Raw genomic sequence first — 72089 nt, 5'->3', positions numbered from 1 at the left:
GACTGCTCTCAACTGACCACAGGACAATGATCCGTAGTCCATAACATGTCCCTGGCCAATTGACTTGACTTGCTGTACTAGCTTGTGTCCATCCTGAGACTGCCTAACCTGCCCATTATCATCAAGGAGTTGTCTCACTTGAGTAAATGTCATTTATAATAAAGAGAAAGTGAATACCAGACACTTACTAATGTATTGTGATTGTCCATGTCGCCTCCTTTGCTGGTTGGATTCATTTTTTCATCACATTACACACTGCTTGTTTCCAGGGGTCATGACCACCCTACAATCCAGCAGTGGTGGCCGTGCTTGCACACTATAGGAAAAAGTGTACTGCCGTGATCTGGGCCACCAGAGAGGCCGACGCCTTTTCCGATAGTCTGCAAGCACGACCACCACTGATGGATTGTAGGGTGGTCATGAGCCTGGTAATGAGCTTATGTATAATGCAATAGAAAAATGAATCAAGCCAGCAAAGTTGGCAATATGGACTGGACAATCCCTACATGATAAATGCCATTTGCTCAAGTGAGACAAACTCTTTAACTGCTTCATTACCTGGTGATTTTGCATTTTCGTTTTTTACTCCCTGCCTTTCCAAAGTCATACATTTTTTATTTGCCCGTTCATATAGCTGCTCAAGGGGTAAGTTGTACTTTCTAATGGCACCATTTAACAATGCATTTCTGGGAACCGGAAAAAAACATTTGAAATGGGGTAAAATTTAAAACAGAAAAAGCAATTCCGTCAGTTTTATGGGTTTCGTTTTAAGGTTTTCCCTATGCAGTAAAAATGACCTGTTATCGTCATTCTCGGGGGGATTACAATTATGGTGATACCATGTTTTTTATTTGCATTGACATATTCTGAACCCCATAACTTTATTACACTTATGTCTACGGAGTTGTGTGAGGGCGATCTGTAGTTTTTATTGATATCATTTTGGAGTGTGTTTGACTTTTTAGTCACTTTTTATTCAATTTTTTGGGAGGTACAGCGACAAAAAATGGTGAATCAGCTTTTTTTTCCCCCATTAGAGTTGACTATATGGGATAAATATGTTTACATATTAAGTTACAGGGATGCCTATAATGTTTATTTTTTTATAGTTTATTTTTATTATAAGGAAAGGGGGTGATTTAAATCTTTGTATTATTAAAAACTTTTTTGCTTGCTTTTTTTCCCTTTTTAAGGCTACTTTCACACTTGCGGCAGAGTGATCCGGCAAGCAGTTCCGGCAATCTGCATGCAAACGGACAACATTTGTAGACGGATCCGGATGCGGATCCGTCTTAAAAATGCATTGCAAGAACGGATCTGTCTCTCCGGATGTCATCCGGAGAAATGGATCCGTTATATATTTTTTTCACATTTTTTCATGACATCTGTCTCTCCGGATGTCATCCGGAGAAATGGATCCGTTATATATTTTTTTCACATTTTTACCGGTCTGCGCATGGACGGATCCAGCATTGTTGTATTTTTAATGCCGGATCCGGTACTAATACACTTCAATGTAAATTAATGCCGGATCCGGCATTCAGGCAACTGATCCGGAATTTTGGACGGAGATAATACCGCAGCATGCTGCAGTATTTCCTCCGTCCAAAACGCATTCGGTGACTGAACTGAAGACATCCTGATGCATCCTGAACGGATTTCTCTCCATTCAGAATGCATGGGGATAAAACTGATCAGTTATTTTCCGGTATTGAGCCCCTATGACGGAACTCAGTGCCGCAAAAGAAAAACGCTAGTGTGAAACTACCCTAAATCCCCTTAGGTGACTTGAATATGCGATTTCAATAGGGCTGCAAAAGATGAGGACAGAACAGAGTGTGCTGTCCGCATCCGTGGTTCTGTTCCGCGGCTCCATGGAAAAGATAAAGCTTGTCCTATTCTTGTCCGCAACCGTGGCCCGTCTGAATGGGCCCTTACAAAGAAGAAACAGCTTCCCTGGGAAAGCTGCCTTAGATGCCGTGGTCACAATTGACTACACCATCAGAGGGGTTAAATTTCTGCAATCGGCCTTATCGCTGATCGCAGGCATTGTCTCCGGGCATCTGATGTTTAAAACTGCAGAAACCCGGCATCTATGGCATCCACTCCACTTCGGAGCCAGCACTATCTACTGTATAAAGACCATATAGCCGACATATATACAGTAGTTGTGCGACAGTCGGGAGCTGGTTAAAGGGTTTGGCTCAGCTCAGACATTGATGGCATATCGCTGGGATATGCCATTAATGTCAGATAGGAGTGGGTCCCAGAGGTAGGACCTGCACCTATTTCCAGAAAGGGACCCCAAACTGAAAGAGAGCTCACTGTGAATGCACGGCATGCTCTCCATTCATCCCTTTTGGAAGTTCCAAATATAGCAGAGTGAACACACAACTATTTTCGTAAGTCTCCCAATAGTGACTACCAGAAATACCGGTAGTTGAGCTGGCTCTCCGCTATTTTCGGAACTCTGATAGCAATGAACGCGGGTTTGCCGCACATGCATGGCCCCCCTAGTGAAAGAATTATACTTACCTGCTCCCTGCCGATCCACTGCACAGGCTCCCGCGCCTCCATCTTCCGGTCCAGAGTTTGTTTTCTTCCTCCCTGTCATGGACATGGTCACCCTATCCTCTTAAAGGGGTTGTGCAGCCTATTTATATTGATGACCTATCCTCAGGTTAGGTCATCAATATCTGATTGGTGAGGGTTGGATGCCAGACAGTCCCGCTGATCAGCTGTTTGAAGAGTACTTGTAAGTCTACGACCACTGCTGCAAGGGAGAGTACATGTAGTGTAATGAAGAGGAAGCAGCGCTCGCATGGAGAGCTGCCCCCTTTTCAAACAGCTGATCAGCTGAGGTTCCAGGTGTCGGACATCACGCTTTTTTAGCAGCAATAAAGTCACTTTTGAGGGGTTACATATCAATTGGGCCAACAGTAATAAGGCACAAAAGTTCATCCTGTTTGTGACACTAAACTATGCAGCGAGCCCAAGAAGCAGGTGCACAGGATGGGAGTGGTAGTGGCCCTGATGGGATGTTGTTGTGTCACAGTGTCCTACCTCAGGCCGTTTCTCCCTGGGGTTTGGTGCAGTGAATAAGTGATGTGAAGGAACCAGGCAGAGATTATATAACCAAGAACATCTTTCTTTACTGAGTGCAAAAAAAATTATAATATAGGAGCACATCCAGCAGCAGTTCAAACAAAGTGCAATCTCTCCTCCCAGATAATGGGGCATGCTAGCTGGCAATGTAGCAGAAGTTGGCTAGCTGACATTTTCTCTCTGCTGATTCCCTTCCCTAAGGCTGTACTTTGGCACCTGTGGCTGTCGGTGTCCACTGTATGATGCAGGCTTCTAGCTATGCTTGTCCTAAACTGCAGTGGTGGTGTCTTAACGGGTTTCCTCTCACCTTGCAGTGGAGTTTGTATAGCTTAATCACTCAGCTGACACAAAAATGCAGTAATCTACAGATCTTCTGTAGCCTGGGACCCTGCAGGCTTTGTGGAGTAGCGGTGCTCCTACTGACTCTGAGTTCCTCATGGCCCGGAAGGGCGGGATTGCAGGCTCCCTCATGCTCTTCTTTCTAACTGCTCTAATTAGTTCTGCCCCTCCCTTGGCAGGAAGTCGGCCCAGCCCACTCCTACCAAGAGGGGAGGAATGGGACAGTAAGTTCCATTCCTGTTGCCAAACACTGCCAACCATACCCCATCTGCTAGTGTACAAAGTGTATATCATGACAATATATTACATTGCATTACACTGCAAACCATTTACAGTAGTAATACCCCCAGATTTGGGGTATTACACATCCATTTTCTGTCTGTCTATCCATTTTAAACATCCATATTGAGTTCTTTGTTTCCTATTGTCTGCCTGAAAACCGCCTTCAGGGCATGTGCCCCCAGACATTTTAGAAGATTACTTTGATTGAGCGTAAGGGGTTGGCCAATTTTTTTTAAATATTTGCAAATGTCTGTAAAAAAGGATACATTTCATTAGCTTTTGTTCAAAACCCAAACATCTGCACTTGCAGTGTACTCAGTAGCATACCTCCCAACCATCACGGATTTCAGTGGCACGAGACCCGAGAACAGCTGAGGTATGTCACGCTCTCAGTTGCCGTCTGCTCCCTGCTTCACCATTTAGCTCAGCTGCAGGTGCTCCCTAGCAGCAGCAGGATATCTGTCACATATCACGCTGCTGGACTGTGTAGGAGGAGCAGAGGCTGATTCCTGGCATGCACCCACTCCTACTACACAGAGGAGCAATGTGGAGGGCCGGTGTTCCGTTTTTTTTTGCTACCTGTGAAATTTTGCTACCCTCGTCACTTCCTGTTGTGACGTAGCCGCACCGGAAAGGTTTGGAAGGAGGTGTGTCTCGCTGCTGGTGTCGCGCTGAGGTGTGTCGGCGCAGGCGCACAATGACGGGGTAGGCAAATTTCACACTTAGAGTTGTTGTGAATGCGCCGAGGGTAGGTAAAAATTATGGGCCACTGCGCATGCTTGCCGAGCAGTGGCCCGTAATTTTTTCCTACCCTCGGCGCGTATGTGCAGTGGCCTGTAATTTTTTCCTACACTTGGCGCGCATGCGCAGTGGCCTGTAATTTTTTCCTACCCTCGGCACGTTCACAGCAACTCTAAGTGTGAAATTTGCCTACCCCGTCGTGTGCCTGCGCTGACACACCTCCTTCTCAGCCACTCTGGTGGCAAGCAGCGAGACACATCTCCTTCCAAACCTTCCGATGCGGCTACGTCACAACAGGAAGTGACGAGGGTAGCAAAATTTCACGGGGAGCAAAAAATAACGGAACACCGGCAGCTGAGCTGTGATCATCAGAGGAACTAGGTGAGTAATCACAGTTTCTTTTTTTTTTTTTTTTTTTTTTACTTCCTGTCAAGGGAGCACATATCTGGGCATAACTACTGTGAGGGGGCACATATCAGGCATATTTACAGTGAAGGGGCACATATCTGGCATAACTACTGTGAGGGGGCACATATCTGGCATCTTTACTGTGAAGAGGCACATATATGGCATAATCACTGTGAAGGGGCACATATCTATGCATAACTACTGTGAAGGGGCACATATCTGACATATTTACTGTGAAGGGGCACATATCTGACATAACTACTGTGAGGGGCACATATCTGGGCACTTCAATATCCTTTTAAATATTAGCATAAAAATCCTCTGATTATAGATATTTTAAAGGGGTTATCCAACCCCTGAAATGCTGCACCATTCGCTCGGACCCCTCACACACAATATACTTACCTTGCGCCCCGACACCAGTGTCGCTCCTGGTACCCGCATGGCCACCGCTGATTCTCATCATGCGTGGATGAAAACATCCGGTGTCGGGGGCGGCCGCCAATGGCAGGTGGCGAGAGGGACGAGCCTCCCTTGCATCGCATGTGATGCTAGGGAGGCTCGTCACCGTCTGCCATTGGCTGCCCGCCCCTGACACCGGATGTTTTCATCCGCGCACGATGAGGAGCAGTGGCGGCCGTTCACAGACCAGGAGCGAGGTAAGTATATTGTGTGTGAGGCACCCAGGAGTATGGTGCAGCATTTCAGGGGTTGGATAACCCCTTTAAGGTCCAAATTGCACCTGAAGTTGAGCTCTAATATACAGGTAGAGACACTACAGATACTTTAGTAAGGAGCAATTTTGTAAATTTATAAATGCACATTTATTTCCCAGGTCAAAAGGAGAGACATTTAAGGGGCAAAGAGGGACAGAGGGACCTGGGTCAAAAGAGGGACTGTCCCTCCAAAAGAGGGACACCTGGGAGGCATGATTACTGTGTGGGGGCATTAAGGGGACTGGGTGTGTATAGTTATGCTTTGGGCAGAGTTAGAGGGATGTCCTAGTGTTTTTAAAAAATAGCGATACGCGCCGCATATATTGTCCCTGTTTGCAATTTTTAAAAGTTGGGAGGTATGTAGTAGATATAATGCCCCCCCCCCCCCCCCCCCATAGTGCCCCCAGTATATAAAGTGGACTCCACACTAGGGTTGCATCGGGTATCGAATTATCGATACCCAATCAATACTTTTGTATAGGTATCAATTTGATATTGGGATTTGCCTTTTACCGTTACTAACTAGTATCAGAGAACATGGCACGCGCTGCTCTCAGCGCCTGAGGGGTTAACTGCCGCGGATCTCAGCGCCTTATCATAGAGGCCTGTATTTGTATTGATAGGTTAGTTATCTTCATTGGTGGCTCAGTGAGCCCTTCTCCCAACCCCAGTATTAAAAACATTGGTGGCGCAGTGCGCCCCCCCAAACCCCCTAGTATTAAAGTCATTGGTGGCGCAGTGCGCCCCCAGCCCCCCCCCCAGTATTATAATCATTGGTGGCAGTAGCCACAGGGTCCCCTCCTCTTCATTTGTGGTGCGGTGGCAGCTTCTGATCGGAGCCCCAGCAATGTGATCGCAGGGCTCCGATAGGTTACCATGGCAGCCAGGACGCTACTAAAGACCTGGCTGTCATGGTAAGCTCCCTGCGGCCGTGTGCACAAAGCAAGTCCTATTTACCCTAATAGAGCTCTATTAAGCCTCTTGCACACGTCCGTATGCCCTCTGAGACATACGGTCTGTGAGCGGGCCATACGTCCCGGAGCGGCATTGATCGTGCGCACGGGAGTACGCTAGTGTTGAGCGCAAATATTCGAATAGCGAATTTTTTTAGCGAATATCGGCACTTCGCTAATTCGCGAATATTTCGAATATAGCACTATAAATTCGCTATTTCGAATATTCTTTTTTTTTTTATTGTTATATTTTTTTCTTTCCCACTTCCCAAAAGTAGTTCTTAACTGTCCTGAGGATTCCTGGCTTCCTGGCTGCTCCAGTCGGTGCCCGTTGCCGCTTCTGCCGACTTCTGTGCTTATGGAGCGTCCTCATCACCATGGGAACGCCTCCATACTAGAATGTACTGTCGGATGTGAGAATTAAGTTGAAATCGCAATTCGATTACTTCAAGTTATATTAATCGAATTGCGAGTTCAACTTAGCACTGCTATATTCCATATTCGTTAACTTCGTTAATTCTAGCAAGCTGACCCATTAGAAACACAGCTCTAAGTTGAAATCGCAATTCGATTATTATAACTTGAAGTAATCGCATTGCGATTTCAACTTAGACCTGGTTTATTATGGTTGGCTTGGTAGAATTAGCGAAGATGACGAATATGACGAATGTATTCGTCATATTCCTCAAAACGAAGATAACAAAGTATTCTCCATCTTCGTTTTAGCTCCATATTCGTCAACTTCGCTAATTCTAGCAATCAAATAGGAAAGTGGACTAGAGACAGCTGTGTTTAATTCGCTATGCGATTATATTACTTTGCTTTTGTTTTTATAAATAGAATAATTATAATAATTATCAAGTATTATAATTATTTTATTTATTTAAAAAAAAGCAAAGTAATATAATCGCATAGCGAATTAAACACAGCTGTCTCTATAGTCCACTTTCCTATTTGATTGCTAGAATTAGCGAAGTTGCCGAATATGGAGCTAAAACGAAGATGGAGAATACTTTGTTATCTTCGTTTTGAGGAATATGACGAATACATTCATCATATTCGTCATCTTTGCTAATTCTAAATATCAAACCAATAGGAAAGTTACCTTAAGTTAAAATCGCAATACGCGATTATTTAAATCGCATATTAATCGCGATAACTACAATAATGACGAATATTCGATTTTTCAACGAATATGAGACGAATATTCAATCGAATATTCGTGAATTTCGTCAAAATCGAATATGGCACCTCCCGCTCATCACTAGAGTACACAGCATCACAGATTACAATGATACTGTGCACGTCGGCCCGCCCGCGGGGCTATTGTCCCGCACTCATAAGATCATATGAGTGCAGGACAATAGCCCCGCGGGCGGGCCGACGTGCACAGTATCATTGTAATCTATGATGCTGTGTACTCCCGTGCGCACAATCAATGCCGCTCCGGGACATATGGCCCGCTCACGGACCGTATGTCTCAGAGGGCATACGGTCGTGTGCAAGAGGCCTTAGGGTGAATAGGACAAGGAATTAAAAGATTCCAGGTTCCAGACCCTAAGGGGACTAAAAGTTATTACATAAAAAGTTTAAAAAAAACAAACACCAAAATATTAAAGGGGTTCTGCAGTTATTTTAAACTGATGATCTATCCTCTGGATAGATCATCAGCATCTGATCTTCAGGGTTCCGACACCTGTGACCCCCGCCGATCAGCTGTTTGAGAAGGTAGCGGCCTTCTCACTGTTTACCGCAGGCCCAGTGACATCACAACTAGTATCACTGGCCTGGGCGGGGCTAAGCTCCATTCAAGTGAACAGAACTTAGCCCCGCCCAGGCCAGTGATACTAGTCGTGACTAGGGTTTGGCGATATACCGGTGTTCACGATATACCGCGGTATTAAAAAACTGTGATATGGCGATATCGCTGTTTCCTAATTACCGCGGTATTTTGTGACATCATCGAATCGGTCATGTGCGCTGACCGCTTCTAAATCTGCGTCCGCCCGCCCCTGGACCTTTCATACATAGCGCTGAGTACGTTTACTTCCCCTCCCACCACTCGCTCCTGGCTCCTTCTTGCTCCGCCTCCCTTATTCAAGTCTCCAGACTCCACCCACCATCTGACATCACCGTCCGTCACCCACCCGTGCCGGTTCTATTGTATGTGGCGAACTCTGTGTGAGTACTGGGTGTCTCTGGAGAGACTTTTCCTGCGGCTGCCTCGCTCGTGTGCTCTGATGACAAAATTACAAACGTATTACTTCCCGCAGCGGTCGTCCCCGGCTCTCCCTCCTCCTTGCTCCCATATTCAAATCTCCGCCCACCGACATCTCATGTCAGAATCGGAGCACACAAGCGAGGCAGCCGTGGGAAAAGTATATCGTAAAGTATTATTGTATGTATGGTGGCCTGTAGCCACAAGACTTTATTATAACATCTCCTTGTGGCCCCCAAACAGTATAACATCTCCTTGTGGCCCCCATACAGTATAATGTCTACTTGTGGCCCCCATACAGTGTAACGTCTCCTTGTGGCCCCCCATACAGTGTAATGTCTCCTTGTGGCCCCCATACAGTATAACGTTTCCTTGTGGCCCCCCATACAGTGTAATGTCTCCTTGTGGGCCCCATACAGTATAACGTCTCCTTGTGGCCCCCATACAGTATAACGTCTCCTTGTGGCCCCCATACAGTATAACGTCTCCTTGTGGATGCCCCCATACAGTATAACGTCTCCTTGTGGCTGCCCCCATACAGTATAACGTCTCCTTGTGGCTGCCCCCATACAGTATAATGTCTCCTTGTGGCCCCCATACAGTATAACGTCTCCATGAGGCCCGCCTACAGTATAACATCTCCTTGTGGCCCCCATACAGTATAACGTCTCCTTGTGGCTCCCATACAGTATAACGTCTCCTTGTGGCTGCCCCCATACAGTATAACGTCTCCTTGTGGCTGCCCCCATACAGAATAACGTCTCCTTGTGGCCCCCATACAGTATAACGTCTCCTTGTGGCTGCCCCCATACAGTATAATGTCTCCTTGTGGCCCCCCTACAGTATAACGTCTCCTTGAGGCTCCCCTACAGTATAACGTCTCCTTGTGGCCCCCATACAGTGTAACGTCTCCTTGTGGCGCCCCATACAGTGTAACGTCTCCTTGTGGCCCCCATACAGTATAGTGGCTCCTTGTGGCCCCCATACAGTATAATGTCTCCTTGTGGCCCCCATACAGTATAATGTCTCCTTGTGGCCCCCATACAGTATAGTGTCTCCTTGTGGCCCCCATACAGTATAATGTTTGATTGTGGCCCCCATACAGTATAGTGTCTCCTTGTGGCCCCCATACAGTATAATGTCTCATTGTGGCCCCCATACAGTATAACGTCTCCTTGTGGCCCCCATACAGTATAACATCTCCTTGCGGCCCCTATACAGTATAACGTCTCCTTGTGGCCCATATACAGTATAACGTCTCCTTGTGGCTGCCCCCATACAGTATAACATCTCCTTGTGGCCCCCATACAGTATAACGTCTCCTTGTGGCCCCTATACAGTATAACGTCTCCTTGTGGCTGCCCCCATACAGTATAACGTCTCCTTGTGGCTGCCCCCATACGGTATAACGTCTCCTTGTGGCTGCCCCCATAAGGTATAACGTCTCCTTGTGGCTGCCCCCATACAGTATAACGTCTCCTTGTGGCCCCCATACAGTATAACGTCTCCTTGTGGCCCCCATACAGTATAACGTCTCCTTGTGGCTGCCCCCATACAGTATAACGTCTCCTTGTGGCTGACCCCATACAGTATAACGTCTCCTTGTGGCTGCCCCCATACAGTATAACGTCTCCTTGTGGCTGCCCCCATACAGTATAACATCTCCTTGTGGCTGCCCCCATACAGTATAACGTCTCCTTGTGGTTGCCCCCCATACAGTATAACGTCTCCTTGTGGCCTCCATACAGTGTAACGTCTCCTTGTGGCTGCCCCCATACAGTGTAACGTCTCCTTGTGGCTGCCCCCATACAGTATAACGTCTCCTTGTGGCTGCCCCCATACAGTATAACGTCTCCTTGTGGCTACCCCCATACAGTATGTCTCCTTGTGGCTGCCCCCATACAGTGTAATGTCTCCTTGTGGCTGCCCCCATACAGTGTAACGTCTCCTTGTGGCTGCCCCATACAGTGTAACGTCTCCTTGTGGCTGCCCCCATACAGTATAACATCTCCTTGTGGCTGCCCCCATACAGTGTAACGTCTCCTTGTGGCTGCCCCCATACAGTGTAACGTCTCCTTGTGGCTGCCCCATACAGTGTAACGTCTCCTTGTGGCTGCCCCATACAGTGTAACGTCTCCTTGTGGCTGCCCCCATACAGTGTAATGTCTCCTTGTGGCTGCCCTCATACAGTATAACGTCTCCTTGTGGCTGCCCTCATACAGTATAACGTCTCCTTGTGGCCGCCCCATACAGTGTAACGTCTCCTTGTGGCTGCCCCCATACAGTGTAACGTCTCCTTGTGGCTGCCCCCATACAGTGTAACGTCTCCTTGTGGCCCCCTATACAGTATAACGTCTCCTTGTGGCTGCCCCCATACAGTATAACATCTCCTTGTGGCTGCCCCCATACAGTATAACGTCTCCTTGTGGCTGCCCCCATACAGTGTAACGTCTCCTTGTGGCTGCCCCATACAGTGTAACGTCTCCTTGTGGCTGCCCCATACAGTGTAACGTCTCCTTGTGGCTGCCCCATACAGTGTAACGTCTCCTTGTGGCTGCCCCATACAGTGTAACGTCTCCTTGTGGCCGCCCCATACAGTATAACGTCTCCTTGTGGCTGCCCCCATACAGTATAACGTCTCCTTGTGGCTGCCCCCATACAGTGTAACGTCTCCTTGTGGCTGCCCCATACAGTGTAACGTCTCCTTGTGGCTGCCCCATACAGTGTAACGTCTCCTTGTGGCTGCCCCATACAGTGTAACGTCTCCTTGTGGCTGCCCCCATACAGTGTAACGTCTCCTTGTGGCTGCCCCCATACAGTGTAACGTCTCCTTGTGGCTGCCCCCATACAGTATAACGTCTCCTTGTGGCTGCCCCCATACAGTATAGTGTCTCCTTGTGGCTGTTCCCATACAGTATAACGTCTCCTTGTGGCCCCCATACAGTGTAATGTCTCCCTGTGGCCCCCATACAGTGTAATGTCTCCTTGTGGCCCCCCATACAGTATAACGTCTCCTTGTGGTTGCCCCCATACAGTATAACGTCCCCTTGTGGCTGCCCCCATACAGTATAACGTCCCCTTGTGGCTGCCCCCATACAGTATAACGTCTCCTTGTGGCTGGCCCCATACAGTATAACGTCTCCTTGTGGCTGGCCCCATACAGTGTAACGTCTCCTTGTGGCTGCCCCCATACAGTATAGTGTCTCCTTGTGGCTGCCCCCATACAGTATAACGTCTCCTTGTGGCTGCCCCCATACAGTATAACGTCTCCTTGTGACTGCCCCCATACAGTATAACGTCTCCTTGTGGCTGGCCCCATACAGTGTAACGTCTCCTTGTGGCTGCCCCCATACAGTATAGTGTCTCCTTGTGGCTTCCCCATACAGTGTAACGTCTCCTTGTGGCTGCCCCCATACAGTATAACGTCTCCTTGTGACTGCCCCCATACAGTATAACGTCTCCTTGTGGCTACCCCCATACAGTATGTCTCCTTGTGGCTGCCCCCATACAGTATAACGTCTCCTTGTGGCTGCCCCCATACAGTATAATGTCTCCTTGTGGCTGACCCCATACAGTATAACGTCTCCTTGTGGCTGGCCCCATACAGTATAACGTCTCCTTGTAGCTGCCCCCATACAGTATAACGTCTCCTTGTGGCTGCCCCCATACAGTATAATGTCTCCTTGTAGCTGCCCCCATACAGTGTAACGTCTCCTTGTGACTGCCCCCATACAGTATAATGTCTCCTTGTAGCTGCCCCCATACAGTGTAACGTCTCCTTGTGGCTGCCCCCATACAGTATAACGTCTCCTTGTGGCTGCCCCATACAGTAACGTCTCCTTGTAGCTGCCCCCCATACAGTATAACGTCTCCTTGTAGCTGCCCCCATACAGTATAACGTCTCCTTGTAGCTGCCCCCATACAGTATAACGTCTCCTTGTGACTGCCCCCATACAGTATAATGTCTCCTTGTAGCTGCCCCCATACAGTGTAACGTCTCCTTGTGACTGCCCCCATACAGTATAGTGTCTCCTTGTGGCTTCCCCATACAGTGTAACGTCTCCTTGTGGCTGCCCCCATACAGTATAACGTCTCCTTGTGGCTGCCCCCATACAGTATAACGTCTCCTTGTGGCTGCCCCCATACAGTATAACGTCTCCTTGTGGCTACCCCCATACAGTATGTCTCCTTGTGGCTGCCCCCATACAGTATGTCTCCTTGTGGCTGCCCCCATATAGTATAACGTCTCCTTGTGGCTGCCCCCATACAGTATAATGTCTCCTTGTGGCTGACCCCATACAGTATAACGTCTCCTTGTAGCTGCCCCCATACAGTATAACGTCTCCTTGTGGCTGCCCCCATACAGTATAATGTCTCCTTGTAGCTGGCCCCATACAGTGTAACGTCTCCTTGTGACTGCCCCCATACAGTATAATGTCTCCTTGTGTTTTTTTCTTTTAAACGGGTATTTATCGCAATACATTTCTTAATATTGTTATCGTCTGAATATTTTTGATATCGCCCAACCCTAGTCGTGACGTCAGTGGGCCTGCGGAAAACAGCGAGAATGCCGCGCCGCTGCCTTTTCAAACAGCTGATCGGCAGGGGTCCCGGGTGTCGGACCCCCGCCGATTAGATGCTGATGATCTACCCAGAGGATAGATAATCAGTTTAAAATAACTGCAGAACCCCTTTAAGTTTAAATCACCCAATTGTATATATAAACAATAAATAAATAAACATATTACATATCGCCACGTCCAAAAAAGTCCAAACTACTAAAATATAAAAAAAATCTATGCGATGAAAGCCGTAACAGAAAAATTAAATTCGCCATTTTTTAGTCACCTTGTCGCCCCCAAAAATAGGATCGGACTGTTTGATTATGGGCCGGACGTTCCATAAAATGCGGAATGAATGTGGCTTTTTTGGTGTTTTATTTTTTAACTGGTATCGAATGGTATCGAGTATCACAATACTTTTTTGTGGTATCGAAATTGAATCAAACTTTTGGTATCGTGACAACCCTACTCCACACAATGCCTTCTGGTTCCCTTTCTAGATATAGGTCACATCAGTGTAAAGACCCCTATAAAATACAAAACGGCCGTCACACGTTTCCTCTGTCGTATCAACGTACTCTTATGTTATGAATTAGACATAGTGCTGCCACCAGAGGGCGCTCACTGCTTCTCACGTTGTAAATACAGCAGAGATGTCCTCTTACTGTGGGCGGAAGTGATGTAATGCAGAGAGGTTGAAGTGGCGGCGGCCATATTGTAGGTGGCGGAAGGAGGTTGGGTATACGCCACATTTGACGTAACCGGAAGTGCACCCCACAGCATAATGGATGAACACAATCTGAAGCGAGAGACGTTGTGAAGCGGAGAACGGTGTACACCTTCGGTATGTGTATGTATAGGACACGTAATATAGTGTCAGGAGGCGGGAGGGCTGTCATGCAGCTGCGAGGAAGCGTTACCTGCACAGAGACCTCCGTTGTGTATACACAGCAGGACTGTATGTAATATATGGTCAGGGCCCGTATGTGATATGTGGGCAGGAGGTCAGGGACTGTATGTGATATGTGGGCAGGAGGTCAGGGACTGGATGTGATATGTGGGCAGGAGGTCAGGGACTGTATGTGATATGTGGGCAGCAGGTCAGGGCCCGTATGTGATATGTGGGCAGGAGGTCAGGGACTGGATGTGATCTGTGGGCAGGAGGTCAGGGACTGGATGTGATATGTGGGCAGGAGGTCAGGGACTGGATGTGATATGTGGGCAGCAGGTCAGGGACTGTATGTGATATGCGGGCAGGAGGTCAGGGCCTGGATGTGATATGTGGGCAGGAGGTCAGGGACTGGATGTGATATGTGGGCAGGAGGTCAGGGCCCGTATGTGATATGTGGGCAGGAGGTCAGGGACTGGATGTGATATGTGGGCAGGAGGTCAGGGCCCGTATGTGATATGTGGGCAGGAGGTCAGGGACTGGATGTGATATGTGGGCAGGAGGTCAGGGACTGGATGTGATATGTGGGCAGGAGGTCAGGGACTGGATGTGATCTGTGGGCAGGAGGTCAGGGACTGTATGTGATATGTGGGCAGGAGGTCAGGGACTGTATGTGATATGTGGGCAGGAGGTCAGGGACTGTATGTGATATGTGGGCAGCAGGTCAGGGCCCGTATGTGATATGTGGGCAGGAGGTCAGGGCCCGTATGTGATATGTGGGCAGGAGGTCAGGGCCCGTATGTGATATGTGGGCAGGAGGTCAGGGCCCGTATGTGATATGTGGGCAGGAGGTCAGGGCCCGTATGTGATATGTGGGCAGGAGGTCAGGGACTGGATGTGATATGTGGGCAGGAGGTCAGGGACTGGATGTGATATGTGGGCAGGAGGTCAGGGACTGGATGTGATATGTGGGCAGGAGGTCAGGGACTGGATGTGATATGCGGTCAGGGACTGGATGTGATATGCGGGCAGCAGGTCAGGGCCCGTATGTGATATGCGGGCAGCAGGTCAGGGACTGTATGTGATATGTGGGCAGGAGGTCAGGGACTGTATGTGATATGCGGACAGGAGGTCAGGGACTGGATGTGATATGCGGTCAGGGACTGGATGTGATATGTGGGCAGGAGGTCAGGGACTGGATGTGATATGCGGGCAGCAGGTCAGGGACTGGATGTGATATGCGGGCAGCAGGTCAGGGACTGGATGTGATATGTGGGCAGGAGGTCAGGGCCTGGATGTGATATGTGGGCAGGAGGTCAGGGACTGGATGTGATATGTGGGCAGGAGGTCAGGGACTGTATGTGATATGCGGGCAGGAGGTCAGGGACTGTATGTGATATGCGGGCAGGAGGTCAGGGACTGTATGTGATATGCGGGCAGCAGGTCAGGGCCCGTATGTGATATGTGGGCAGGAGGTCAGGGACTGGATGTGATCTGTGGGCAGGAGGTCAGGGACTGTATGTGATATGTGGGCAGGAGGTCAGGGACTGTATGTGATATGTGGGCAGGAGGTCAGGGACTGTATGTGATATGTGGGCAGCAGGTCAGGGCCCGTATGTGATATGTGGGCAGGAGGTCAGGGACTGTATGTGATCTGTGGGCAGGAGGTCAGGGACTGTATGTGATATGTGGGCAGGAGGTCAGGGACTGTATGTGATATGTGGGCAGCAGGTCAGGGCCCGTATGTGATATGTGGGCAGGAGGTCAGGGACTGGATGTGATCTGTGGGCAGGAGGTCAGGGACTGTATGTGATATGTGGGCAGGAGGTCAGGGACTGTATGTGATATGTGGGCAGGAGGTCAGGGACTGGATGTGATATGTGGGCAGGAGGTCAGGGACTGGATGTGATATGTGGGCAGCAGGTCAGGGACTGGATGTGATATGCGGGCAGCAGGTCAGGGCCCGTATGTGATATGTGGGCAGGAGGTCAGGGACTGTATGTGATATGTGGGCAGGAGGTCAGGGCCCGTATGTGATATGCGGTCAGGAGGTCAGGGACTGTATGTGATATGCGGGCAGGAGGTCAGGGACTGTATGTGATATGCGGGCAGGAGGTCAGGGACTGTATGTGATATGCGGGCAGCAGGTCAGGGCCCGTATGTGATATGTGGGCAGGAGGTCAGGGACTGGATGTGATATGTGGGCAGGAGGTCAGGGACTGGATGTGATATGCGGTCAGGGACTGGATGTGATATGCGGGCAGCAGGTCAGGGCCCGTATGTGATATGCGGGCAGCAGGTCAGGGACTGTATGTGATATGTGGGCAGGAGGTCAGGGACTGTATGTGATATGTGGGCAGGAGGTCAGGGACTGGATGTGATATGTGGGCAGGAGGTCAGGGACTGGATGTGATATGTGGGCAGGAGGTCAGGGACTGGATGTGATATGCGGGCAGCAGGTCAGGGACTGGATGTGATATGCGGGCAGCAGGTCAGGGACTGGATGTGATATGTGGGCAGGAGGTCAGGGCATGGATGTGATATGTGGGCAGCAGGTCAGGGACTGGATGTGGGCAAGAGTGTAGGGTCAGAGACTGTTTTTAATATATGGGAGGGGGTCAGGGTCTTTATGTGGTATATGGGCAGGAGTGCAGTGTGGGGGACTGTATGTTATATAAGCAGGGCTGTGGAGTCGGAGTCGAGGAGTCGGAGTCGGGGGAAATTTTGGGTACCTGGAGTCGGCAAACAATGCACCGACTCCGACTCCTACTAAATTTAGATTGGAATAAAAAAAAAAAGCAAGTTTAAATGTCCCAATTCACAAAAAGACAGAGGAGTCGGGGAGTCGGAGGTACATAAAACTGAGGAGTCGGAGTCGGAACATTTATCTACCGACTCCACAGCCCTGTATATAAGGGCAGGAGATCAACATGAAAGGCTGTATGTAGTATATGGGCAGGAGAACAGGGTCAGCAGGGTCTGTATGTGCTATATGGGCAGGGGGCCAGGTAGTGTACACCATATGGACAGCCCCTGCCCTACCTGTTACGTTCTGAAAGCACAGCCTAGCCCCTTCCCTGACAGCAGTGGTTAGGACTTGTCTGCCCGTCCCTTCCAATCCGTCCTAGTGCTGAAGTAGGAAGCGTCTGCTTTCCCGGAGGTCACTCCTTCAGATTTGCCCCCATCATGGTAGTAACTTGGGGTCATTATTGTAGAATACACGGATAGTGACTGTTCTCATTACCCATATGTATGATATTGCTTGTATTGAAATCTTTATTTCTCCTTCTTTTAGACCACACTGTACCTGACCATACCGTTGGGTCTTTGAGCAGCGATCATGGCAGATCTGGAAGAGCTGAGGAAACTTGAATACCTCTCCTTGGTTTCCAAGGTTTGCACAGAGCTGGATAACCATTTGGGGATCAATGACAAAGATTTAGGTGAGACGGCTTTTCCTGACTGAAGGAGTGAATATGGTCCCAGAAGAGGGTCTCGAACATGCACCTATATGTGTACGGGGTGTGGTGTTGAGGAATCTTCTTTACGAGCTGCTCCGGAGTAAGGCACCTTTCAGACAAGTGATATTTGCACCCAGGTGTAGACTAAACCCTGACCCCTTAAATTCAATGGGTACATTCACACTGGCGTTTTTTTTTTGCATGGACTATTGGTCTGTAGGAGAAAATTTCTGCGTTTTTCTATTTTGGTCTAAATTTCCTGCAAGACGTATTTAAGTGAATGGGTCTGTGAAAAGAACTGTGTGCGGTCTGTTAAAAAGCTAATCCTGGTTCGCCGTCCTGAACACAGACCTGTTTCTATTGCAGGGGATGTGCACCCAGACATGTTAGGCCTGTGAAGGCTATAACCTCCGGCGCTTGGTTGTTCTCAGAACTCCATAGAAATAAATGGAGCATGCTGGGAGTGGTAGTTTCACCACAGCTGGAGTGCCGGAGGTTGGCCATCACTGTTTAGAGGATTACACTGATGGAGTCCATGTGTGTAAAGGGGTTGGCCAGTTTGTAAAACTGTTTGCAAATAACCTTGGACAGACCCTCTTCTGTTTATAACTGAATGATTCATCTAGGGGCAGCACAGAAAGTGGTGATTTTTAGTGAATCACGTCACCGCCGCTATCTTGTGCCCTAGGGACGCAGCAGCTGATTAGGGATGAGCAAATGAATTCTAACAAATCTGTTCATCTCATCGGCAGGTTCTTCACCTCTGAGGGGCTGTCACGGTAGAATAAGCGCCCACCTGTCACTTCATTGACAGAGCTGGACATCTCGCCCAGCCCCGACAGTCTCACGCTTGTGCCGCTGCTCCGTGTTGTGACGCACAGGCTCTGCTTCCAGCATATATGCACAGTCAGCGGAAACAGGGACTCTGCGCCTGCACCGCTTCTCGGAGCAGTGGCGTAAATGCAAGATTGTCAGGGTTAGGGGAGATGTACGGCTCAGGTGGGTGCCTCTTCACCTGCAGGGACAGCACCTACCAGGTGAAGAACTGGATTCACTCATCCCTAGTGCACATGTTTACATAGCCCACAATTGGGGGTGCCTTCTCCTGCGTGGCGGTGGTAAGTTATGATGTGACATATGGATGTATGTATGTCACCCAAGAATTAGATTAAGACCCCTTGCTAAATATTTTTACGTACGGCTGGACTCCTTTGAACACATTTATATGTTCCTGAATTATTGAATGATGAAAATCAAGTCGGCAACGTTCTGCTTGCGCTTCTCATAGATAGGATGTTTGCCAATGCAAAGCACCTGCCAGCTGCTTCGGCTTCAATATGGAGGTGCACCTTTCAGAAAGAAGCAAACGCTACCTCCTTTCTTCTCATATTCTGGACATCTACCATAAGTGCTTGAGATGGGACTGAGGCTTTAAAGAGGCACTGGAAACGTAACAGTGGATGGAGCTGAAGCAGAAACCTCTATTCGCCTGGCATTCTGCTGCTTGGGTCCCATTCACTTGAATGGATGATGGGTCATCCATATCTGATGACCGGTGGTCTGACTCCTGGCATCTGCACTGCGCTCTTCTGCAGAAGCACCAGAACGACACTGCTCCGTCCGCTGTGGGACAGAGCTGGTTATTGCAGCACCGCAGAAGTGTATTTCCGCCACCGGAGCTACAATATAAAAGTCCTGGAAAAAACCCTTTAAGTAGCACAGGGGCCACCCTGACTAATAATGGGAACTATTCCCGTGCTATATGGTAGTCAGGTCACTAATGCGGTCTGATTCAAGGATTAATAAGTCAACTGAAAAAACCTTACAATATTAATATGAAGTCGTCGTTGTATGCATACCGTCCACATCTCTTGGTCTGATAATTCAGTATGACTTTTATCTCTTGCAGCTGAGTTTGTCATCGATCTCGCAGAGAAATTCACTACTTTTGACTCCTTTAAATCAGCTCTAGAGAAGAATGGAGCCGAATTCACTGTAAGTCTTCTGTCATTTCTCTCACCTCCGCAGCCAAGTATATTCTTCCTGTTATTCCATCTGCCTGGCGTAGATGCATGGCTCTGACAACGTCCCTATGAAGAGGAATTGGAACTTGTCACAGCTTGGTCTTAGAGAATTGCATTTTGAGCTGTCACCTGCCATGTTATAGGAGGAATAGGAATAGCTCCCTGTGCAAGGATTAACTTCCTAGACGTGTTGCAAGGCAGAATCGCTCTCTCCCAAGAAGGCAAACACTGATGAATAGTCATCATTGCTTTTGTGAGAATTGAAATTTTTAGATGATCGAGTATGATGTAAATGGTGCCTGTACTCATTGGACACAGAATGGGGTCAGGAATGTGATTCCCCCCCCCCCCCCCTTCACCCACAGTCCTGAGTACGTTTTTCTGTTCGCTTGTGAGTCAATTGATTCTGACAGTAACTTTATAGAAATGTTCTCAAAATAATATTCCCCAATATAATTAGAGGTTTTCCGGGAATTAAATACAGATGATCTGTTCTCAGGTTAGGTCATCAATATCTGATTGGTGGGGGTCTGACTTCCTGCGATCAGCTATATGAAGGGACCATGGTAGCTTGACAAGCACAGCAACCTCTTTGTAGTATACCAAGAACAGTGCCATACTTTGTATAGTGGCTGTACTTGGTATTGCAGCTTAGTTCCTTTCGCTTGAAACTGTACCATGGGACCGATGGATGTGACGTCGCAGGCCCGTCAAACAGCCGATTGGCTGGGGTGTTGGGTGTCTGAACTTGGATAACCCTTTTAAGTCTCAGAATCCTTCTGTAAAGTTTTCAACTTTTGCAGTGTGCTTAGTCATATCGCTAGAATTCCCACATTCAATTTATTTTTTATTTTTATATGGATTTTTCCATACATATGATTTGTCATTGTAAAACATGCTCAATATTTCTTACAGTATCAAATGTGCATGTGTGTAGCAAAATATATAACCTTAGAAAACCTCCCTAATAAAATTGAAACTTGCAAATGTTATTGCAGATTCACAACCGTGTTACTTTCTCGACAGGACTCTCTAATAAGCAATCTGTTGCGCTTGATTCAGACCATGAGGCCACCAGCAAAGCAGTCGACAAGTCAAGGTTTGTCAGGTCTTCCTGCATATATTTAGATGTATACCTGTGGTTAAATATATACAATATAAAGTTAATATTTCTATATATTCTTTTTATTCTTTAAGAAGCAAATTTAAAACCCAAGTCTGAAAAGGAGAAGCTGAAGGATTTATTCCCAGCACTTTGCAGACCAGACAACCCCAGAATTCGGGTAAATACATATATATTATTGTGTGTTTAGTAATCAGGATCTCTCTGTGTTATGGGCCCTTTATACAGGCAGACAATTGAAACACTCGTTAGCGAAGATTTTGCTGTGTAAATGCACCGCCAATTACCCAATGAACGAGCAAAACGCTAGTTAATCGGGTAATGGTATTTTTTGTGCCGCACAAAAAACCGTTGTTTCCCCAATGGCAGGTCATTCTGTGCAAACACGGTCTGCTGCTGGGACAGTATGGGGAAGAGCGATGGCATTAGCAATTGCTCCTTCCCATACTCTGGAGATGACAGCATGTAAATGCACTGGTCTCCTCCACTAGCAATCAGTAGATTGTTGGAAGGGAACTCTTCTTTCCCGACAATCTACCAGATCGTCGTGCTGTATAAAGGGACAATTAGCCCCTTCTACCCTGCACTGTAATAGTGGATGGGAGCTGGGCTGCAGTAACCCAGCACGGCTGGGGCTGTCTGCTGTTTGTTCCAGTGTCTTACAGCTCCTGTTACCAGCTGACCGGTGGGGATATCAGACCCCCATTATCCTAAAGATAGGTCATCAGTATCAAAGTCCTGGAAAGCTCCTTTAGTAAATCAGACGAGTTGCAGACAGATCACGTTTTCTGTGGTTTCACTATGCCTCCTGAGCTATAGGCTGCTTTCACACACATGAAATATCAGCTACATTTTAGAGGCCCTAATGTGGCTGCAATGCCTGGACCATCTGCAGATCTACTTACCCAAACTTAAATCGCCATAAAAACCTGTATTTCAATGTGGCTGCCGTTGATGGTAGATATTGGGGTAAACAGGAATCCTGCATATTGGATTTCAACTTCCTGAGGCTAGATAAACATCTGCAGTGAAATTCCAGTTTTCTCTGGGATAAGAGCAGAAAACCGGAATCTCTGGCGCCCATTGAATCTCATTTACTATAATGAGGTCCATCAGATTTCTGGCATGGTTATAAGCGTTTTGCTGGACAGAATTCTGTTGCATGTAGCAGGATTTTTATTTTATTTTTTAATCTGAGCAGAGGCTCCTACCAGGGTATTCATCTCAGATGTTATCCTTGCCTAACTATTTGTTCTGTCACGCAGATAAGCAACTTTCAAGTGTCTTGGATGAGAGGAAGAAGCCTATAGGAGAATTGCTTAGCTGTTCGATGGTCACTGAAATACTGCAATTTATCCTCTTCTGTAGCAGAAGTATTTTATTGATGGTGTAGTTATGTTACTACTGTATGGAGTCTGGCCTGAATACATTTAGGCTGTGCGAGTAGGGTTGTTTTCGGTATCGAATTTTCGATACCCATTCGATACTTTTGTCCTGGTATCGATACGATACCGGGATTTGCCTTTTATCGATACTAGGCTGTGCTACTGCACAGCCCAGTATCAGAGAACATGAGCGTGGTGCTCTCAGCGCGGCCATGTTACCTCAGCAGCTCGGCGAGAAGGAAGCAGTCTCTCCCTCCCCCCTGTGCTGCCGCTGCCACCAGTGGGGACGAAGAGGAGGGCACAACCCCCCCAGTATTAAATCATTGGTGGCAGTGGCCACAGGGTCTCCTCACCTCCTCTCATTGGCGGCAGTGGCAGCTTCTGATCAGAGCCCCAGCAGTGGCTACTGAAGCCCTGGCTGCCATGGTAAGCTCCCTGCTGCTGTGTGTACTATGCACAGGGCAGCAGGGAGAGTGTAAGAGCCTATTCTCCCTCATAGAGATCTATTAGGGTGAATAGGACAAGGGATGAAAAGATCCCAGGTTCTAACCCCTAAGGGGGGGAAATGGTTATTAAATAAGAAGTAAAAAAACACACCAAAATATTAAGTATAAATCACCCACTTTCCCAATTTTATATATAAACAATAAATAAACATATTACATATCGCCACATCCGAAAAGTCCAAACTATTAAAATATTTAAAAAAATCTCCTATGCAGTGAACGCTATAAAAGAAAAAACGCGCAATTCGCCATTTTTATTTTTTTGGTCACCTTGTCCCCCCCCCCCCTTCCCCCCAAAAATAGGATAGGACTGTTCGATTATGGGCCGGACGTTCCATAATATGCGGCATGCATGCAGCTTTTTTTGGCTGGCGTTTTATTTATTTTTTGCGTGGTATCAAATGGTATCGAGTATGGCAATACTTTGTTATGGTATCCAAACCGAATAAAATTTTTGGTATCGAAACAACCCTAGTGCGGAGCAGAGCACCTGATTATACAGTATCCCCATCATCCACCATAGTTGCCTAAGCACTGGTGCCATCTATTAATGACATTCGCCGACCCTTTGCCTCACTGTGTATCCAATATGATTATCATGTAAGGTACCATGGACTTTTATATACCAGAGTTTTATTAAGAGGACAGTTTTGCTAATTTCTACAGAGCATGCTGGATCCGGATGATGTAAAGGTGGCTGCAGATGTCTTGGAGCAACTTGATGCGTTAAAGCCAAGTATGGAGGGAAAGGCGAAAGAGAAGAGCAGTAGACACAAGTGAGTATCGTTATTCCTGTATAAAATAGTTTTAGTAATATTACATGGCGTCTGGCGCAGGAAATCTTAGTTATGCGCACCTTTCTCTTACTATTGCTGCATAATTTTAGGTTGGGCTCACATCTGCGTTCATCTTCCCATTCTTCTGGTCTGTCAGAAGAACAAAAAATAAAAATAAAATTAAAATGGATCCTTTAGTTTAAGCATCTGTTGTGCTCAGTTAGATATTTTTTTTGTGCAAACTGATACTATCTGTTTTTGAGCATCAGTTTGTGTCACTTCCGTCAGATCAGTTATTTTAGATGGGAGAAAAGGTTCTCCCATCAAAAATAACTGATCTCTGATGGAAGTCATGCAAACAGATCAGTTTTTTTTTCTTCTATTCTCGTGATTGATCAGAAGAACAGAAAGCTAAATGCAGATGTGAAGCCGTCCTTAGGCAAGTTTTAAAAGTATGTAGGTGATGACCATTGTAAGACCTGTGATGAAGATCAATATTGGTTGTCATCCAGTTTTTATAGAGACTACCTGAGGATTATTGGAGTGGGTTTTCTTATAGTTTTACACTGATTTCTATCTTCACAAATATAATTTTAATCCCAGGGATAAGAAGAAAAGAAGCCGCAGTAGAAGCAGAGAGAGGAGTCGAAAGCACAAGCACAGGTCCCGCTCTAGATCTAGAGAGAGGACGAAGAAGTCAGGTAGATACAGGTCAAGGAGTCGCAGCCCTATCAAAAATCGACACCGGAGCCCTATTAAGGAGGAACACACAAGCAAAAACCATCGATCTGAAAAGAGTGATGAGCGCTGGAGGGAAAAGCATGTTGACAGGCCCCCTCCAGAAGAGCCATCTATCGGTGACATCTACAATGGCAAAGTCACCAGTATTATGCAGTTTGGGTGTTTTGTTCAGCTGGAGGGCCTGAGGTAAGAGTCAGATGACAGCCACCAATTGCCTTTCTACTGTATTTATAAAAATGTAGCGATAGAAATAATGGATCATCTGCTCACACAGGAAACGCTGGGAGGGCTTGGTGCACATATCCGAGCTCAGAAGAGAAGGACGCGTGGCAAATGTTGCTGATGTCGTCAGCAAGGGTCAAAGAGTAAAAGTTAAGGTGCTTTCCTTCACTGGATGCAAAACCAGCCTCAGTATGAAGGTGAGTTTGGGGTGCCATCATAGACCCTCCGGTTTAATGATATCGTCAGATGTGTTTGCAAAAGGCAATGGGGTGAATTTGGCACATTCTGCTCTCAAGAATTTTTTCTTCAAGTCTCAAAATATGGCTTTTGCGACTTTTTTTGATGTTACTTGCACCAAATTTCTGTGTTTGTTTTTTTTTTTTTTTTTTTTCATTTTTATACCACTCTCTCCAGTTTTGAAAAGTAGGTGAGAAAGTAGGCATGGTTAGTTATGTTAAGGAGTTTCACTCCAGATATGACTGGGACGTTTTATACAAAAATAAAAAAAAGTCCCAAAGCCCCTCTAATAGGGTGGGTGGTGCAGAAAACTGGAGTAGCATTTATAGACAAAAGCATTAGGTTTAAAGATTAGCAAATTGTATCAAACAACATCTAACGTTTGATAAATTTGGTGCAAAGTATGCCAACACAGACTCTCATATTATCCTCGTGATAAATTCCCTACAATATCTGTTCACAAGACGCTATTAAATGCATCATTTATCAATATTTACTTGCTGTTTTTTGACTGCAGGATGTCGATCAAGACACTGGAGAAGATCTGAATCCTAACAGGAGGAGGAATCTGGTTGGGGAGAACAATGAGGAGGCTTCCATGAGGAACCCAGACAGACCCAACCACCTCTCATTAGTAAATGCTCCGGAAGTTGAAGACGACACCTTGGAAAGAAAACGTCTCACCAAGATTTCTGACCCTGAGAAGTGGGAGATTAAGCAGGTGCTCTATCTCAATTATTGGTTGATTGGATGTTTTTCAGGTAGTGTTGAGATATATTGTATAGGGAAGTAGAGTTTTGGAAGAACGCTGTCCAGATAAGATCATAAACAGTATTATAAGTAAAGCATCTAAGGCTCATCTCTATATTTATGGCAATCTATGCTTTTGGCAAGGAAAAGCTTTGAGATGTTAAAGGGGTTCTATCAGAATGAAAACCTATTAGCCAATAAATGTGGCTTAGACTTCCTGGACCCCAAGGGTTCACAAGAACAAGGGTCCTGTTTTTCCTCTTTGAATGGAGTGAGGTTAGCCATCACTGCTATAGACTTTGAACGGAGCTACAGTAGTGCATGCTCTTCCACCACTCTGTCCAAATGCTGGACCCAGTGCTCAGAGTCCTGCAGATTAGATACTTATCACCTATCCTGTGGATTGAAAATAAGCTGTCATTCTGGAGGAATCCCTCTAAGATGTCTTAGCCCTTTTAGTGCCATTTTACAGAGTACTTGATTTGCCTTTAAGACAAGCAGTCCGACCTCAGACTTAGGGCTCATGCACACAAACGTATTTCTCTTGAATGCATTGGGGGACACAGCACCATGGGTATATGCCCAGCTACCACTAGGAGGCACTAGATATAAAAAAAAGGTTGGCTCCGCCCAGGTGGGCTATACCCTCTCCACAGCACTAGGCTATCCAGTTTTTAGTCTAGTGCCGTAGGAGGCAGACCTGACCTTCTTTTTTCCTGCAGGTCTTGCTGCTATTTTATTTTATTTGAACGTATTTTCTTTCCATTTCCGTTCAGTTTTTTTTTTGCGGACAGTATATGGAACCATTCATTTCAATGGGTCTGCAAAAGAAAGGAAGGTACTCTGTGCGTATTTCCGTTCCGCAAAAAAATACATATCCTAATATTACGGACAAGGATAGTACTGTTCTATGAGGGGCCAGCTGTTCCGTTCTGCAAAATACGGAATGCACACGGACGTCATCCATATTTTTTGCGGACCGCAAACTACATACGGTCGTGTGCATGAGGCCTTTAAGTGTAACTGTCATTCATTATTTTATTTTTGTAATGTGTAGGGGCAGTGATACTGACCATTTTTGTAATATACTTCAATTACTGAAACCGTACATTTCTGTTAGAAAAATAGCTCTAAAGTGGCCCATTTTGAGCCATAGCAATGCTCTTCTGTGCACATAACTGTGGAGACTTGCTCAACACTGACTGTGTTATGTGAACAGAAGAGCGTTGCTATGGCTCAAAATGGGCCACTTTAGAGCTATTTTTGTAACAGAAATGTACTGTTTCAGTAATTAAAGTATAATACAAAAATGGCCCCTACACATTACAAAAATCATTTAGAAGGAGATGCAAATGAACACCACCTTGTTGGTCAGATGTATGGAGTCACTTTTTTGTGCATTCAGCCCAAGAAGAGCTTCCCCCCCCCCCCCCCAATGTGCTGATTAAAAGAAGCAGAAAATGAATTTAGTTTCTGTCTCTCAGATGATTGCTGCCAATGTGCTTTCTAAAGAGGAATTTCCTGACTTTGATGAAGAGACTGGTATCCTACCCAAGGTTGATGATGAAGAAGGTATGTAATGTTTTTTTCCCACTGTGCATCTAATTATGTCGCCAGATATTAAATTCTTGGCTGCCCGTGGCACTACGACATGCACAGTCTGTACATAGTGTGCGTCGGGCTGTCACACAGCAGACGTCTGACGGGCAGTTGGTGTCGCCGCTGAGTATCTACGCACTTCATAGTGGGGTGTATTGCTTCTTCTTTTTTCTTTTGTGTTTGCCCATCTGTGTCTATTCGCATTTTGCAAATTGTATAACTTTCTTTTGAAACAGATGAAGATCTGGAAATTGAGCTTGTAGAAGAGGAGCCTCCATTCTTACGAGGACACACAAAGCAGAGCATGGACATGAGCCCAATTAAAATAGTAAAGGTATGGAGTCTTGTAATTTAGCATCAGTGTGTTCAGACACTGGGGAGACTAATTGTTTCCCATTACAACCAGCTACGTTCCAGTTTCATTTTCCTATTGCTTACTAACGTTATCGAAAATCCTTTGTTTCTTGCATCTTAATTGATAAAAAAAATGTCTAATTGCAGAATCCTGATGGTTCCCTGTCTCAAGCTGCCATGATGCAGAGTGCTTTAGCAAAGGAGAGAAGAGAACTGAAGCAAGCACAACGGGAGGCAGAAATGGACTCTATCCCAATGGGCTTAAACAAACACTGGGTGGATCCTTTGCCAGATGGTTTGTATTCATCTCTATCCACCTTGTTTTGATGCCAGTCACAGCTTACTTGTAGAAATGGAAACTTTATCATAAAAGGGCTCTGAACTCGTGTCACTGAATTAGGGATCGACCGATTATCGGTTTTACCGATATTATCGGCCGATATTCAGGATTTTGACAGTTATCGGTATCGGCATCTATTTTGCCGATATACAGATAACGTAATGGGAACACAGAACGCGCTGCTCTCAGCGCTCTCTGTGTTCCCTCCGCAGCACAGGGGAGAAGGAAGCCGTGTCTCCTCCCCCTGTGATGCCGCTGCCGCCAATGAGAGGGGAGAAGACAAGAGGAGGGGCGGGGCTGTGGCCGCTGCGCCACCAATGAAGATGAGTCTTTCATTAATTCATATACAGGAGGCGGGAGCTGGCTGCAGAATCACATAGCCGGCTCCCGACCTCTATGAACGGCAGCTGCGGTCCACGGTAGTTAACCCCTTAGGTGCTGCGGATCGCAGCTACCGCTCATAGAGGTTGGGAGCCGGCTATGTGATTCTGCAGCCAGCTCCCGCCTCCTGTATGTGAAAGAGAGAGGTATCTTCATTGGTGGCGCAGTGCGCCCCCCCCCCCCAAGCCCCCCAGTATTAATCATTGGTGGCAGTGGCCACAGGATCCCCTCTCACCTGCTCCTCCGATCGGAGCCCCAGCAGTGTAAGCCTGGGGCTCCGATCGGTTACCATGGCAGCCAGGACGCTATTGAAGCCCTGGCTGCCATAGTCAGTAACCTTGCTGCTGTGTGCACAAAGCACAGAGCAGCAGGGACAGTGTGAGATCCTATTCACCCTGATAGATCTCTATCAGGGTGAATAGGACAAGGGTTCTAGTCCCTAAGGGGGCTAAAAGTTAGTAAAAAAACCCACAAAAATATTAAGTATAAATGAAAAAGATTTACAAAAAAATAAAATAATAATACACGTTAACAATAAACATATAAATTTTCAGCAGATTTGTGTAGGAAAAAATTTTTTTTCTCAAAAATAAAAATACCCAGAATATTGGTATAAATTATCGGCTATCGGTCTGAAAGTTGACAAATTATCGGTATCGGCCCTAAAAAATCAATATCGGTCGATCCCTACACTGAATCCCTGGGTGTACTTTTACCATGGCGTGGCTAGGAAATACAGAAAGAGATTAAAAAAAACATACATTTCTGTATTCACCTCAAGGCTATGCACACTTTTTACTTTCACTTTGTACGCCCATCTAATAGCCCTTATGTCTAAGGCTACTTTCACACTGGCGTTTCTGGGTCTGCTTGTGAGATCCGTTTCGGGGCTCTCACAAGCGGCCCAAAACGGATCAGTTCAGCCCCAATGCATTCTGAATGGATAAGGATCCGTTCAGAATGCATCAGTTTGGCTCCGTTCAGCCTCCATTCCGCTCTGGAGGCGGACACCAAAACACTGCTTGCAGACAGATCTGTAAGTCAATGGGGACGGATCAGTTTTCACTGACACAATATGGTGCAATTAAAAACGGATCCGTCCCCCATTGACTTTCAATGTAAGTCAGGACGGATCCGTTTTGACTTAGTTTTTTTTTAAAGAATAATGCAAACGGATCCGTTCTGAACGATACAAGCGTTTGCATTATTGTTGCGGATCAGTCTGTGCAGACACCAGACGGATCCGCTCCGAACGCAGGTGTGAAAGTAGCCTAATTTACAAAGAGGTTATAAACACATATTTAAGCCACATTCTTATCGGAAAGATAACAGAGCTATAATGTATAATGAGTGTTTATAATGTCAGAGAGCAGAGATAAGGAGCCCCTCAGATTAGGCTACTTTCACACTCGCGTTTCCGCGTTTGGTGCGGATCCGTCATGGATCTGCACAGACCGATCCGTTCAGAACGGATCCGTTTGTATTATCTTTAACATAGTCAAGACAGATTCGTCTTGAACACCATTGAAAGTCAATGGAGGACGGATCCGTTTTCTATTGTGCCAGATTGTGTCAGTGAAAACAGATCCATCCCCTTTGACTTACATTGTGTGTCAGAACGGATCCGTTTGGCTCAGTTTCATCAAGTGGACACCGAAACGCTGCAAGCAGCGTTTTGGTGTCCGCCTCCAAAGCGGAATGGAGGCTGAACGGAGCCAAACTGATGCATTTTGAGCGGATCCTTTTCCATTCAGAATGCATTAGGGCAAAACTGATCCGTTTTGGACCGCTTGTGAGAGCCCTGAACGGATCTCACAAACGGAAAGCCAAAACGCCAGTGTGAAAGTAGCCTTAGCTGGGTGACTGAGCAGAGAGAAAATTCAGATCCCTCTATTCGAGCATCTCTGCTCTGTACAGAAAAAAAGGGCTCCATAATAAAGACCAATTAAAAAGTGATATTTAGCTCAAAATGAGTACAATGCAATAATTAAAACAAATTGCCCCCAAAGGTGTTCATAGCCTTTACAGAGAACCTGTAGCCTCTCCTGACATGTCTGTTTTAGCAACTGCTTGCCTTCCCCATGTAATAACATTTCAGGAGCATCTATTCCTATGTTGTGCCATTCCTGTAGTAATATTGCTAGAAGTTATGAATAAATTGCCAGCAGTTTGCAATGAAGGTCCAAATGGGTGTGTTACCAGTCAGTCCGCCACTGGCAGCGTTCTTTGAATGGTGTCAAGCTGTGCAGGACAAACCCCCAGCTGGTAACACCCGTCTGGAGCTTCACTGCTAGCAATGCATTCATAACTTCTAGCGGGAATAATAAGTCATGAGAATAGATGCTCCAGAATTATTACATTGGGATGCAGGTGGTTACTAATACAGACATGTCAGGAGAGGTTACAGGTCTTCTAGAAAGGGATATTCCATTTATGACATATCAACAGGAATAGAGCGCCACACATGCGCGACCTCCTCCATTCATACTGGACACTGTTCAGAAGAAAAAGTGTGGTTGCCAGAGGTGGGTATTAAATTTCCAGATGGGGCGACCCCTTTAACGTATCCAGCTTTCACATGATGTTTTTGAGAGGGCAGCATTCATTCTGAAGAAATGGGTAACCCTTTGAAAGGGGTACCATAAAGTGGTTTAGTTACGCATCATGTATACATACGCATGCGTTAGAGGTTACCGCACAATATACTATTTTTGTGGATGCCTTAGTGTTGCAAATTGCAGTCAAACACCTAGATCTAGTCCATAGAAGTCTATGGATATGTTTGGAGCCTATGCTGCCATTTATGTTGACTTTGCACTTTAAATACAATGTGAACAGACCTTTTATAGTTGATGTTGAAATGCACCTTTTTGTGATTTATGAGCGATTATTTATGAATTTTAAATGTAGAAGAAGAATCCTGTGTTCAGCCATTACCCCGGAGCTTTAAAAGTTTACAAAGTCGCTTCCTGAATATTAAGATTGTTCATATCTTGACATTTTTGTTTTATAGTTGATGGACGACAAATTGCTGCTAACATGAGGGGGATTGGGATGATGCCCAATGATATTCCAGAGTGGAAGAAGCATGCCTTTGGAGGTAATAAGGCCTCTTATGGCAAGAAGACCCAGATGTCAATCATTGAACAGAGGGAGAGTCTGCCTATTTACAAGCTGAAGGAGCAGCTGGTGCAGGTAAATGAGTGTTATGCTTCAAGACAAAGATCTACATCTCCTCATTTGTATCATATGTGGCCTCCAGTTAGAGTAATGATCCTAGCTGACAGAGCACTTTTATAACCTATCAGATTAAAGGGAAACTGGAAGATGCATTTCATGCACATTTAACCCCTTAAGGACTCAGCCCTATTTCACCTTAAGGACTTGGCCATTTTTTGCAAATCTGACCAGTGTCCCTTTAAGTGCTGATAACTTTAAAACGCTTTGACTTATCCAGGCCGTTCTGAGATTGTTTTTTCGTCACATATTGTACTTCATGACACTGCTAAAATTGGGTCAAAAAAGTTAATTTTTTAGCATAAAAAAATACCATATTTACCAAAAATTTTGAAAAATTTGCAAATTTCAAAGTTTCAGTTTCTCTACTTCTGTAATACATAGTAATACCCCCAAAAATTTTGATGACTTTACATTCCCCATATGTCTACTTCATGTTTGTAGCATTTTGGGATTGATATTTTATTTTTTGGGGATGTTATAAGGCTTAGAAGTTTAGAAGCAAATCTTGAAATTTTTCAGAAATTTACAAAAACCAAATTTTTAGGGACCACTACAGGTCTGAAGTCACTTTGCGAGGCTTACATAATAGAAACCGCCCAAAAATGACCCCATTCTATAAACTACACCCCTCAAGGTATTCAAAACTGATTTTACAAGCTTTGTTAACCCTTTAGGTATTGCACAAGAGTTATTGGCAAATGGGGATGAAATTTGAAAATTTCATTTTTTTGCCTAATTTTCCATTTTAACCCATTTTTTCCACTAACAAAGCAAGGGTTAACAGCTAAACAAGACTGTATCTTTATTGCCCTGACTCTGCCGTTTACAGAAACACCCCATATGTGGCCGTAAACTACTGTACAGGCACACAGTAGGGCGTAGAGTGAAAGGTGCGCCGTTTGGTTTTTGGAGGGCTGATTTTGCTGGACTGTTTTTTTGACACCATGTCCCATTTGAAGCCCCCCTGATGCACCCCTAGAGTAGAAACTCCATAAAAGTGACCCCATCTAAGAAACTACACCCCTCAAGGTATTCAAAACTGATTTTACAAACTTTGTTAACCCTTTAGGTGTTGCACAAGAGTTATTGGCAAATGGGGATGAAATTTGAGAATTTCATTTTTTTGCCTAATTTTCCATTTTAACCCATTTTTTCCACTAACAAAGCAAGGGTTAACAGCTAAACAAGACTGTATCTTTATTGCCCTGACTCTGCCGTTTACAGAAACACCCCATATGTGGCCGTAAACTACTGTACGGGCACACAGTAGGGCGTAGAGTGAAAGGTGCGCCGTTTGGTTTTTGGAGGGCTGATTTTGCTGGACTGTTTTTTTGACACCATGTCCCATTTGAAGCCCCCCTGATGCACCCCTAGAGTAGAAACTCCATAAAAGTGACCCCATCTAAGAAACTACACCCCTCAAGGTATTCAAAACTGATTTTACAAACTTTGTTAACCCTTTAGGTGTTGCACAAGAGTTATTGGCAAATGGGGATGAAATTTGAGAATTTCATTTTTTTGCCTAATTTTCCATTTTAACCCATTTTTTCCACTAACAAAGCAAGGGTTAACAGCTAAACAAGACTGTATCTTTATTGCCCTGACTCTGCCGTTTACAGAAACACCCCATATGTGGCCGTAAACTACTGTACGGGCACACAGTAGGGCGTAGAGTGAAAGGTGCGCCGTTTGGTTTTTGGAGGGCTGATTTTGCTGGACTGTTTTTTTGACACCATGTCCCATTTGAAGCCCCCCTGATGCACCCCTAGAGTAGAAACTCCATAAAAGTGACCCCATCTAAGAAACTACACCCCTCAAGGTATTCAAAACTGATTTTACAAACTTTGTTAACCCTTTAGGTGTTGCACAAGATTTAATGGAAAATAGAGATACAATTTCAAAATTTCACTTTTTTGGCAGATTTTCCATTTTAATATTTTTTTTCCAGTAACAAAGCAAGGGTTAACAGCCAAACAAAACTCATTATTTATGGCCCTTATTCTGTAGTTTACAGAAACACCCCATATGTGGTTGTAAACCGCTGTACGGGCACACGGCAGGGCGCAGAAGGAAAGGAATGCCATACGGTTTTTGGAAGGCAGGTTTTGCTGGACTGGTTTTTTTGACACCATGTCCCATTTGAAGCCCCCCTGATGCACCCCTAGAGTAGAAACTCCAAAAAAGTGACCCCATTTTAGAAAGTACGGAATAAGGTGGCAGCTTTGTTGGTACTAGTTTAGGGTACATATGATTTTTGGTTGCTCTATATTACACTTTTTGTGCGGCAAGGTAACAAGAAATAGCTTTTTTGGCACGTTTTTTTTTTTTTTGTTATTTACAACATTCATCTGACAGGTTAGATCATGTGGTAATTTTATAGAGCAGGTTGTCACGGACGCGGTGATACCTAATATGTATACCTTTTTTTTATTTATGTAAGTTTTATACAATAACTTCATTTTTAAAACCAAAAAAAGTTTTAGTGTCTCCATAGTCTAAGAGCCATAGTTTTTTCAGTTTTGGGGCGATTATCTTGAGTAGGGTCTCATTTTTTGCGGGATGAGATGACGGTTTAATTGGCACTATTTTGGGGTGCATATGACTTTTTGATCGCTTGTTATTACACTTTTTGTGACGTAAGATGACAAAAAATGGCTTTTTTTACACCGTTTTTATTTTTTATTTTTTACGGTGGTCACCTGAGGGGTTAGATCATGTGATATTCTTATAGAGCCGGTCGATACGGACGCGGCGATACCTAATATGTATACTTTATTTTTATTTATGTAAGTTTTACACAATGATTTCATTTTTGAAACAAAAAAAATCATGTTTTAGTGTTTCTTTAGTCTGAGAGCCATAGTTTTTTCAGTTTTTGGGCGATTATCTTGGGTAAGGTATGATTTTTGCGGGATGAGATGACGGTTTGATTGGTACTATTTTGGCGTACATGTGACTTTTTTGATCACTTTTATTACCTTTTTTGGGAAGTAAGGTGGGCAAAATTTCAATTTTCTCATAGTTTTTATTTTTTTATTTTTATGGTGTTCACCGTGCGGGGAAAGTAACATGACCGTTTTATAGATCAGGTCGTTACGGACGCGGCGATACCTAATATGTGTAGTGTATTTTATTTTTTTTTATTTTTATTCAGTGATGAATGTTTTTTTTTTTTATCTTAACTTTTTTCACTTTTTTTAACTTTTTTTTTGACCCAGACCCACTTGGTTCTGGAAGATCCAGTGGGTCTGATGTCTGCATAATACAGTACAGTACAATATATATTGTTCTATACTGTATTTTACTTACACTGAACAGATCTATGCTTTCAGCATAGATCTGTTCAGCACCATGGACAGCAGGACGCCTGAGCAGGCGTCCTGTTGCCATGGGAACCTTCCCCGTCTGCTCAGAACTTCGCAGACGGGGAAGGGTAAGCACAGGGCTGAGGGGGGCTGTCGGGGGGCTCTCTCCCTCTCCATCGGGGGGCTGCAAAGGCACAGCAGCCCCCCGATGGAGAGGGAGGGAGCTCCCTGACCGACGACAGTTAACTTTTTCCATACAGCGGTCCGTACGGGTTAAACGGCTGACATCTTCACAGATGTCAGCCGTTTATACCAGGGTGCCAGCAATGTGCTGGCACCCTGGTATAACCACTAGAAGCCAACGATCATTCATGGGGAGGCGGGCGGGGGATCGCGATCCCGCCTGCCGCACCGCCCGCCTCCCGCACCGCCCCCACCGCATGCGACACCCCCCCCCCCCGCACCACCCGCCGGCATAAAATCATGCAGGGGTGCAGGGGGGGTGAAAAATATTGATTATAGGCACTCAAAAGCTTCTGATCCCCGCGGTCAGGGACCGCGGGCATCAGAAACTGCAAAAAGCGCAGCAAACCGCAGGTCTGAATTGACCTGCGGTTTGCTGCGATCGCCGACACGGGGGGGTCACACGACCCCCCCTGGCGTTGTCACAGGATGCCGGCTGAAGGATTTCAGCCGAAATCCCGTTCCGTTTAACCCCTCGGGCGCCGGAATACTGAGTTCAAGCTAGGACGTACCGGTACGCCCTGAGTCCTTAAGGGGTTAAAGAAAGCGGCAGCCACAAAGCCAGTTCATCGTAAAGATCGTGTGCTCTGTCAGCATTAGAAAGGGAATATAAAATGAGGTTTCTCGCTGGTATCATTGGGGGACACAGGACCGTGGGTATAGCTTGCTGCTGCCACTAGGAGGCGACACTAGGCTGAAAAGTGATAACTCCTCCCCTGCAGGCTATACCCCCTCCAGCCTGGAGAGAGCATATCAGTTTTTAGCTTAGTGTCGTAGGAGGCAGACCTCCCTGCTTTTGCAGGGCAGCTTACTTTTATTATTTTATCTTTTTCCTTTTTAGGTTTGGGGAAACAGAGTCGCCTAGCCACTCTGTCTACCCCGGGAGCAAGGCCGGTGTCGGAATCCCTCACCGCTCGCCCTCCCCAAGAAACAAAAGTGGACCAGGGCAGCCCAGCTCCCCTGCTTCCCGCCAGCCAAAGGGGTCACCTGAATCCGGCGAGACCCTCCGCCATTCCAGTCCCCTGCCACTTCGGGTGCCAGCGGCTGAAGAGGTGACCCTGCTGGTACTCTGAGAAAGGGTGAAGAGAAGAGGATGAAGATGGGGTGAATAGTCCTCATTGGGTAAGTACCTCAGCCCCGCCCCCCCCCCCCCCTTCCCCTTGGTCACCTCGGTCACCTCATAAGATGGAGGACTTTTTTCTTCATGAGGGCCCCACATTACCTCAGGCCCCAATGTAGTAGCCGGCACGGTATACGGCCTGCGGGGTGAGCACCCGCGGCCGGTGTTCAGCCACGGCGCTTGAGAGCGCCGCTCCGGTCACTCCACTTCCCGGCCGGCTATTCACTCGGCCGGCGCCAAAAATTTAGGCCCCGGCTTCTCTCCGGGCCTACCGGGACTCAGCCCGTACAGTTTTTTTGCAGCCACGGGATGGGTTCCCGCAGCAGGTGGACACATCTGCCCACTGATCTGGAGGGGGTATCGGCGGTTACTCTTTAAGTCCCTCTGTGGTAGCCGGCCGGCAGTACCGCCCGGTCGGCTGTGCGCCGAACTTTATGTCCCGGCTTTGCGGCCTACTAGGCCGCAACTTTCATTCCTATTATGGAGGGGGCGGGTTCGTCCTTTAGGCGCGAATCCTCCCCGACTAGCTGTCCCTCCTCCCCCAGGTGCCCGCTGAGCTCCGCTCCGGTCCTCTGAGCAGGGTTAACCTTTCCTGCACAGCCACCTTTTTCAGGCCCCTGTTTACCCTAGGTTTCTTACTGCAGGCACAATGTGCCTTAATATTGCGGTATACAGCCCTTCCTGACCTCTCCATATGAGGTTAGGTCCTCACAAAAAAAAAAAAAAAAAAAAAAAAAAAAAATTTATGCGCAACAAATCCTGCCCTCCTCAGACCACAAAATCCATGCTCCAACTGCACAAGTCCAGTGGGGTACATCTGGAGGATCCCAATCCGCCCTCTGAGGCAGTTTGGTTGATTATGCTCCAACTGCGCAAATCCAGTGGAGTACATCTGAGGGATTCCCATTCCGCCCTCCGGGCCGTTTGGTTGATTATGCTCCAACTGCGTGACTCCAGTGGGGTACATCTGGAGGATCCCAATCCGCCCTCTGAGGCCGTTTGGTCGATTATGCTCCAACTGCGCAAATCCAGTGGAGTACATCTGAAGGATTCCCATTCCGCCCTCCGGGCCGTTTGGTTGATTATGCTCCAACTGCGCAAATCAGTGGGGTACATCTGGAGGATCCCAATCCGCCCTCTGAGGCAGTTTGGTTGATTATGCTCCAACTGCGCAAATCCAGTGGAGTACATCTGAGGGATTCCTATTCCGCCCTCTGGGCTGTTGGGTTGATAATTCTCCAACTGCGTAAATCCAGTGGAGTACATCCGAAGAGTCCCCAATCCGCCTTCCGGGTCGTTTGGTTGATAATGCTCCAAGTGCAAAGTCCAGTGGGGTACATCTGGAGGATCCCAATCCGCCCTCTGAGGCCGGTTGGTTAATAATACTACAACTGCGCAAATCCAGTTGAGGACAACTGTAACTTCCTATCCACCCTCCGGGGGCGTCTGTTTGAGTTTCTCCTCCTGCGCAACTCAGCGGAGGACCTCTGGAAGCTCCCAACCCACCCTCCTGGGTCGTTTGGTTAATAGAGCACCGTCTGCGCAATCAGTAAGCAGACCTTTTGTTCCATTCCACCTCCGGGTAGTTTGGTTCTTCTGTCAACACCGCCACAGCCTGCAACAGCCATGGGCTAGAGGCTGAGAGGTGGAACTGCGCACGAGCGAGCCAAAGCAGGACAGTTATTCGGACTCTGACATGAATCCGGATTAATTTTCTGGTTCTGGTGTATGCATTAACCCCTTCCTTAGGCACTACTTACACTTCTACTAGATACAGTGCTTAATTTGGGTATTACCTCCTTCCTGAGGTGGACTGACCTCACTAGCATTGGCCTCAATGCCAGCCATAGGTGCCCTCGTTCTGTGAGTGGCGGAATTGAAGTTCCACTGGGCTCAGTATCGTCAGCATACATTAACCTTTTGTATAGGTGGCATTATGGCATTCTCACTGCTGTCGCAGTGTTTACGTACGCATTACACCCTTTCTGGGGTGGGATGATGGCACTTCCCACAGAGTACAGAACTCGTCATATGCAAGTTCCTGCTAGGTGCGTTACCCCCTTCGATGGGTGATGTATTTGCACTACCTCGGGTTACAGTACTTACTGGACATGTTACTCCCGATCATAGGTAAAGCGTTTGCACTGCCACTGGGCGCAGTGCTTGCCGTAGATTTTTCCCCCTCCATTGGGTGGGTAATTACACTTCTGTAGATTGCGGTTCTGACTATCGCGCTACCCCCTTCCCTAAATGGGGGATTGCGCTTCCGTTGGTTACTATTCCATCTCCCATTTGCCATCACATACTTCCTATGGCATTACCCTCTACAAACGATCCAGTAACGGGGGGATCACTATGCATCTTTGCATGCTGTATTTCAGCTACGCCACGAATCTAGAGGCCTTGGTTTCCTTCACAGGTGGTCCGTGGCAACAGTCGGTACCGCTGGTGCCTGATATTCTCATCTAGTGGCATATGGATACTGCCACTGGATAATATGGACACTCCAATACTGTATCCCTCTTTTCTTCATGCACTTATTGGAGACACAAAAATGTCAGCCTTTGTGCTCTCAGGGGTGTCACCCAGCCTTAGGTGTCCTAGAGACTCCCCATCCCCATGAGCACTCCACCGTTCGGGTCAGTCACACTGCACAGAGTTCTGTGGTCAAGATCCAGCAAGCAGAATATTCCACCGACTCCGGATGCTTCGTCCACCACTCATCCTTCTCTAGGTGAGGGCGTTATGCTGGCAATCTGCAGTGGCTACTACAACGGCTTCTCCTTCGCAGGGTAGTCTTCACGCTAGGGCTAGATGCTCCTAGTCGCTGTAGCGAGACAGCCCCCCTCAGGTAGGGGTTCTACCCTGGTACTAATTCGGCAGTTGCTCCTGTTCAGCGCCCTTGTCAGGTGGAGGGTTTAAGGTTAGCTCTACTAACTGGGCCAGCTTGATACCAGAAATTCTACTGGATGTTCTCAGGCCTTCCCCTCATGTCCACGCTGGCGGAGCATGCGGTAACCTCTACCGCACGAGGGGTGTTTGAGTCACCATTACATGCTAAGGTTCCTTCTGCACAGTTCTTTCGTCAGGCAACGGATTCCTCTAACACGAGAATCAGTGACCTCTACGGTGTGGCCTACTCCTCGGCTGGAGTATGGCGTGAGCATTACTCTTGGGACTTCCCTTGTAGGGCCTCCCCTTCAGGCGGAGTATCGCATCACCACTAGACGCTGTAGAGCTCCAGTCTCACATGGGAATGGGCTTTAGTTCTGGCCTCTTTCTGGTTTACAATAAATAAGGGTCCGTGGCTCTGACAACTGTTGTCCTTCTGCCACATCTAATCCATATGTTTGAGAAAGGCTCTTGATGTGAGCCGAAACGCGTCGCAGAGTATTGTTTGTGACCAATAAAGACATAATCTTTTGTTGAAGACTACAGTGAGTGGCACCTACTTTTTGAGTGCGTTCTACTGGGTAGATCAGTCCCTACGGCACTCGTCAACACTAGATTGCCGTTCTAAGCGGGACCTGGATTCTAGTAGTCATACCGTGACGCCATTGGTGCTACCTCTCTTCAGATGTCGGTGATATCTACGTCACCTCAAGCCAACTGTGGTTGTTCTTTCACTGCTCATTCCGGGGGTGGACTGAGAGCCTTACCAAGACGGGTGGAGCGTAGTCAAACTTCACCCGGCAAGAGTTTTTCTCTCATCTTTGTTCCACTCATCTGCCCTTCCAGGCAGCGTTGCCGCTTTGTTGAAATATAGTCACTGACGGGGCTTCCCATCACTAGCGGTGCTCACATTGGCTTTACTTTACCTTTCCCGTGTGGTATTGATACTTTGGCCTGCAGTGGGGCACGCCTGGCTCAGGCGTTTGTTTCTTAGTGATTATCAGGCAGCTTCTCTCACTAGAAATCTCACCACCAGCCTCTATGGTTATAAGGGCGTTGGTCTACCAATATTCCGCTCCCTAGGGGGCGTTCTCTGGACCAGAGGTGAATCCTACGGGCTTGGCCTTTTAGTTCTACTTCCACAGCTGCGGCCAGGAGCCAGCTGTTTGGTGGCGTTATTTTTTATTTTTATTTTTTTCTCTGAGTTGTACTCTGAGTTGCCTTTCTTGTACGTATTTTTTTTTTTTTTTCGTTAAGTATGAACATAGGGCAGTGTTCGTCCAGGATCCTCTTTTTTTCGCAGTAGGTGGTCGCCTTTCCACACCTCACAGACATAGGTTTCTCTTCTTCTCCCTCGTAGTACACGAACCGAGCTCTCCATCAGCCATGTGATTTGGCCTCTGAGCTTGCTTGTCCTTGACTAGCGCTTACAGCCCTACGGACTTCTACCAATTCTTATCCTGGGGTCCTTGTCAAGGCTGACTGCCTCCAAAGGCTGTTTTCCAGATGGATCCGTTCAACAGTGGCTCGGGCATTTGCCCTCGGGTAGGCAACGCCCAGCTGAGTCTTGGCCCACCCGACCAGCGGTCGGCGCTTCTCGGGTCCATCTCCTTCATGCAGTAGTTTCCAGTGTGGAAGGCAGTATCTTAGTCTTCCGGGCACACGTTCATCAAGTCTTACCGGGTGCCTTCCTAGGCACCGGCGGATACTGTTCCAGGCAGCAAATTCTTGCAGGCGGCAGTGAGTTACGCATCCTCGAGGGCGTTTGTTTCTCCAGGGGCATGTGATTTGTTCCCTCCCCGTGGACTGCTTTAGGACGTCCCACGGTCCTGTGTCCCCCAATGATACCAGCGAGAAAATGAGATTTTTGTGAAACTCACCTGTAAAATCTTTCTCGCGGGGTTCATTGGGGGACACAGCTCCCACCCAGTAATTTCTGTTTGCTGTGATTGTTGGCGGTTGTGGAGCCAGTATGGCCCCAGTTCTGGTTTGATCCGACTGGCGTTGGTCAGTTATTGGTTGTTTACCGTATGGTTATTTTCTCCTACTCCTATGGCTTGGGCACAAACTGATATGCTCTCTCCAGGCTGGAGGGGGTATAGCCTGCAGGGGAGGAGTTATCACTTTTCAGCCTAGTGTCTCCTCCTAGTGGCAGCAGCAAGCTATACCCACGGTCCTGTGTCCCCCAATGAACCCCGCGAGAAAGAGATTTTACAGGCGAGTTTCACAAAAATCTCGTTTTTCCTGCCTCGTCAAAGGCTGTATGCTGCTTTGATATTGAAATCCCTTGTTAGCAACTCTGAAGTACAGTTTACTGCAAGATGTCTTTAGTCAGAAATGTGAAGATAATACAATGACGCAGAATATACTGGTGTATGATAGCAGCAGACCAATGAGGGGGTTTGTATTGTTGTGGATAGCTTAAAGAGGTTGTCCCTTTACTTATCCCCTATCAACAAGACGGTGTTGGTGTGACCACTGGGCCGCTTTTCCCCATTTGGATAGAGTGGCGGACACGCATGCCGCTGCCGCTCCATTCAACTGTATCCTGCTGCGTGAGATACGCTGCAATCTCCAGTTGTCTCATAGAGCTGAATGGAGCAGCGGACGCACAAGCATGCCTGCTGCTCCATTCAAATGGTAGAATACGGTGCCCATTCTTGTGACCAGCGGGGTGTCCCCGCAGTCGGTTTCCCACCACTCGTACACTTATCCCACAACCTGTAGATAGGGAATAAGTTATTGTAGTGGTACAACTCCTTTTAAAGGGGTAATTCTCATTTCATAAAGCTTCGGATGTGTTTTAGAGACAGATCAGCACTTTTGATTAAAACTCGTGACGTCAGTTACCCTTTTAAAGAAACACCAGATAAACTTGCCCCCATTTATTTATTTTTTTAATCCTGATCTTTTCCATTTTTATCTGGCAGGTGAGTAGGAATAAGACGTAAACTTAGTGCAGCTTAACTCTCGCCCTCCTTTTTCAGGCAGAGGAGTACGGGAATATTGCATTCAGTTGTCTTACATCTTGACACTGGATTGTTATATTAAAGGGGTTTTTCCCATCTTGAGATAGTCCCCTTCTCTTTCCAGAGGTGTTTGGTACTGCATAGACAGCCGAGTGGGCTATGCTATGCTGTTTCCATCCCATACAACTGAATGGGAGTTAGGGAAACAATATTGTACAGCCCACTCGTCTGTTTCTGTAGTTCTACCACATTATTGCTTGGGCTCATCCCAAGATTGTAATACCCCCATAATTAATTTCAATCCGGAGTGGCACTTACAGCCATCTTGATGTTCTGGGGTATGGCACTGTTCTAACATAATTAACAATCTTCTGTTTGTTTCCCCCATAAGGCTGTTCATGACAACCAGATCTTGATTGTCATTGGGGAAACCGGCTCAGGAAAAACCACCCAAATTACCCAATATTTGGCTGAAGCTGGATATACTACAAGGGGTAAAATTGGATGCACTCAGCCCAGAAGAGTGGCTGCAATGTCTGTGGCAAAGCGTGTGTCTGAAGAATACGGTTGCTGTCTAGGTCAGGAGGTGAGTTGTTAGATTTAATGTTTCGCCTAAGCTAGCGCGTTTGGGCTTTTTAAATGGAATCTGCCTCAGTAATCAGCGGATCGCTGTAGCTTTGGCTTCAGCACTCCTCAGCAATAACCCGATATCTATGGGGCTGGCCACATATTTCATATTTAGCATTGTACTAGGCCCTTGCAAATGTTTGGATGACTTGATTGGGCACTTTATTTAATGATTCCTTGGTGGTACATTCCTCATAAGAATCTGGACGTTCAAACAAATATATTCTACAATTCATCCTTCTCTTGCTTTCCTCCTCCAATGCTTCCGTCATTTTTTTACCTTTTCCCTTTTTATGCTGCAATTCTTGACCTTTCTTTCCACCACTTTTCTTGCTTTTCCCCATGGGTTTTGATGGTACTCTCCAGTCTATGTTGACCGGCCCTTTCAAATCCTCCATGTTAGTATTTCTTGAAAATAACACATTTTATCTATTTGTAGGTGGGATATACCATTCGATTTGAAGACTGCACAAGCCCAGAGACTGTCATTAAATACATGACGGACGGTATGTTACTAAGAGAGTGTCTGATAGACCCTGATCTGACTCAGTATGCCATTATCATGCTTGACGAAGCGCATGAGAGGACAATCCACACCGATGTGCTGTTTGGGCTTCTGAAGAAGGTACGAACCAACAGTTCATATGTCTTTTTACTTACCCGTCATACTCCACAGGATTGGGTTAAAGGGTTATTTGCTATATTAGCTATCTGTTAAAGTGATGGCATATCACTAGTTAATTGCTTTGGGTCTGACCACTGGGATCCCACCGTTCATGAGAGTGCTGGTTTAGTACTTCGGGTCTCTTCACTGTTCACTATTTTTCCCTGCACTGTGGTGCCCCAACGAGCTGCTCTGCAGAGAACCGCAGCACTATAAAGTAAGTAGGACTGTGCAGCAATTCCCTGCAGGTCTGGAGGGTGTGAGCACCACTGTCCGGGGGAAGCTTTGGCGTGGATGCAGTGCTGGTTTAGAATTGTTCGTTCTTAAGCTTTACTTATTGTTTCCCCTGTAGACTGTACAAAAGCGTGCTGATATGAAACTGATTGTGACATCTGCCACTTTGGATGCCGTTAAGTTCTCTCAGTATTTCTATGAGGCTCCAATTTTCACCATTCCTGGTCGAACATACCCAGTAGAGATTCTATACACTAAGGAGCCTGAGACTGATTACCTGGATGCCAGCCTCATCACTGTGATGCAGATTCATCTGACTGAACCTCCAGGTTTGTAGTCCATTCCTGTCTGATTTGATTGTTTGTGTGTAAGTAAAAGTCAATTCTGATTGGAGTGGGTTTAACAACTGGTTAAAGGGCATCTGTCAGCAGATTTGTACCTATGACACTGGCTGACCTGTTACATGTGCGCTTAGCAGCTGAAAGCATCTGTGTTGGTCCCATGTTCATATGTGCCCGTATTGCTGAGAAAAGTGGTGTTTTAGTATATGCACATGAGCGTCTATGAGCAGTGTAGCTGCTTGGCCCTGTCAAAGTGGAGAGGACACGGCAAGTGGAGACAGAGCAGAGACTCTAGGTGTAACGGCAACACCCCTGTTGCTCCTAGAAGCTCATTTGCAAATTTTAAAACATCATTTTTCTCAGCAATGCGGGCACAAATGTACATGGGACCAACACAGATGCCTTCAGCTGCCAAGCGCACGTGTAACAGGTCAGCCAGTGTCATGGGTACAGATCTGCTGACAGATGCCCATTAAATAAAGGACCATCATGCCCATGTGGGGTTTGGTTTCTAGTGCATATTAATCTTGGTGTTCATATGCTTGACCTGGTCTTGATCTTCTATGCCAGGCATGCTCAACCTCCGGCCCTCCAGCTGTTGCAAAACTACAACTCCCAGCATGCCTGAACAGCTATCAGCCTACAGCAGGGCATTGTGGGAATTGTAGTTTTACAACAGCTGGAGGGCCGCAGGTTGAGCATGCCTGTTCTAAACCATTAGTGTTTTTTAGTTGTCAGGAGAGCACAAAATTCCTACTACTGCAGAAAAAAACTTGAGTTGAAAGTTACCATGTTGCACAGTAGGTATTCACTGTGAATGCATCTCTACAGCTTTGCTATTACATTTAACCTGTTTGCTAATTTTAGGTGACATTCTGGTTTTCCTTACTGGTCAAGAGGAAATTGACACTGCTTGTGAAATCCTCTATGAGAGAATGAAGTCACTTGGCCCTGATGTGCCGGAGCTGATCATACTGCCAGTGTATTCTGCTTTGCCCAGTGAGATGCAGACAAGGATTTTTGACCCAGCACCTCCGGGTAGTAGAAAGGTATTGAAAATTTGCCTGACAAATGTTTCATTCTATCTGTTGGATTAATTATAGCAAATTAGCAGTTTTTAGATTCACTAATTGGTCAAAACATTTTGGTAGCATCACCCAGATTCCCCTGATAACTGGTGTGTTCTGCGAGTCCTTTGAAGGAGCGTTGTGGTGATATTTGAGCCTCGGTGCCTGCACGAAGGATACTATACAGTGTATCCGCTTAGCATTTTAAAGCAACACTAGACATAGAAGGTCCCAAAAATTCCACCTCTAATCTCCTCCTTTTTTCCTTTGCTTCTGCGTGTCTCCTATTACAATTAAAACCGAGAAATCTATAAAGAAATGTCTGTCCCTGTAGCTCAGCCATGTTCCCCTCTCACTGTCCTGTGACGAGCTGTAAGACAACTGGCTGAGGCAGAAGCCTCCCCTCTCTGCCCTGTCTGCAGTAAGACAAAGATTAAGCCACTGCCTTGGCAAATCCTGCCCACTTTACTCTTCTGCTAGTCAAATAGAAGAGATCAACGCATGTGTTCACAGCAGGATTTCTACAAGACTGTCAAACCGCGTGGGCACGATTATCACCTATTTTATTATTCATTTTGAGATGGTGTTCCTTTAAACGTTTGGCCTTTAACATTTAGACTTGCCTCCCAAAAAACATAAATGTGATTATCATGACAGCCAAAGGCTCTAGTACTCATGTAAAAGTTAAAGACCATTAAAATGCAGCACTACTTCAGATACGAGTCCACCTCCTGAGGCACACTGGGGTAAAGCAATAAAGAAGCATACAGTAATATTAGTTCACTTTTATCGCTAATATTTCTCATTTGTGCTTGTGTTTCCAGGTTGTTATCGCCACCAACATTGCTGAGACCTCGCTGACTATTGATGGGATCTACTATGTGGTTGACCCAGGTTTTGTGAAACAGAAAGTCTACAACTCTAAAACTGGAATTGATCAGCTTGTAGTAACTCCCATCTCACAGGTGAGTAATGGGGAAGGGGCTTTCATGTGACTCATGACCTTGCATCCATCTACATAGAGCTTGCTGGCTTGTTAGCAATTAGAATTTAATTCGTTTATAAAGGACGTTTCCAAAACGTAGGATTTTTATTGATTGTGTAACTATTAGTTCACTAGGTCTGTGGTGAAGCACTGACGTGTATGTGCAATAAGAATACCCCCAATTCTTGATGTCACATTTAGGCTGTACAGAATACTAGTGCGTCACACTAAAATGTCTTGAAATTGTTTCGGCTGCTCAATGTCGTACTTTTCTTCTTATAAAGGCCCAAGCCAAACAGAGAGCTGGAAGAGCGGGGAGGACAGGTCCTGGCAAGTGTTACCGCCTTTACACTGAGCGCGCATATCGTGATGAGATGTTGACTACCAATGTGCCTGAGATTCAGAGAACCAACTTGGCCAGCACCGTCTTATCACTCAAGGTACATTCATTACTGTGTGAAGAATTGAAATAAATACCAGACAGTAGGATCCCCTGTACTAAGACTCATTATATATGTGTGGGCTGTACTTGTACATACTGCCTCAGGGACAGCCAACCTGCGGCTCTCCAGCTGTTGTAAAGCTACAATTCCCAGCATGCCCTTCTGTAGTATGATAGCTTTAGGCAGTTTGGGCATGCTGGGAGTTGTAGTTTTGCAACAGCTGGAGAGCCGCAGGTTGGCCATCCCTTTACTAGCTGGTTTGAACAAGCAGAGCTGTAAAGCATGGGGTTGGACAGCAACATTAAAGGGGTATTCCTGTTTCACAGAATAAGGGATAACTTTTTGATCGGTGGGGATCCTAGAGCTGAGAATCCCTCCAATCATGAGAATGGAGACCCCGTACCCCCTGCAGCCTCCCTGAAAAGAACAGAGTGGCCGGTTGCACATCCCCGTGGCCGCTCCATTCATTTCTATGGGAGTTCCACAGATAGATGAGTACAGCTCTCCAGAACTCTCATAGAAATTAATGGAGCAGCCGCGCGCATGCCCCTTTAATGTCTTGTGAAATAGGAAATGGTTTTCAGACAACTGAGACCTCAATTAAGACCCTTCAACTATGCCCTTATGAGGTAGATTTAAAGAGACGCTCCTGATATCACATGGACTGCCATTCTTCAGAATCTAATACTATATTTGGCTGGCTTTCCCTGGTAAAATCATCTGCTTATCAGGAGTGCTGGGAGCAGGCTCATTTTAAAAGGTGCTTAGGAAATAGATTTTCCACAAGTGTCCATGTAATAAAAAAAAAAAAAAAGAAACTGCTTAGAATGTTCTAAAATAATAAAAGTAACCCTCCCCTACCGGTCCCCTGCCACATTCTGTACTAATTATTTCAGAGATGAAGTCTCCACATGGACATGTGACCTCTGCAGCCAATTACTGGCCGTGGCAATGACCTGTATACACAGCTGACATTCCACTGCAGACACTGATTGGCTGTAGTGGTCACATGTTTATGTCGAGATATCATCGTTGGAAAAGGAAATACAGAGACCAGCGGGCATCTGGGAGCACTGGGGCATTGCTATGGTGATTATGACTTAAAAGCTTTTTTGAAAAATGTATGGCATGGCTGGAAAACCTGTTGAAGACTTTTCCAACCATTAATTGACCAAAAGACATTGCTGCTTAACAGTTCTCCCCCTAATTACGCATTTTGTTTTACATCAAGGCGATGGGTATCAATGACCTGCTCTCTTTTGATTTCATGGATGCCCCACCTATGGAGACCCTCATCACAGCCATGGAGCAGTTGTACACCCTTGGAGCCCTGGATGATGAAGGCTTGTTGACTCGTTTGGGCAGGAGGGTAAGCATGACTTTGAGACATTGACCTTCTCCTTCTAGCTTTCAGTATTAGTCCTCTGATTACACTGAATGCATTCTGTTTTCTCATCTTATATTTATGTTCTTCCTCTTTTTAGATGGCAGAGTTCCCCCTGGAGCCTATGCTGTGTAAGATGCTGATCATGTCTGTACATCTCGGCTGCAGTGAGGAGATGCTAACCATTGTTTCCATGCTCTCTGTGCAAAATGTGTTCTACAGACCAAAGGTACGCAATACAGTCTGCCACCATGGGTGTATGGCTATGTTTAGATGGGATGGATTCCTGGAAGAAAGTGTTCATCTAAGATTAGAGTCGTGGAAGCTGTCGATATTGATCCCTATTTAGGCCGTGTATCAGGTTATGGTTGAATATATGTAGGCATGATAAACCCTGTAAAACCAGGCATACAACATATTAGAGTTATTCATGCTCGGTGAAATGAACCCCTCTGCTCTTGAGGTCTGCAGTATATTTCATATGGTAATGTTCAGTGCACTGAGGAGCGCGTCTAGCCCCCTGTAGCGCGTCTAGCCCCCTGTAGCGCGTCTAGCCCCCTGTAGCGCGTCTAGCCCCCTGTAGCGCGTCTAGCCCCCTGTAGCGCGTCTAGCCCCCTGTAGCGCGTCTAGCCCCCTGTAGCACTTCTTCACTGCTAGCTTTTTACTACCATAGCAATTTCCGACTCCACTTGAGTGACAGTGCTAGACATCCTGTCTTCCTGGCTTTGTAACCCTTTGCATGCAGAGGTAAATGTTCTTTTGGCGCATGTGCGGTACAGTTCAGTCAGTTTTCAGTGTTGAGATCCGTACTGCACATGCGGCTATGAAGTTCAGATCTCAGCATTGGGGAAAGCCTTCTGCGATATGCTGTGCATGCACCACTTACAGGTTTACAGGGCCAGGTAAGAAGATCGTGGGGATTCCTTAAGGGAATGGTGGAGTGGCGAAGAGGGAAAGGCGGTAGTAAAGCAGTGCTATGAGGGGCTAGGCCCACCCCTTGGTGCACTTAAAACCTTATTAGCATGTGAAGTATGCTGCAGATTTCTGAAAAACTGGGCCACAGCTTTCAAAGAGGGACCCGAACAGTTGGAGTGCCTGGTTTAATAGGGTTGTTCATGCTGACAAATGCTCTTTAAATATTACATTGTTTGATAGTGACACATCTTGGACTTATTTGAGGTTGTACAGAATTATTTTTTTTTACTGTCAGGTCTAAATTTGCCTTCATGATTGACCCTTTGCCCTGCAGGATAAACAAGCACTTGCAGACCAGAAAAAGGCCAAGTTCCACCAGACAGAAGGAGACCACCTAACTTTGTTGGCTGTGTACAACTCCTGGAAAAACAACAAGTTTTCTAACCCCTGGTGCTATGAGAACTTTATTCAGGCCCGCTCTTTACGGCGGGCGCAGGATATCCGCAAACAGATGTTGGGCATCATGGACAGGTAATGTGCACTTCTATATTGATCCTATGCAACACTTCTCCTTAGTTATCCTATATTTATCGTTAATGGCATTGGGGGTCACAGCACCATGGGTATATGCCCAGCTGCCACTAGGAGGCTGACACTAGCAAAAGAAAAGTGTTGGCTCCGTCCAGGTGGGCTATACCCTCTCCACAGCCACTAGGCTTATCAGTTTTAGTCTAGTGTCCGTAGGAGGCAGACATGACCTGCTGTTTTTTTTGCAGGTCTTGCTGCTTTTTTATTTTAATTTTATTTATTTTCTTCTGCAGGTCTCTGCCTGCTGCAGGATGGGGCTTCATCGTGGGTATCCACTTTAGCTGCACCCCCTGCGGGCGCATACTTTACGTACCTCACTGGCCTCTTCCCTGTCCCAGCCCATAGGGAATCTAGCCCTACCCTCCCAATCCATGGTGGAGTTATTGGACCGCTTTCCTGCCCAAATGCGGCCGCCTCTGTTCCCCCAGGGACTCCCCTCCTAACGGGGTACGCTCACGCTTAGACACCAGGTCCCGCAATAGACCTCTGGTTGTCTCAACTAGGTCCTGCTCCTCTTCTGTGTCCTCGGGTCACCCCCAGGACAGGTCTGAGGCTGGCAATGACTCCTCTCCTAAGAAGGTTGTCCGCAGTTTTTCCGCCGCCTCGGGGGACACCTCTGACTCAGATTCTGGATCTGGCAGAGCACGATCCTGTCTGCAACCATACTGCTTAGGGTCTCTCCCACATAGGTCCAACTCATCCTCTACATCAGGGGTGGCCGGCCTGGGGCTCTCTGGCTGTTGTGGGGCTGCAACTCCCAACATGCCCAGACTGCCTACAGCTTTCAGCCTCCGGTGGGGAAAGGTCAGGGTTGTGGTTTTGCGGCGGCTGGGGAGGCGTGGGTTTTGGCCATACCTGCTTTACATCCTAGTTTCCTGCAGAACAGGACTAGCTCTGAGGGTATCAGCTAGGGTACCTTTTGCCTCATTGGGGGACTCCTCTGCACCGATTCTGTCTCGGAGCAGAGCACCAGGCTGCCTTCCGCCATAAAGAAGTATCTGGGTGGTCAGAGACAAAGGTCCACTGAGGGACATCTCCTCTCCGTGGTTGGTTTCCCCTTTTGTGAATTTTTTGGTGGAACTCCTCTGGTTGTAAAGGTACTTCCCATTTACTAGGGTACGCCAGTTTGCTGACTCTCCAGTGTGTGGTGGGGCCCTTCCCAGGCCCTTTGCATGCTTATATGGTGCCTCAGGTACGTCCACTTTCCCCTTCTGGGGGAGGCTTTCATACGTGATGTATCCGGCAGACCTTCCTGGTTGCCAGGTCTCCATTTTCAGCCAGGGGCTCTATTCGACACACATTCCTGGATCCGTACCTTCTCCAGTTACTGTCGCCATGACACCATCCTGGTTCTAGTGTGCACCACATAGCCGTTTTACTCCCTCATCAGGTGAGTTTTTGGACTATCTCCAGCCCTGTACCCTGTTTGTGCAAACTGTAGTCTACCATCTATTGCATGTCCCTTTTTTACTTTTACTGTGGGCTGGCCATCATGTTGCTCTTTCTTCATGGTACCATCCCCAACTCTGTGTTCATCCCCCCCCTTCCTGTTCCAGTATGCTTCTGGAAACCCATTTCCGCCCCCCTCCAGTGGTGTACTTGTACCATCTCTGGGTGTTGTATCTGTCAACCGTCCCAGTTGCAGTATGTACCTAATATCCTTGCCCCCCCCCCCCCTTTCGTGGGGGAGGGGAGGGGAGAAGCTGTGCCAGCGGGCATCCCTGCATTGTGAGTACACAATTGCAGGGTTCTGTGTCCGTTAGACTCCAGCAGTTATGCCTTGCTCCTATGGAGAACTCTCTATGGTAGTGCTGGCTGCAATGTCTGACAGCCTGTGCAGTATCCCTGCACCAGGGCCTCTCTTTAGCCCTTTCATTTTGTGGTGTATTCGGGACACTGTCTCAGTCACATCTCTTGGGTGCCCCAAGCCCTATTGTTAGCAGTTAAACATCTTCCAACATCTCTTCTCCCTGTTTAGATCATGTCAGTCTGCATAGTTCTACAAACAGTTGCGTCTCTTTGAATTCACAGAGTCCTCTCATTGCCCCTATACTGGGCATGGTTTTTCTTTGTTGCATGATGCATCATCTAACAAGACCCCTTGGCCCTGATATGCACCAAGCAACCATATTCCTCCACCTTTGGGCTGGTTGTCAGTTGTTTTACTAGGTGTATTGTTCGACAACCATATTCGTTGATTGGGTATTCGCACTGTTGTTGCTATCTTTCTGCTTGGTTTCACAGATGTGTAGGCTCCATTCCTGGTGGGGTACCTGGATCATTACTGGATGCTCTAAGCGACAGGGATTCACAGCGAATGTGAGCACCAGCTGCTACTGCAGTTCTCGGATCATCGCTGGACGTCCTCTCTGACATGGTCGTGGAAGGACTGGTGAGCACCATACACCTGCCTGGGTGGGGTGAGTTTTCCACCGCTGGCTCCCATATCGGATACAGTCCCTTGGATTTTTCCATATCAAGGCATCCTCTGTACTCCTGTTTTCGGAGTAGTTGGCTACTGCCAGACGCTCCTTTCACTTGGCCTTGCCTTTCTTGTATGCCCCGGCCAATCCTTTCCCCCCTCTCGGGGTGCTCGGCCGAAAGCTGGTTTCTACATGTCATTGTAGCCTCTTCCGGCTTCCGCTGGCGAATCCGGCATCCTTTTCTGCCATATGGGTGTCTGCAATTCTTGACGACAGCCAGGGTACTGTAGTTGCCCCTTCGGGGACAGTGTATACAGTATGTCGGTAACTACTCTTAGCTTAGTTAGTTAACCATGGCTAATGTTTTTTTCTCTATAGATGCTCCTGTGGGCCCTTCTTATCTTGCTTGGGGTCCCTGCTCTTATGGTCGCAGGTCCATCTAGCTTTCATAGCCATTTTCCCTTGATAGCCAGCTATTGTTCTAAGGATGTGGTCCACTCCTGTAGGCCTCTCTTGGGCTTCTTCTAAGTTTTTTTTACTTGGAGTCCCTGCTTCTATGGTCGCAGGTTCATCCAGCTGGCCGATTCTCTCTGGGGCAGCTACTAATGGCAGCTCTATATGCTCTGTTTTGGAGCAGCTTCTTTGGCCCTAGTTTGGTTCCTTTCTCTCCTGGGTCCCCATAGGCTTGTTTCCTTCTTGGATTTCTAGCCTCACTTTCTATTCCTCATTTTCAGGTCCCAGTTCCTGGGAGCTGGTTGCTCTAGAGTAGGGATGGCCAACCTGTTGCTCTCCAGCTGTTGTAAAACTACAATTCCCGCAATGCCCTGCTGTAGGCTAATAGCTATAGGCAGCCTGGGCTTCATATTGACCATTAGGGGAATGGTGCTTTCCCTCTGTATGGTAACACTTCCTTCTTTGGCTGTTCAGAGTCTTCTCTACTCCAATATCTTTCAGGCGAGTATGTCTCCACTCGTATTCCCAGGGCTTGCGACTGGTCGCGTTTTCTCGCCCAGTTTCCTTGGGGGACACAGAAGACCTTGGGTATAGCTCATCTCCATAGCAGGCGTGACACTAAGTGAAAGCTGTTAAGCCCCTCCTCCACAGCTATACCCTCAGCCTGGAGAGAAAGGCAGCCAGTTTTTGCTTAGTGTCCAAGGAGGCAAGACACTCCCTGCTCTGCAGGGCTGGTTTCTCCTTGTTTCAATTTTAGATTTTTACTTTTTTCTTTTCTTTTTGTTCCAGATCATCAGGGATAACAGAGTCGCACTAGACCTCTCTGTTCTCCCGGGGTTGAGCTGCGCCAGTGCCGGTCACCCGCACTGCTGCCTCCCCCACAGAAGGCAAGGTGGATCAGGGCAGCCCAGCTCCCCTACATCCCGCCAGCGCAAGGGTCGCCCGCACGCCAAGTCCCTCTTCCAGCGTCCTGCCACTACGGTGCCAGTAGCTGAAGGGGCGACCCTGCTGGAATGGACCGAGGGTGAAGACGGCTGTGGTAAGAAAGAGGCTTCTCCAGCCCTACGTCCCCCACCCCCCCCACCCTGGTCTCCTGCGTGCCTGACCCCCATACTGGGCCTCTAGTCCCCTGCTGGATCTATGCTGGCCCCTGGGGTGCCGCAGAGCGGCAATTTCCTTCTGCCTCCCCCTGCCTGGCTCCCATAGACATGCAGCCAGTGGCTGTCTCCACAGCCAGCTACAGAAGCGGCAACTAACATGGGTGGAAATCAGCACAGGCATCTCCTACCGGAGTGTTGCTCAAGGCCTGAGGCTCCTGACGGCTGTGGAGTAAGGCCTCGCCTCCGGCCGACATTGGTAGTCCGGTGCGGCCGGGCGCCGCAAAATCTTAGCCCAGGCTCCGCGGCCTGCTAGGCCGCCATTCCGGGTCCCTGACTCTTCCGACCGGCGGGGTGGGCTCCCGCGGCCGGCAAGCCGCCATTCCGAGCCCCTGACTCTTCCGGCCGGCGGGGTGGGCTCCCGCGGCCGGCAAGCCGCCATTCCGAGCCCCTGACTCTTCCGGCCGGCGGGGTGGGCTCCCGCGGCCGGCAAGCCGCCATTCCGAGCCCCTGACACTCCGGCCGGCGGGGTGGGCTCCCGCGGCCGGCTTTGGGCTTGACGTCTATGCCCAGCAGGCCCCGGCTGACCGTTGGTGCCGGTCGGTGGGGCTCCGCTAATTTTAGCCCAGGTTTCGCGGCCTGCTGGGCCGCAATTCCGACCGGCCCGCGGGGTGGGCACCCGCGGCCGGTTTTGATGCGCCACTCCGCCTCAGGTCCCGGCGGTACATACCGGGCGCCGCAAATTTAGACCCCGGCTTCACGGCCTACTAGGCCGCAAAATTCCGGCCTCTGGTGGAGGGGGCGGGAACTTCTCCAGGCGCGAATTCTTCCCGCCGGGAGGTTCCTCCGCCCCCAGGGGATCGCAGCGCCGCCCTCCAGGCCGGATCCATGTTAACCCTTTGGGTACAGGCCGGCTCCCAATGGGCCTGTATGGCTGGCCCCCCTTTTCCTGACTATCTGTGCCCCTATAGGTGGCCCCCCTTTAGCCTCAGAGAAGCTGTGTTTTTAATAAAAAAAAAAAAAAATAATAATAATAATAACAGATTTCTATTGGACTGCGCAGGACGCTGCAGCCTCATCAGTAGTGCTGCATGTCTGCATGCCCTCTTTCCACAGGTGGCATAGTGTTGCGCTCCCAACCTGCGTAGGTGCTAGGGCATTTCCCTTTTTAGGTGGTTTTCCTGCCCTCTTCCAGGATACGGCGCTGGCCAAGTGCATGCGGTCCTTCCGTAGGCAGCATTCATCATCTCTCCAGTTATGGTGCCTGCCATGTGCATCCCCCCCCCTCCTAGGCGGGATACTGCACTCTCCCTGGCTGCCGGCTGGCCAGGTGCATGACCCCCTTTTAGGCGGAATACTGCACCTTCACCGGATACGGTGCTGGCCATGTGCATGACCCCCTTCCATAGGCGGAATGCTGCACTCTCTATGGATTTGCTACCGGCCATGTGCGTGACCCCCTTCCATGGGCGGAACGCAGCGTTCTCACTGGATTCGCTGTCGGCCATGTACGTGACCCCCTTCTCTAGGCGGAACGCTGCACTCTCACTGGTTTCACTGCCGGCCATGTGCGTGACCCCCTTCCATGGGCGGAACGCAGCGCTCTCACTGGATTCGCTGTCGGCCATGTGCGTGACCCCCTTCTTAGGCGGAACGCTACACTCTCACTGGATCTGTTGCCGATCATGTGCATGACCCCCCTTTTTAGGCGGAATACTGCACTCTCACCGGATACGGTACTGGCTATGTGCACGACCCCCTTCCATAGGCGGAACGCTGCACTCTCTCTCATGTGCTATGATGTACTTATGTACTATGTTGCTATGCTGCACTCTCACTGGTTTCGCTGCCGGCCATAGGCATGACTCAGGCAGCATACATACATCCCTCCGTCTGTGGTTGTTTTCTCGCAGGTACGTTACTGGCCATGTGCATGTACCCCATACATGGCGGGGTGCTTGCACTCTCGCTGGATCCGCTGTCGGCCATATGCATGACCCCTCTTCCGTGGGCGGTGTACGCACTCTCGCTGGTTTCGCTGCCTGCCATGGGCATGCCTTCCTTCCTCAGGTGACATACACACATTCTCACTGACTGTGTTTGTCTCTCACCAGTACGATGCTGGCCATGTGTATGACTCCCATATATGGCGGGTGCACGCACTCTCCCTGGATGAGATGCTGGCCATGTGCATTACCCCCCCCTTTTTTTCTGGGCGGCATGCTACACTCTCACCGGATACCTTGCTGGCCTTGAGCATTGCCCTCTAACATGGGTGGAACGCTTGCACTCCCATTGGATACGGTGCTGGCCTTGTGCGTGGCCACCCCTCATTCCATGGGCAGAATTTGGCACGCTCATGAGATTCACGGCTGTCCTTGTATGACTGTGCTGGACTTGTACATGTCCCCCTTCATTGGCAGAGTAGTTGCACTCTCGCTAAATCAGTGTTGGGTGTATTATTGCACACTCACTTAATGCTAGGATAACCCTGTGCATGTTCCCCTTTCACTAGGTGGACCTCCTGCGTTCCTGCTGGATTATAGGGTATGTCCTGCTTCTCTGAAGTAGGTACGGCCTTAGGCATCACTCCCTTTTGGGACCTGCCTTTGCACTCTTGCCGACTGCAGTTTGCCAGATACAATTTCCCCCCTTTTCGGGGCGGACTGCTTGCGTTCCATCGCATGCTATACTAGGCTTGTGCATAACTCCCTTTCAGGTTGCACTTTGCAATTCCGTACATGCTGTGGCACTCTGTGGCGAGCCCCCCTTTCTCGCTAAATTAACCTTTTGCAGTGAGCGGACGTTCTTGTGCGTTGTTTGGGCCGTGTATGCCTTCTCCTCCTGTAGGTGGGTTGGCCTTCTCACTGCTTACGGGCTGCTCGTACGTATGCCTCATCTACTTCCTGCGGCATACTTTTGTTTTCTTGGGATACGATGCCTGCCACAAACCTTGCACTCGTCTCTAAGGAGTTCATTCTGTCCACCTGACCCGGACGGGCTCTACTTGCTCTCTGCTGCACGGAGCTGGGTGGTACTCATTCATTTAGTTGGCCCTTCATCCCAGGGAATGTTCGTGGTTCCTAGATGCGTGCCCTTTCGTCCTTCCGCGGTATTGCTTCCCTGCGCTAGTGGTCACATGGTCGAGAGTGCGGTTGTCTGGAGCGCCCCTCGAATTCTTCGTTGGCTCTGGCAGGACTGCGGTTCCCTTGCCTGCTGCAATTTCCTCCTCTTCGGATGTAGTGTGGTATGAGTCCTTCCTCTTGGCGCCTCTACGCTACAGTCTGATCTGCTACCAGGTGCGGGCCGCTTTTCTCGGAAAGGTCACCCAAATTCTCTTGGGTGCTCGATTACCCAGGTCCGGAGGACCTCCGCCTTGGGTTCTTCAGGGTATTCTCCTTCTGCGAGGCGGTGAACCGGGCATCTCACAGTGTAGCAGGGTTCTGCTTTTGAGCTGTCCTATGGCTTCCCTGTTGCCCACTCCTCCGTTCGGTTGGAGGGTGTTATGCCGGCCTCTGTCTCGACTACCTTATCTCGCCGGCTCTGTTTGGCCCCCGCTCGGTACAGATCACTCTGATGTGGCTTCTGTCCCGCCAGACTTCAGAGGTTGTTCCTTCACTGTCCTCCCCTCTGGGGAGAGCATGGTTGTCATGTGGATGGTTCCGGTGTTCCTTTTGGCCTCGTACTGTCTCCCTTGTTCACACTGGCTGTATTAGCTGTGCCGATTTATCGAGTCTACCGCGTTCTGTCCTCCCGCTGAGTGCAGATTGTGTTGTCCATTCTAAGACAATGGTCCTGCTGTAGACTTACCTTCTCGGTAACTTGGGGGGACTACCTTTCGGTCCAGATTGTCCTTTGATCTCCTACACCGGGACTGTAGAACATGGCTACATCAGCATGGACTATAGCCTGTCTTGTCCTGGCATCTGGCGGATGCTGGGCGGACCCTTTTGGTTCCTTTCCGTCTGTCCTTCTGCTCCCCCACTCGGGTGGATACGGGACAACGTTGCTCGGGGGCCGACGGGACCAGTTTGTCAACTTCTGCCCGTGTTACTGGTCTGCGCCTGATCACATTTGGTTTTTCGCCCGCTTGCCAGGCGACTCCAGCGGGTTCGCTACTGCCCGCTCCTGGCTGTATTTCGTCCAGGATCTGTCGTAAGACTTATGTTTTTTTTATCTGGGGTTCTGTGGGAAGCTGTGCATTCCCCACTCTGACTTTTCTCTCCCCATGGTTCTGTCTTTTTTCCAGTCCGGCCTGGACCTGGGACTGGGATTCCTTTACTTGAGGTATCAGTGTCAGCGCTGTTCTTCCTCTTCCAGCGTTCCCCAGCCCTCTGGGCCTGTCAAGACCTTCTTACTCGAAATGGCTCTTTGGTTCCTCTGTACTGTCCTTCGGTACCGCCCTGGGAACTACATACTGAGTTCTCGGCGCTCCAATCTTGTCCTTGGAGCCGTTACAGAAGTTCTCTCTACCCCTCCTGTCCTGTACGGTTGTGTTTCCGTATCAGTCGTATCTCTGACGGGTGCCTGAATGGCCCCCTTTTTGTTCTGAGCCTTCTGTCTTTTCCCAGGACAGGGCTGTTCTACATCCCGTTCCTTCCTTCTGAAGGTGGTGTTTGCCTTTCGCTTCAACACTTCACCAATTTGGACGTTGTTTGGGCCTTGCAGTTTTTACTTGGAGATCTCCGACTCTTGTCGACGTTCGGTCTCTTGGGTTTCCTGGAGGTCCGCGCTTAGAGTTGACGGACTCCAGGGTGGTTTTCCTCCGCTTTATCAGATTGGCTATTGCTGAGGTTACCGCACCGAGGGCAGGATTCTGCCTTTACTGTCACCGTTCATTTCACCAGAGCGGTCGGTGCCTCCTGGGCCGGAGGCTTTGGGCTTCGGCCATGCATTTGAGCAAGGCGGCCACAGGTCTTCCTTGCACGCTTTACAGAGTTCTACAGGGTGCATACTCTGGCTTCGGCGTATGCTGCCTTGGTCCGCCTGGGTCTGCAGGCGGCGGTTCCTTGATGCCTTCGGGTGCTTCGCCTTGGAGCTGTGGTCCCTCCCCTTTTGGACTGCTTTTGAACGTCCCAAGGTCTTCTGTGTCCCCCAAGGAAACTGGGCGAGAAAACGAGATTTTTGTATAACTTACCAGTAAAATCTCTTTCTCGCTCTTTCCTTGGGGGACACAGCACCCACCCATTCTTTGTTTTTCTCTACACGGTTTCCGAGTTTGTGTTACCCGTTGGGTAGTTGGCTTGTTGGTTCCTTGTTGGACTTTGCCTTTTCTCACTGCTTGGACACGCAACTGGCTGCCTTTCTCTCCAGGCTGAGGGTATAGCTGTGGAGGAGGGGCTTAACAGCTTTCACTTAGTGTCACGCCTCCTATGGAGATGAGCTATACCCAAGGTCTTCTGTGTCCCCCAAGGAAAGAGCGAGAAAGAGATTTTACTGGTAAGTTATACAAAAATCTCGTTTTTCCTGAGCCGCCTTGTGCTCAGGGCTCCCTATGGCCGTACATTTCCGGTTTTCATGGGGAATGACCCCATTTTTTTCTGGAAAGCATGCTCTTACATGCCCTCATGCCCACGACCATACAGTGTTTTTTTTTCTTCGTTTTTTTCTTGCTAAGTCCTTTTTTTCTGGCTGGGTTCTTTTGTTTCCAGGCCTTACGGAATTTACTTGCCTTCCAGGAGGTTGTTTTCCTTGGGTCAGGTTCCCTCACTAGCTCTTTGGGACCACCATATCTTCTTGTTGGATCTGTCTTCTTCTAGATCCTTCTCATAGGGCATATTTCTAGATGTAGTTTGGCTAGGTCACTGCCAACGGTCGCTTTCCGGCGGTGATGTGCTCCTGTTTTATCAATGGGGAGCAGGGGATCTTCCAGTTCCTTCCTCTGGCTCCCCAGAGTGCATTTGTTCACCTGTTTCTACGCAGGACTTCTGCCCTGCTTCCTTTCCTCCAGATTTTTCTTTTTCCCCAGCCTTGGGTCGAGCTGGGTGTTTCCCTTTGCCTTTTTCTTGCATTTGGGATTTTCTACCAGGCACTTGTCCTGGGATTTTCCTACTATTTTCTCTTGGGATTCTTCCTGGTCCTGGAGCCTCTTGGCTCGTTCCTTTGTTTTCCTTTCTCCCATTTCATGCTATGGCCTCTCCTGGTTCTGCAGGACCTGTACACCCAACCGTTTGCATGGCTGTTCTTTTCCCACCCTCGGGAACTGCTTTAGGGCGTCCCATGGTGCTGTGTCCCCCAATGCCATTAACGAGAAAATTGGATTTTTGTACTTACCGTAAAATCAGCTTCTCGTTCAATGCATTGGGGGGGGGGGGGGGGGGGGGGGGGAACAGATCTCACCATCTGTTTTTACTTTCTCTCTCTGTCACCGGGCTGTTCTCTTGTTCTTCCCCGGTCCAGGGCTTGTTGGTTCTTTGATTCGGTTTCTCTCTCCTACTGCTTTTGGTACAAACGGATTAGCCTATTGGCTGTGGAGAGGGTATAACCCACCTGGGTGGAGCCAACACTTTTCTTTTGCTAGTGGCAGCTGGGCAATATACCCATGGTGCTGTCCCCCCCAATGTATTAAACGAGAAAGGGATTTTACGGTAAGTACAAAAATCGAATTTTTTACATTGCTACAAGAGTCTTGATCTAGTGTTTTATCTGCAGTTCATCTAGATACTACAGTGTTTCTATTCCCTAGTATCAGTGGTGTAATGTAAAATCTTTTATTTTAGGCACAAACTGGATGTCGTGTCTTGTGGAAAAGCAACAGTGAGAGTACAGAAAGCTATCTGCAGTGGCTTCTTCCGAAATGCTGCCAAGAAAGATCCCCAGGAAGGTTACCGAACTCTTATAGACCAACAAGTGGTCTATATTCACCCATCTAGTGCCTTGTTCAACAGACAGCCTGAATGGTAAGTGAGCGCATTGCTCTGCAATGAATAAAAAGAAGGAAAAGTTAGCTTCTTGTTCCCATGTGATTCTTTAAGACGTGAAGGTGACATGGTGTATTCAAAGTTTGATGTGTTCTTCTCCACTATTGTGCTATTCAACCTCTTGGTGTCTGGTCTGACAAAAGAGAATTTCTTGAATTTTTTAAATTTTTTTTGCATTAATAATTAGTAATTACTGTCAGAGCTCAGTTTATGAGCATGAAGGGGAAAAAAAGAGTCCTGTGATCCCCCTGCAATCATCAGTTTAAGGGTCCATTCACACGTCCGTAAATTGCGGATCCGCAAAACACGGACACTGGCAATGTGCATTCCGCAATTTGCGGACCGCACATCGCCGACACTATAATAGAAAATGCCTAATCTTGTCCGCAATTGTGGACAAGAATAGGACATGTTCTATTTTTTTGCGGAAACGGAAGCACGGATACGGAATTGCGGATGCGGACAGCACATTCCGGCCCCATTGAAAATGAATGGGCCTGCACCCGTTCTGCAAAATTGCGGGACTGATGCGGACCCATTTTGCGGACATGTGAATGGACCCTAAGCGCTCATGCACACAAACCATTTTTCTTACAGGTCCTTATCAGTTCACTTCAATGGGGCTTGGAAAAAAATGGAACGACTCTGTGTGTATTCCATGTCCGTTCTCAGTGCTCCAGACAGAAAAAAACATCAAGGAGCCATTGGCTCCTAATCTGAAAATTTTAGGAGCCAAATGAAATTTTTTAGTCGCCAAATTTTTGTTGTAACATAAGGTTCACAAACGGGGTTTTCTTTAGCCTCTTGGCTTTTAGTTTTTCCATTCATAAACCTCCACATTGAGCTCCCTGCAGCAGATAGAAGCCTACAGGGCTGGCACTTCTGGTGTGACATCACCTGGGCACATGGTCTTTACTCAGCAGAGGCTCCGTTCCCGCCATGCTGTCCCTGGCACTTAATAAGCAGTCGATAGTGGCGCGTGCTTCCCTGTTTCATGAATGGCAGTTCAATTATTGTGCGTATTCATACGCATTAGACATTTTTTAGGGAGAAAAACTGTCTGTACAGGCGTCCATGATGCTTGTACAGTCGTTATTGCGACTAGGGATGAGCGAATCGACTTCGGATGAAACATCCGAAGTCGATTTGCATAAAACTTTGTTCCCTAATTGCGACCTCTCCCGCTCACCATGTCTGCGATGCTGCATGCCCTAAACCTGCTGTTCTGTCGAGACTCCACCTGAAGCCTGGCAGGTAACGGCCATATTTTAATGAGGAGCGCTGTTTGACCTCTCCTGCACATCAGCCGTACTGTGCATACAAAAAGGATGGACTAAGTGAAAAAAAGAAAAGAAAAGAGGGGTGTAAAGTGGTTGTCCCAAATGGCCATTTATTACATAACCACAGGTTAGATAAGCCTGGGGCTACATGGTGACTTTGGCCCCTTGCTGACGAGCTTTACTCCCGCAGTGTTATCCAATACATTCCAGAACTGTAAGGGTTACATAGCATCATAAATCAATATAATGGTCAGGCCGGGAGCTATGTTGCGGACTCGCTGCAGGAGGAACGCTTGTCTGCAAGGGGCCTTTGGCTGTGACAAACATCACATGGCCAGAGTTCAGTGTAGCAATGCAGCATTGGCACTAGTGAGAGGGGTCATTTTGGGACCTGCACATTCTCACAACTGTAGGGTTGCAATGCGACCCCATTCACGGTCATGATTTGAAACCCTGCACTATATTACGATGATTGGTCGTGCTGGCAACAGTTCATTCCTTTCTTTTTATTTAGCTCACAGACCAGGCCCTGTGACAGAATTGCGTAAACCAGATATGGAATCCGTTTCATCTGCTAGTGTGAGGAGACATAACGCCCAGCGTTACTCTGCATTCTGTATGTGGATGAGCGCACTGCAGCTGTCCACCATCATTGCCCTCTCTTCTCCACCACTTACCCCTGGGGGGGCACCCTCAGCACATGGCGCAGTGTACGCAGAACACTCACCTCCGTACGTCGCATGACTGAAAAACTCGTCTACTTTAGCTCCCCCTTGTCTATGGAGCAGTCGGCAGTGAGCGCACTCCCCATTTTCATAACTAAAAAGCAAGCTGCTGTGTTCAGCGCGGGAGAAGGGGGGGGGGGGTGAGAGGAGCAGCCAATGGTACTGCAGCACGCAGATACTGACCAATCAGCAGCCTCCTCACTAATAACAGAGCTCTGTACTGTACCGAGCTCTGTTATTGGATTGCGGTGTGTCTGCTGGATGCGAAACCTTTCTTCTTAAAGCGGCAGAGCAATGGAGGGTCTAGGCGCAAATGGCGACAAGACTACAAAGTCTTGTCACCATTTTGCAATTCTAAGTCGCATTGGCGACCATTTTGGTTGCCATCTGGAGCCCTGCGTTCTGCAAAAAAGATAGAACATGTCCTATTGTCTGTTTTTCGGACAAGGATGGGCATTGTTACAATAGATCCTCAAAAAAAAAAAAACTGATGTAACACAGACATCACATGGATTTCATCAATTTTTTTTGCAGACCACAAAATACATACGGTCATGTGCATGAGCCCTAAAGGTGTGTTACGGTTTTCAAGATCTCTGCTTGCGGTCATTCAATAAGAAATTTGATTGTTTACTTGCAGTGGATAAAAATCTGTACTAGTCATGTGATGGGTTCATGGCTCCTTACAGTAATCAGAGGTCTGAGCCGTGTGTATCCATCACATGACAAGGACAGATCTTCATCCCATCTAAGCAAAAAATGTTCCTATTGAGTGACAGCAAGCAGAACTCTTTAATACCATCCATAGATGATTGAAGACTGGATTCAGAAAATATATTAGAAAATGGTATCACTTTGTATAATACAATGGGTGCGATTTGTTGATACTGAAATACCCCTTTAAAACAGCTTTTCTATTTTGCTTGCTCTTAGTAGGAGATGTAATGGAGACTTGATAAAAGTAACACATGGCAGATCTGTGAATTGGTAATGACTTCACAAGGGGTCCCAACACTTCTTTATTTTGTTCCTCACAGGGTTGTGTACCATGAATTAGTCTTAACCACCAAGGAGTACATGCGAGAGGTGACTACCATAGACCCCCGGTGGCTTGTCGAATTTGCTCCTGCCTTCTTCAAAGTCTCTGATCCAACCAAACTGAGCAAGCAGAAGAAACAGCAGCGTCTGGAGCCCCTTTATAACCGCTATGAGGAGCCTAATGCCTGGAGAATTTCCCGGGCCTTCAGACGTCGGTGATTTGGGTGCGAGCAGTAAGAACCTAAGGAAGACCTATAGAAGATTCTGCTGCCCACAAAAACATGAGAAACTTTATCTCAGACTGGCAGCTTCTATACATATATATTTTTTTTATAACAGACTTCATGTGTTTGACCCTGTATAAAATATAAATATTTTTAAATGTTGATTTCTCATTGGTCAGTTTTAGTGCTCGACTATAAGATTCTGCACAAGCCATGATCTGTCCCTCCTAGTACTAGTATGAGTTTTCATATATGATAGTTAAAGGCCATGAACACCTTTTTTATGATTTGTATTTTACTCATTTTGGGTAAAAAAAAAAAATATATATATTTTTTAATTAAACAGTTTTTGTTCTACAGGGTTAAGCTTCATTGTATTTGTAGAGTATCTATTGCTTTCAGTTTTAGGCTACTTTCACACTAGCGTTCGGGGCTCCGCTTGTGAGCTCTGTTTGAAGGCTCTCACAAGCGGCCCCGAACGGATCCGTCCAGCCCTAATGCATTCTGAGTGGATGCGGATCCGCTCAGAAGGCATTAGTCTGGCACCGTTTGTCCTCCGCTCAGCAGGCGGACCCCTGAACGCAGCTTGCAGCGTTCGGGTGTCCGCCTGGCCGTGCGGAGGCAAACGGATCCGTCCAGACTTACAATGTAAGTCAATGGGGACGGATCCGTTTGAAGTTGACACAATATGGCTCAATTTTCAAACGGATCCGTCCCCCATTGACTTTCAATGTAAAGTCAAAACGGATCCGTTTGCATTATCATGAAAAAAAAAAAAATAAAAATTATTATTTTTTTTTTTTCATGGTAACGCAAACGGATTCGTTCTGAACGGATCTAAGCGTTTGCATTATAGGAGTGGAATCGTCTGTGCAGATACCAGACGGACCCGCTCTGAACGCAAGTGTGAAAGTAGCCTTACACTTAACCCCGTCAGGTTGCTGCTCTGACGGCTGGATGTATAGTCCTTATCTCTGAATTCCTGACAGCACATAGACACTCATTACAGCTAAATTCTTATCAGACTAATAAGAATATGGCTTAAATTAGTGTTTATGAGCGGACAGGAGTTCAGACTTAAAGGCAGCAGCCTGAGTGGTCAATGCGAAACTGAAAGCAAGATATTCTGTAGAATAGACTGAAACGTATTCCTGTAGAACAAAAACTGTTGAACATTTTTAATAAAGACCAATTGAAAAACAATGTTTTAGTCCAAAATAAGTAATATGTAATCATTAAAAAAAAAAATTGCCCCCAGAGGTGTTGATAGCCTTTAAAGGGAACCTTTCACCAGGATTTTGTGTATAGAGCTGAGGACATGGGTTGCTAGATGGCCGCTAGCACATCCGCAATATCCAGTCCCCATAGCTCTGTGTGCTTTTATTGTGTAAAAAAAACGATTTGATACATATGCAAATTAACCTGAGATGAGTCCTGTACATGAGATGAGTCAGGGACAGGACTCATCTCAGGTTAATTTGCATATGTATCAAATTAAAGTAAATAAAGTTTTTTTTACACAATAAAAGCACACAGAGCTATGGGGACTGGGTATTGCAGATGTGCTAGCGGCCATCTAGCAACCCATGTCCTCAGCTCTATGCACAAAATCCCGGTGACAGGTTCCCTTTAAGGCCACGTTTAGACTGGTTTGTAGGCGGTGTCTCCATCTGGCTGAGGGAATGGGAAATTACAAATCATTTTTCTTTTAAACTGGTTGTATGGGATTAGATATCTATGGCTGCTTTTGTGCAGAGACTACCATGTATGTGCACCATGTCTGGTATTCAGTTTAATGGAATATGGCTGCAATACCAGACATAGCCTATGGGCAAGAGTGGCACTGTTTCTGTGTGAGATCAGACCTATTTTTCTAATCTCTAAACCCCACTCTATAAGCCAGAGCTGAAAGCAGTTAACAGAGTAACTCTCGCACTGGCAGTACCTGACCCGTCTATGGATTACACGGTCAGTCGTTCAGTTTGAATGGCTGACATGTAATACTACATTTAGTGAGTATTTTCATGGTACTTAAATGACAGAATTCTATTGGTTAAAATCTTTGAACTCTTAAGAAAAATGTATCGGGCGTACGTCAAGCTGTTTATTCAGGGGGGGGAGGGGGGGTAGGTAATCATAAATGTAAGCATCTTAAAAATTGTATTATCCTATTTTATGCAGCCTGATATCAGTTATAAAAGCCCAGAATACCCTATGTGTCATAGGTATAGGGCATCAGATCTGTTTTTAATATGTGCAAATGATCAAATTATTTAGGTTATTGCCACCAATTTTGAAGTTTCTATCTGAATATTAGAGTCAAGTTGGTCACATGTCCCAGAGTCAAGTATAAAAGCCATAGCGGACCTCCCTGCTGTTACTGCTATACCCCAAATTTCCTCCAATAAGGGTGCATTCATACGGACATATGTATTTCGCAGTCCATAAAATGCGGATCCGCAAAAATATGGATGATGTCCATGTATTTTTGCGGACCTATTGTAACAATGCAAAATGGTCAAGAATACGACATATTCTATCTTTTTGCGAGACTGCGGAACTGTGCTGTCCGCATTTTTGTGGCCCTATTAAAATAAATGGTTCTGCAAAAAATGCAGGTCAGATGGAGGCCAAAAATATGGTAGTGTGAATGGGGCCTTTAGTTTGTATAATATTCTAGTTCTTTAAGGGTACTTTCACACTAGCGTTATTCTTTTCCGGCACTGAGTTCCGTCCTAGGGGCTCAAATCCGGAAAAGAACTGATCAGTTTTATCCCTAATGCATTCTGAATGGAGAGTAATCCGTTCAGGATGCATCAGGATGTCTTCAGTTCAGTCTTTTTGACTGATCAGGCTTTTCAGAAAACCGTAGCATGTTGTATTTTTACCTCCGGCCAAAAATCCTGAACACTTTGACTGAACGCCGGATCCGGTCTTTTTCCCACTGACTTGCATTAACGCCGGATCCGGCGCCGTGTGTTCCGTCAAACCGGATCTGGCTTTTGCATGTTAAACCAGAAAAATGTGAAAAAAAAGTTAAAGTCCATAAATGGCGGATCCGTTTTTTCCCAATGAATTTTTCTTTGTGATCAAAATCCTGATCAGGATTCAAATGTAATCCGTTTTCCCACGTTTTTCCGGATCCGGCAGGCATTTCCGGTGTCGGAATTGAACGCCGGATTCAAACAACGCTAGTGTGAAAGTAGCCTAAGCTTTCTCTGAGAGACTTCAGATTCTAAAATCTGATTTCTACCTGATGCTGGCTCTCTGTTAAGATCGGGTATTTAAGTGCTTCTCCCTATGGGAAATGTATTTATCTTAGCTTCTGTTTTACGTCTTACTGCAAACGCTTTATTTTATGTCTGTTTCAGTAAAATCTTTGGTGATTTTCTAATTTGTGTTTTAATTGGGGATCGCTAGACTCGAATGTATTGTTCTGCCCCTAGATCCTTCTTTTATTCATGTTCCCCAGAGATTTTTGTATTCTTGTGGTGGTGAATTTTTATTGGGGGTGGGGGGGCGGGCGGTGGGCTTACGAATAACTTCAGGCCTGGCTTATGCCATGAATTTTTGTACAGCTACTGATTGTTTAACTATTGAGAGGCAGTCCAGAAGATTGCCTATAACCTAATGTATTCGCTTGGTCTGCAGCTGTGGCTCGAAGTCAGTAGCTCTAAAGAAAGCCAGGGTATGGCCACTTGGTCAGGTTTCCTGATGCAGTTTTGGAAGCCAAAATCAGGAGTGGGTCATAAAAGGAGAGAGAGGACAGATACAGCTATCTTGAATTCTTCCAAAATTGCATCAAGATACCAGTATGTGTGGAAGTACCCTAACAGTATTGCCCTAACCTAATTTTTACTGTTGTTAGGCACTAGTGCCGCTAGTGAAGAGCGCTGTGCACTGGAGACCTTTACAATACATCAACTCCTTGTGTCTACTAGGAAGAGACCAGCATTCCAGTCTAATGTCTTTTTAAAAAAAAAAATTATGGTCATTTTTTTTTTATACTACTTGTACTATAAGGCCTCATGCACACGGCTGTGTTCCGCGGCCGAGAGCGGTCCGTGGTAGCCCGGCCGGGATTCCTGCTGACAGCAGGAGCGCACGCCGTCATTGGTTGCTATGATGCCGTGCACTTCATGCCGCCGCTGCACTATAGTAATACACTCGTATGATCTATACGAGTGTATTTCTGTACAGCAGCGGCGGCATGAAGCGCACGGCGTCATAGCAACCAATGACGGCGTGCGCTCCTGCTGTCAGCAGGATGCCAGGCTGGGATACCACGGACCGCTCTCGGCCGCGGGACACGGCCGTGTGCATGAGGCCTAAAGATGTAAGGTTGGTTCCCAAACTCTCCTTCCTTACTTGACATTGTGCATAGAGATGTAACTGCACACCAAGTAAGTAGGGTGCATGGATCCCATTCTAATTCATGGAACTCCTGTGGGACACTTGGTGGTCATCCTATGGTTGCCTCAGCAAACCGACAGCCCAGTGTGCAGTTGAGTCCATACATGCCCAGTGTTCGATTGTCCGGGAGAGTATTCCTGCCCAAGTGATCTGGGAAATGTTGACCCTGGTGATGATCTGTGTTCCTAAGAGATCTTTTTAGTTATCTTTTGGAAATGACAGTATTATAGACTTGAAATTGGGGACATCACCATATCACAGATACACTTTCTTTATGAAGTATTAAGTCACATGGGCAGCTGGGACAGACATATATTGACATCTTCAAGTTGCCATGGCTTGGGTAGCAACCACCACGTCCAAATGATCTTTGTCATTTCTCCTGATGAACACCGTAGCATTACAAAATTGTAGTGAATGCCACTAGGAGCAACAGAAAATCTGCCTCCAGCTAACAATTTTTTAGCCTGCACTTTTACACAGGCAGATCGCTAACGACCGTTCCTACGAATGTTTGTGAGCAATGATCTTACCGACCCTCGTCTAGTGTAATCCAGACCTTAGAAGTTCTATGAAAGTTACTGATAAGGAACAGTGATGACCTTCACTCTAGGGTTAGATGATGGATGACTTAACCTTGAAGACCTTTCTCTGGGAAACATCAGAGGTCAGTGCCGCCAGGAGTCCAGGGTCAGATGTGGTATTGAGTGACTGTTTCATGATCACATTCCCAAATGATCTTAATCTCTAGAGAAAAGCGCAGCCTGTGAGAAGCACAAACCTTTTCCTAAGCTGCAGGTCACAGTTGTCTTTCCTTATTGCTTCCATACAATGTCAGTTAATGAAAATAGATTTTCTATATCTACCTCAGCTAGATCTCCTCATTTATAACAAGTCCCACGCAACCACCCTGTCTGACCCTATAAATGAGAATGTCAGAATATTTCTTGGTACAGGCTTATTATGACCGGATCAGTTTGTATTTCCTGTAACATAGCCAAGGCGGATCCGTCATGAACTCCATTGAAAGTCAATGGGAGACGGATCCGTTTTCTATTGCGTCAGAGAAAACTGATCCGTCCCCTTTGACTTACATTGTGTGCCAGGACAGATCCATTTGGCTCAGTTTCGTCAAGCGGACAGCAAAACGCTGCAGGCAGCGTTTTGGTGTTCGCCTCCAGAGCGGAATGGAGACTGTTCGGAGGCAAACTGATGCATTCTGAGCGGATCCTTTTCCATTGAGAATGCATTAGGGCAAAACTGATCCGTTTTGGACCGCTTGTGAGAGCCCTGAACGGATCTCAGAAACGGAAAGCCAAAAAGCGTGTGAAAGTAGCCTAAGCAAACACCAGTATTATAAATAACACAAAGTAGTTGGGGCAGTATGAAAAATGTGGGGCTCTGTTAGGCTAGGTTCACACTTGCGGCTAAATATCGGTTTTCTGTTCTGGCATAGTAAACTTCAATGACTGAATCCAGATGCTGCCGGTGCCCACCGGATCCCATTAACTATAATAAGGTCCATTGGGTCTCTGTTGTGTATACCAGCATTTTGCCAGATAAAATATAGCTGTGGTATTTTTTTTTTTTTTTTATGGACTTTCTGATAGTGGCTTCTTCCAGAACTTCTGACACAGATGAGAAACTAGCCTGAGTGGTATATGTAGCCCGGTGCAGATGTAAGCATTAACTGAAGGGGCACTTTCTTGTTCAGGTTCTTCAATCCCTAACAAATACATGGTCAAGTCACATTATTATGACCACCAGCTAATATCCAGAGTAACCGCTGTGTGCGGCACGGACAACCGCTAGATAGGCTGGGCGTGACTCAACCTACCAGGACCTTATTGTCACAGGTATCTGGAGCCATGCAGTGCATCCCACAGTTGTTGTAGGGTGTGTGGGGGAGACCATAGAGCGAACAGGAGGATTGAGGTTGTCCCAAAGATTCTCAATTGGGTTCAAGTCTGGGGAAAAGGTTTAAAAGTAATATCAGGAAGTATTACTTTACTGAGAGAGTAGTGGATGCATGGAATAGCCTTCCTGCAGAAGTGGCAGCTGCAAATACAGTGGAGGAGTTTAAGCATGCATGGGATAGCCATAAGGCCATCCTTCATATAAGATAGGGCCAGGGACTATTCATAGGTTTCAGATATATTGGGCAGACTAGATGGGCCAAATGGTTCTTATCTGCCGGCACATTCTAGGTTTCTATTGCTAGAAGATCCCATCCGCCCCAGGGAAGACAATCTGCATGTATGGGTGTATGTGATCTGCAAGGATGGATTCATACCCAAATCTGTTGTGAGTGCCTTTCATATTGATAAGTGGGCCCAGAAAATGCCACAAAAACATTCTCCAGACCACAGCGCTGCCACCACCAGCTTTTGTTCTTTCAGCAATGGTTGTAAAGGGTCTGTTTTCTGATGTTTCTCACCTGACATGCCAACGTCCATCTGGTTGCTGAAGTAGAAACCATGACTCGTCAGAGAAGGCAACCCTTTGCCAGTCAAAGGCCCAATTCCAATACTGCCACAAAAATTGAAGCCTTTTCTGGCAACGCAACTTTAGTAGCAGAGGTGCAGTGACCATCTGTCTTCTGAGCCCCATACGCAGTAGGGTTCGCTGAACTGTTATTTTAGACACACTGGTTCATTTTGGTGGTGATCTGCTCCACTGGAGTGTCAGTCCGCCATCGCAAGCCTTCATAGCCAATGCTTACCTCTTATATCAATCACACATGCTGCTCTGCAGTTTCAACATCACTTATTCTCAATGCTGCCATTGGCCCACTTTCACCATAGCAGCATGCGAACAGATCACAAGTTGCGCAGTTTCAGAAATACTACCACTAGGGATGAGCGAATCAACTTCGGATGAAACATCTGAAGTAGATTTGCGTAAAACTTTGTTCTAATACTGTATGGAGCAGGAGCTCTGTACAGTATTAGAATGTATTGGCTCCGATGAGCCAAAGTTAATGCTTTGCGCAATAACTTTATAAATTAATTTGTACTGTCAAAAACCATTTCCCACCGAGCCCGCTCACCACAGATCCTTCATTATAATAATGTCACTCAATTGTGTACTTAACAATAAACAGATACGGTGATAAACGCCTAAAATGTGACCTGGCTTTGAGTAAAGGCTATAAAGCCTATCGCTCCACTTTGGGGCTCATGCACATGACTGTGTGTGGCCCGCTCCCGTGCTGCAGACTGTAAATGGCGATCCGCAATACATGGGCACTGGCTCTGTGCACTCTGTTTGCGGATGCGGACCCATTGACTTGAATCCACAAGATACGATCCGGACTGTTCTATTTGTTTTGTGGTGTGGAGGCACGGACCGAAATCCCAAGAAAGTGCTTCTGTGGGCTTCCGATACGTGCCTCTGCAACTTGTTGTATCTTGCGGATTGCGGACCCATTCAAGTCAATACGGACACCATGGCCATATGGCTGTGTGATCGAGCCCTTGATTGATGTGATTTTATCTGTCCAATCCAGAGATAAGCGGCACCTAGGTGTCCCTCACCATAGGATAAGCAGACTTGGCATGAATCCTGACTGGTTGCACTTCCACTTTTTTTTGCTCCACTCTTTAAAAGGCTCAATTATAAGGCCTCTTGGACATGGCCGTTGTTTTGGTATGCATCCGAGCCGCATGGGATGCGGACCCATTTGCTGTCCGCATCTGTTGCTCCGTAAAAAATTATATAACCTGACCTATTCTTGTCCGCGTTTTGTGGGCAAGAATAGGCAGCTATATAAATGGCTGTCTGTGCCGTTCCGCAAATTGCGGAACGCACACGGACGCCATCCGTGTTTTGCGGATCTGCGATTTGCGGACCACAAAACACACCGGTCGTGTGCATGTAGCCTAACTGGTTCTTTCAGGTAAAAACCGGAAATCTTTGATCACTCGTCACTCATGTGTCATCTGCATCCAGCTGTTGTTTTGTAGAACCATAAATGCTAGGCTGCGTGTGTCCTTACATTACAAAGTGACTGGGAATGGGTTGGAGAGGAACTGTTGATGTCCCAACCTATACTGACCTGAATATTAATCTATCATCGCAGATGTGACTTTTCTAAAATCCGTTTTCATTTACGCATAGCATTGCTATGTGGCCTTATTGCTCCTTTGTGTTCTGCCTAGTTCGCGGCTGGAAGGGACGGTGCCCATCAATCCCCCAGGCCCTGCACTAGGCATACATAACTTGCTATTCCCTCGTGAGTTCTTCTGAATATACTAATTTTTTTTTAGCATAGAAGAAATGAGTAGAACTTCCACCCAGATAAAAAATGTGCTGATGTGACCGGAGTGTCCATTACTCATTTCCGATCAGATGTCGGGAAATGTTGGCAGCTCCAGTGTTATTCATT

The 72089-nt window shown here is 47.1% G+C and overlaps 1 protein-coding gene across 1 annotated transcript; it reads left to right on the top strand.

The window, feature by feature from the left end:
• Positions 1–14034: 14034 nt before the first annotated feature.
• Positions 14035–63451, top strand: DHX8 (DEAH-box helicase 8). Its single transcript, XM_040434886.1, has 24 exons — positions 14035–14168; positions 17509–17656; positions 19584–19669; positions 20725–20797; positions 20896–20981; positions 23379–23488; positions 24092–24415; positions 24504–24648; positions 25206–25409; positions 26923–27010; positions 27274–27371; positions 27539–27686; positions 31126–31307; positions 42273–42467; positions 42948–43133; positions 43525–43735; positions 44615–44796; positions 45639–45779; positions 46084–46239; positions 47474–47611; positions 47727–47855; positions 48876–49072; positions 59822–60001; positions 63065–63451. Exons 2-24 carry the CDS (start codon positions 17554–17556, stop codon positions 63282–63284), a joined length of 3582 nt encoding a protein of 1193 aa, XP_040290820.1. The 5' UTR covers positions 14035–14168; positions 17509–17553; the 3' UTR covers positions 63285–63451.
• Positions 63452–72089: the final 8638 nt, after the last annotated feature.

Source organism: Bufo bufo, chromosome 6, assembly GCF_905171765.1.
Source record: "Bufo bufo chromosome 6, aBufBuf1.1, whole genome shotgun sequence".
NCBI classification, from domain to species: Eukaryota; Metazoa; Chordata; class Amphibia; order Anura; family Bufonidae; genus Bufo; species Bufo bufo.
The sequence above is the reverse complement of the archived record's forward strand: the minus strand, read 5'-3'. Positions and strand labels throughout refer to the sequence as shown.

Coding starts and splice junctions, on each gene's coding strand:
- DHX8 (XM_040434886.1), top strand. CDS start 17,554: ATGGCAGATCTGGAAGAGCTGAGGAAACTTGAATACCTCTCCTTGGTT. Junction 20,982..23,378: donor CAGACAACCCCAGAATTCGG/GTAAATACATAT, acceptor TAATTTCTACAG/AGCATGCTGGATCCGGATGA. Junction 60,002..63,064: donor TTCAACAGACAGCCTGAATG/GTAAGTGAGCGC, acceptor TGTTCCTCACAG/GGTTGTGTACCATGAATTAG.